The following is a 72089-nucleotide window of genomic DNA, read 5'->3' on the forward strand; positions in this document are numbered from 1 at the left end:
TTTAAAAGAGTTTAATTTCAGAACAAGTATACTTTTAAATATGATTTTTTATAGCACGTTCCTATTACACCGGAAAACTTGATAAACATTACTTAAGCAATTAAATTATACCTATTGTTATGAAAGGTGTGTAAATGCATTGGTGTCGCTGGTCTTGAAGGGAGCAGATGATTGAAAAAGTGCCACCATCCGACCCGACTCCTCCACCAATAATATATTTGCCTTCCTCCGTGTGCAAATGGGGCAGTGGTGGCTACAACACAGATTTTTTTCTCCCCCGTTGCAACGCACGGGCATTTGTACTAGTACTCTACAAATAGAGTTCGTGTTAGGATTAGACTACGAGTCGTTCTTCTGGAGTTTATTTGCAGTTTTACCTCATTGTAAAGTAGGAGACCGTGTGGATCTTTTGTAAAGAGTCTGTGTTGTAATTCTATAGACATGCCTTGGACCCGCATATGTTTCTGTTGTACCACTCTGAGCGATATAATACGAGTGAAACGGTGTTTCATTGGTGTTATATCAGACTTGCATACTACACCATGCAGTGGTATGCCGGGTCACCACAGTTTGTTCACACAGCTCCCGGAGAACATATGAGTATTTTCTACAAAATACAAACATGAAAATATTTACTAATGCATTCATACACTTCCATCACACTATTATACTGTTCTACTATACAGGTTGTTTTTACTGCGAAAATCACCATACAAACTCTTTGCCGATTAAAACCAAATAAGAGTAAGATCATACTTATTTAAATCGCTTCCAATTTTTTAATTATACATTCCTAAAAATACGTACTTCCCTTTTTTAATTTTTATTGGTGATACAAAGAACCTTTGATATGTAGATATATGTGGGATCCAATGAACCCTAGATCTGACTCAAATAACCTTAAAACTTGAAATACTGGTTGCAGTTTAGTAACAATGTCAATGCGTAATTAAATAATGTATGAATACTACAACATGAAAAGAGAAATACGAATTATGCACGTATAGTAGATCGTAAGTACAGAGAAGAAATTAAAGCAGGCCGCTGATGATCCCTGAGATCTAGGATCTTGAGCAACAACTCAACTGCTTTAACATGAGGATGTATTCGGCCAGGGCGAGGAAGTGGTTGCCCCCGTCATCTCCATGAATCCACCTTCCCGAACAACAGCAACGGTGGTTTCCCTCTGGCGGAAGGTGTGCACGGTGGAGATGGTGCTGGAGTTGGCACTACCCGGGAAGCCGTCGGACGTGAGCATGCGTCAATAGCCTAGACATCATCAACGAGGATGGCAAGAACAGCAAGGGGCGCGCAGAGCGGTGACTACATCGGGGCCAAGATTGGCTAAATGATGCAGCCAGCGGCGCTGCACGTCATGGGGAAATTAGAATACCGCAGACATGGTGAAGGATGGATCAGTTCGATCAGAAGTCGAATCCGAGAGGAGATACTAGGGGAGGAGATAATGACTTGCAATCGAAGATAATGGCTCAGAATCGCCTGCCTCCACCAGCCGGAAGAGATTTTCTCTGTGGCGTTGCTGGAGATTAGAATTTGCCCCACGACTTGTGCAGTTGTGCAGCTAATGTAGAGAAGACCACAGGCAAAAAAAAAAATGTAGAGAAGACCGGAGATTATATAGGGCAGTTACCTTACTTTTATTTCCTTTCCTTATTTACAATTGTGATAACCATTCACGGATTAGTTCTCATGGAAAGTGGGGTCACTAGGCCAATACCATGTCTAACTCATCGTGGGTATCAACCATGTAAAAAAAACTACGGGTGTTAACCATGCATGTCAAAAGAAGACAGTGGTGGTATCTAACGTAAATTTACTTGGAGGCACATATGGGAGGGAAAGGGAAAATAGAGGAAGAAATGGAGGGATGTAACGAACCTCCACAATTGTCTAGCTTGTTTCACTTTGCTCTGAAATTATTTTGCAACGCATGGGCATGCCAACGTAAATATGCGTAGCTAGGCCGATATTTTGCAACGTATATCTAAAGCGCTGCAAAGTATGCATTGCTATATGGGAGGTCCTGTTGTAGTGTACCGCTTTTACACTAAATAGAGCATCATCATGATCCGTTGAAATGACACCATACAAGTTATGGCATGGGTATAAACCATAATAGTTCTTTCTTTAAATTTTGGTCTAAGAGTTTACAACCAAAATCGGATGAATGTCTTTGTTGGTTATCCCAAAGAATTGATTGGGAATTCTTTTCACTATGAAGTAAAAGACAAAAGTGTTTGTTCATGTTACTTGCTTATTTCCAAGAAATTGTTTTCTAGAGAAGTATTTGAGTGGGAGGACAATAGAACTTGATAAGGTTTATGAACCTGAGCATAATGATCAGAGTAGTGCAGCATCAGAAATTGGTTCCGGAAGCGGCCACGACAATCATAGCTTCCATGAATACAAAGTGTTTTAGCCATGGAGATCGAAGTACTTATTGAACCTTGTAGGTATGGTTTACTTTGTGATCAAATAAATGATTTGTAGACAAAGGATTGATTTTGAACAATGATAAACCAACTGCAAACAAAGAAGTTATGATGGGCCCTGACTCCGTTAAAATGGCTGTACGCCTTGAAATCCAAGATAGATGAATACTTTTTGAAAGTAAATGGATTTATAAAATTGATGGACTTGGATGGAATATCCTTGAAGAAGCTCGACTTGTCGAAAAGTAGTTTACGACAAAGTTCAAAGAATTGACTATGATAAGATTAGATCTTCCGTAGCGATGCTTATAGTCTATGTGGATTATTCTAGTAATCACTACATATTTCTTTTATGAGATATGATAGTAGGATGGCAAAATACATTACTTAACAGAAGTGTGTATTAAAGGTGTATACAAGATACAACCAAGAGTTTTGGTAGTCCGTGGAATACTAGATAGGTATACGAACTTCAATTGGATGAAGTAAGTATCGCGGAGTTGGAATCTTCACTAGATGAAATAATCAAAGAGTTTTTGATTTCATCAGAGACGATGAAGAGGCTTGCATTTGCAAGAAATTAAGTGGGAGCGCTGAGACATATTTATAATACTTTATGTAGATGACATATAGTTGGTTATAAATAATGTAATTATATACTTGATTATAAAAGGTTTCATTGAGAATTAACTTCAATGAAAGGATATGAACTGAAACATATTTAGTGTCATGATCTATGAAGATGGATTGAAACACATAAAAGTTTAAGTTAAAAAGTACATAAGAATGAATATTGAAGTAGTTCAATATAAAGAAGGTGTTCTTTTCATGTGAAGGTTTTACAAGACTTGAGTGTATCTGACACTCAATGAGTAAAAACACATGAGTGATTTTAGATCACGAATAATATGTACAATATCAGATGTCCTGTGCTCTAAATGGTTAGGAGCATATACCAGAATGATTCATGTGATGATCATTGGATAAACAGTAAGAATATCCCTGAGTGCTTCAGAAGAACCAAGGATATATAGTTTTGTATGAGTAAAGACAAACAAATCGCTGTAAGGTGTTGCACCGATATTAGTTTGGTCACATATAAAAATAAAATTTCAATCTCAAATTAGGCTAAGTGTTGTTTAAAAGGTAGCACAATGAGCTAGAAGTTGTCTATGCTAGATTTAGATGAGTTCTAAATGTTGTGACGAATTCTACAAACGAAGGCAGAGTATGTCATTGTTTTGACAATGACTGAGGATGTTAAGTCAAGAAGTTCTTTGAGAGCTTGGTGTAGTTCCGATAGTGTCAGAACTTTGAAGCTATATTGTGTGTGACAATATTAGTGACATATTTCAGACCGCGGAATTAAGGTTCCACAGAAGACCAAACATATTTAATGCCGACTCATTTGGAAAATGAGTGATGCGTGAAGACGCAAATGAATTGCAAAATACATACGTTTCTGAGTGTGTCAGAACCGTTGACTAAAACCTCTCCCATGAGCAAAACATGATAAATCACCAGAAGGCCAAGGTGTTATATGTTTACAAATGTAAACTAGATTGTTGACTCTAGTGCAAGTGGGAGACTGTTGTAGATATGCCCAAGAGGCAATAATAAAATGGTTATTATTATATATCTTTGTGTTTATGATAATGTTTGCATACCATGCTTTAGTTGTATTAACCGAAACATTGATACATGTGTGTTATGTAAAACAACAAGGAGTCCCTAGTAAGCCTCTTGTATAACTAGCTTGTTGATTAATAGATGATCATAGTTTCATGATCATGAACATTAGATGTTATTAATAACAAGGTTATATCATTATGTGAATGATGTAATGGACACACCCAATTAAGCGTAGCATAAGATCACGTCATTAAGTTATTTGCTATAAGCTTTCGATACATAGTTACCTAGTCCTTTCGACCATGAGATCAAGTAAATCACTTATACCGGAAGGGTACTTTGATTACATCAAACGCCACTGCGTAAATGGGTGGTTATAAAGGTGGGATTAAGTATTCGGAAAGTATGAGTTGAGGCATATGGATCAACAGTGGGATTTGTCCATCCCAATGACGGATAGATATACTCTGGGCCCTCTCGGTGGAATGTCGTCTAATTAGCTTGCAAGCATATGAATGGTTCATAAGAGACCACATACCACGGTACGAGTAAAGAGTACTTGTCAGGAGACGAGGTTGAACAAGGTATAGAGATACCGATGATCAAACCTCGGACAAGTAAAATATCGTGTGACAAAGGGAATCGGTATCGTATGTGAATGGTTCATTCGATCACTAAGTCATCGTTGAATATGTGGGAGCCATTATGGATCTCCAGATCCCGCTATTGGTTATTGGTTGGAGAGAAGTCTCAACCATGTCTGCATAGTTCGCGAACCGTAGGGTGACACACTTAAGGTTTGATGTCGTTTGAGTAGATATGGAATCTGGAATGGAGTTCGAAGTTTTGTTCGGAGTCTCGGATAGGATCCAGGACATCACGAGGAGGTCCGGAATGGTCCGGAGAATAAGATTCATATATAGGAAGTCATATTCCAAGTTTGGAAATGATCCGGTGCATTTATGGCAGGTTCTAGAAGGTTCTAGAAAAGTCCGGAAGAAAGGCACTATGGAAGGTGGAGTCCCGGAGGGACTCCACAAGCTTGGCCGGCCAAACCCTAAGGGAGGAGTCCCAGGTGGGCTCCACCTGAGGTGGTCGGCCACCCTCCCTCAAGGAAAGGTGGGAATCCCACCTTGAGTGGGACTCCCATCTTGAGTAGGTTTCCCACCAAAGGTAGGTTTTGGTGTTGGGGTCTTATTCGAAGACTTGGACTACAACTCTTGGGGCTTCCACCTATATAATGAGGGCCAAGGGGAGGGGGCCGGCCACCCTTAAGCCATGAGTTGGCCGCACCACCCCCCTCTCCCCAAACCCTAGCCTCTCCTCCTCCACCACCTCTCCCGCATACGCTTAGGCGAAGCCCTGCCGGAGTTCTCCACCACCACCGCCACCACGCCGTCGTGCTGCCGGGATTCCGAGGAGGATCTACTACTTCCGCTGCCCGCTGGAACGGGGAGGAGGACGTCGTCTTCATCAACACCGAACGTGTGACCGAGTACGGAGGTGCTGCCCGATTGTGGCACCGTCAAGATCTTCTAAGCGCTTTTGAAAGCGGCAAGTGATCATCTTCTTCAACAACGAGATCTAATCTCGTAGGCTTTGGAAATGTTCAAGGGTTAGTCTCGTTCATCCTCTCGTTGCTACCATCTTCTAGATTGCATCTTGGTTTGGATTGCGTTCTCGCGATAGGAAAGTTTTTGTTTTCTATGCTATGAATCCCATCATAGACGCGCCGGGGACAAATCCTGGCATGGGCTCGCCCGATTCGGGCCAGGCCCAAGAATCATTGCCGGCGCACCAGCCCAGGGGCGCGACGGCGGAAATTTACTATTGCCGGCGCGCCCCTAGGCTGGTGCGTCGGCAATGTTTCTTGGGCCTGGCCCAGAGCAGATATAGCCGAATGGGCTATGTTCTGCCGGCGCACCCATGCCCTGGTGCGCCGGCAGTAACCTGGGCAGTTATTTCTGCTCAACAACCACTCCCCCCACTACCATTACTCCACTCCTCCACACAAACCCAAGCCTTCTCCCAACCCAGCTCATTTTTGCTCATTTCTATCCCCAATTTAGCCAATTTGACCAAACAAAATCATATTTTTTGAGCAAATCATCCCTTCCTACATGCATCTCCCACATCCCCCTATGTAGATCTAGATCTACTATCCCGCATTGACCGCTCAATCTAGATCTAGATCTAGAAAGTCAGCTTCCATATGCCGTGGTCGCAGCGCGACATCTCGATCTCGTTGACGAATATATCAAACAAATAGGTGATTAATGAACAAATTGAGGAATGAAATCGATGTATATTGGACATTTGAAGCAAAAGCTATATATGTTGTGTTTGTGCTTGTGTGTCTTGGCGTTGAAAATGAGTTGCCAACGTTGCGCCGAAATGTTGATTCGTTAAGTTTCCGTTTCGGCACATTTCTGGCCTACCGTGTAGGAAGGTCATGCCGAAATTTTCCGTGAAAACTACCGACGGATGCATGGTTCAAATCAATTATATAATCTTACCGTGCAGGCGATAATGGTTATCGAGATGAGTGAAAGCGTTGTGATGAGATATCTGAAACACGCGATCATCGACATGTATGAAAATAACCGCACGGAGGTATTGTGTCCGTGTCGAAGATGCAAACGAGTGAAATGGTTTGACCCCTATTCAGGCAAATTGAAGGGGCACCTGCTCACTATTGGTTTCATGCATGGACACACTCAATGGATGAGTGATGATGGCACGGAGGTCAATGGGCGACGACAGCAGGTGGTAATGGCCGGCAAGAAGGAGGGCATCATGATATTGATGACGATGAAGAGTTTGTCGCACATGACGATAACCTTGACGACGACAATAACCTTGACGACGACGAAGAGGCACCGCTAGCTTCAGTCGTGCGGGACCCTCATCTTCAAGACCTGCTTCTCGAAAAGACGAAAGGCGCCAAGCGGAAATCAAAGCTTGAGCAACTAGAGATAGACTCGAATACTCCGTTGTACGACTCAGGTCGCTGGTTGGGGGAGTCCCGCTTGAGAGTAGCGCTCGATGTGCTGCAGATGAAGGTGAAACACGGATGGACAGACACAAGCGTCGACGACATTCTGGAATACGTGAAAGTCTCCTTCCTGCCGGGAACACATGTCATGGTAGTCTAGCCGAGGCCAAGGGAATCACGTGCCCTCTCGACTTACCCCACGAAAAGTATCATGCCTGCATTAACGACTATATCATGTATCGCAAAGAGCACGTGGACAAGACAAAATTTCATGTGTGTGACGCTGAACGGTACAAGAAAGGGAAGAAGAAAGCTCCTCAGAAAGTTGTGTGGTACTTCCCGCTCGCCCCCCGGCTTCAACGGTTCTACGTGGACCGCAAGGAAGCAAAGCTCATGCGCTGGCACGCTGAAAGAAAGGAGGCAGTGTTGAATGATGAAGAGCGGATTGAGCACCCAGTGTCGACGTACCCTTCGGATGCAAGCCAGTGGAAAGCATTAGACAATGAATTCGGAAGTTTTGGGGCAGATCCCAGAAACATCAGGTTGGGTGCGAGCACGGACGGATTCAATCCGTTCGGAAACCAGAGCAGCACACATAGCACATGGCCCGTGTTTGTATGGATCTACAACCTCCCGCCCTGGTTGTGCATGAAGAGGAAGTACATACAGATGAGTATGCTAATTTAAGGGCCGACACAGCCAGGAAACGATATCAACATGTATCTCGAACTATTAAAGGAGGAGCTTGAAACGTTGTGGGCGGAGGAAGGGGTAGATACATGGGACGCCGTCACGGAAGAATATTTCCCTTTGAGAGCCGCGTTGATCACGACGGTGCAGGACTACCTCGGATACAGTTACATTTCGAGCCAGGTGTGCCATGGACACAACGCATGTGTCAGGTGCATGGAAGAGACGATGTTTTTGTAGCTTGGTAAGGATCTCGGCTCTTCGAAAACAGTTTACATGGGGCATCGAAGGTGGCTACACAAGACTGACCCGTGGAGAAAGCGTGGAGATTTGTTCGATGGTACAAATGAACCCCGAGGACCTCCACGTAAGAAGAGTGGCGAAGAGATCGATACATTACTGAAAGGTTGGAAGGAGTGCCCTGCGCCGGGAAAGATTCGTCAAAAGCCTGGAGAGAAGAAGAAAAAGGAAACGACGCCGCTCATTGGTGTATGTAAAAGGAGGTCCGTGTTTTGGGACTTGCCGTACTGGAAAATTCTCGATACACCTCACTGCCTTGATATCATGCGTATTACAAATAACATGTGCGAGAGCTTGCTTGGCACTCTTCTCAACATGCCGGACCGGACCAAAGATGGGCCGAAAGCAAGACACGACCTGAAAGTTTTGGACATCAGGGAAGAGCTTCAGATCCCGTCGACCGAAGACGGACAGTCGGAGGAGGATACGGACGGCGGTCAGAAGCGCAAAAGGATTAAGCAACCAGACTATTACTGCCCCCCTCTTGCTTCACTTTTAGTCCGGCTGAGGTCGATCAATTTTTGAATTGCCTTCTAGGAGTCAGAGTGCCCTTCGGTTACTCCGGGCTAATAAGCAGATACATGGACCCCAAGAAACGAAACATCAGCGGCATGAAGTCTCATGACTGTCACGTGATGATTACGCAGATTCTTCCGGTTGCAATCCGAGGTATAATGGATGACCATGTCCGTGCAACGCTGGATCGGGCTCTGTAACTTCTTCGACGTCATAACTCGGAAGTCGATAAGCGTGAAGAAACTCGCAAGGCTCCAGGAAGAGATCGTGGTGATCCTATGTGAGCTTGAGATGTACTTCCCGCATGCATTCTTTGACGTGATGGTCCATCTGTTGGTCCATATCATGGATGATATCATCAATCTAGGGCCGGCATTCCTACACAACATGATGCCGTTTGAAAGAATGAATGGGGTCATTAAAGGATACGTTCGTAACCGGTCACATCCGGATGGAAGCATCGTCCAGGGCTGGCTCACCGAAGAGTGCATCTCTTTCTGCACGAATTATCTAGACATCGAGGACCTGTTGGTTTGCCTCAAAACAAGCACCTCCGCAGGTTCGAGGGAGTAGGCCACAAAAATGGAAGGAAGGCACTGCACGTGCACATATCTGGTCGGACTTCCGACTTTGACAGGGCCAACTTAGTAGCGCTACAACACATTGACTTGATCGATCCTTGGTTGAAAGAGCACAAAACCATGATAGAGAACAGTGGCAAGCCGATGATGACGGAAGCAGAAATATTCAGAGAGCACAACTCCTCTTTCGCGCGCTGGTTCCCCACATTGATGCTAATCCTCCACCAATGGATTCTAACAAGGATAAACTAGTATTGGCCTTGTCACATGGCCCCGTGCCCAACATCATGACTTACCAAGCGTACTATATCAACGGGTACACATTCTACACGGAAGAAAAAGACAAGAACGGGTAACGATGGATTCCTGGACGGGTGACGTAAAGACTAGATACTACGGAAGGATCGAGGAAATCTGGGAGCTTAGCTACGCTGGGGAGAAAGTGTCGATGTTCCGTATCAGATGGGCTAAGAGCGTCACAAAAGAAGACCGGTATTTCACCACCATGTTTCTACCCGAAGCCAACAAATCAAAGTCCACGAACGCCACCGCGCAGAATGAGCCATGGGTACTGGCAGAACACGTGCACCAATGCTTCTTCATAACCGACCCATCCATGCCTAGCTGTGTTATCGTGAGGAGAGGCAAGAGGACCATCGTCGGAATGGATGGAGTCGCCAATGAGGAAGACTTCGAAGGACAAGTCGGAGACCCAATGATGGAAGAATCTGAGGACGAAGACACAACATACACCACAAGAAGAAGCAGGACCACGCTACCGAGGTCAGGTCGACCCTTCAAAAGAAGAAGTCACAACACGAGGCTAAATTATTCAACGACGAGCAAGAAAAAGCAAGAAGAAAGTGAAAAACTCTTCTCAATCGATGATGTAAAACTTTATTTCCAATGTATTACTCATATTTTGTGTAATTCATAACTACTCATATGGTCATGGCCAATATTTTATGTATAACTAATTAATATTGTGTTGGTCAATATTTTGTGTATATGTAACTCACATATCTTTTTGTTTTTGCATAATAACACTCATGCATATTTGCTTTGTTTTCCTATAACTCAAATATAATAGTCATGTATGTATAACTGACATATCTGAATAAAGAAATAAGGAAAAAGAAAAGAAAAAGGAATCAAAAAATTAACCAGGGCCTATAGCTATCTGTGAATTTGGTTAAGTCGCAGCTATAGCAGACTAGTCTTATTGCCGGCGCACCAGGGCATTGGTTCGCCGGGGACAAGGTTATCCCCGGCGAACCAATGCCATGGTGCGCCGGCAATAAGACTAGTCATATGACTTAGTCGTTTCGGCCGAACCCCCATCTTCCCCAAACCATCTCACAACCCTAGCATCGCACCGCCGCCGTCGCGCCACCGCCGCACCCGAGTCGCCGAGCGGAGGAGAGCCACCGAGAGGAGGAGGAGCAGGCGTCGCCACACCGTCGCCTCGGAGAGGAGGATCGAGCAGGCGTCACCACCATCGCCGCGGAGGAGGAGGGCGTCGCACACGCGCCGGCCACCGTCGCCACCGTCGGTAAGAACCACCCCTCTCCCTTCCCCTCATCCTTCCCCGATGTCGCCAGGACCTCCTCCACCTTCCCCTCCCCTCCCCCTCTTCCTTCCCCTATCTGTCCCCCTCTTCCTTCCCCTCTCCCGAATTCCCCTCTCTACAGTTCACTGAAATTGCTTAAATTAACTTGCTTGGGAGTTCTTGTTTTTCAGTATTGCCAAAATGCTTGCAGTAGCAGTATTAGTAGGTTTAGTTCCCCTCTCCCGAATTCCCCTCTCGGCAGTAGCAGTACAAGAAATGGGTTCATTCTCTGGTTCATTTAAAAAAATGATGAAATGGGTTCATTGGTTCATGCTATGGTTGAATAGGCAGAGGAAATGAAATGAAAATAAACTTGCAGTTGGTATGGTTCATGCTATGGTTCAATTTTAAAATGAAAAAATGATGAAATGGGTTCATTGGTTCATGCTATGGTTTAATTTTAAAATGAAAATTTAAAATGCAGTAGGTTTATTTGCTAGTTGCTATTTGCTTTAAATGATGAAATGCAGTAGCAAATGCTTGGTTCATTTAACTTGTTGGTAAATGCTTGCAGTAGGTTCTCTGGCTATTGCTAAAAAATGGTCATGCTACTGCTACTGGTTTAGATGAAAAGCAATTCTGTAGTTTAAATGTTACTCATACTGGTTGATTTTAGTTGGTTAATCAAAATGCTTGCAGTAGGTTAGTGTTAGCATGGGAAGAGGGGTTTAGAACTGATATATGTCTCAGTAATGTCAAGTTAAGCTAGCTCTGCCCTCAATTTTGTGTTTGTAGTTCTTGTGTTTGTAGTTCTCTTTAGAACTGAAATTTTGCAATAGGTTTAGAACTGAAATGGTCCACAAGCTAGAACTGATAGATGTCTCAGTAATGTTAGCATGGTTCTTGTGTTTGTAGTTCTCTTTATTATTTGTATTATCCTGGAACCATGTAACATATGATGATATAAACAAGCTAGCTCTGTCCTCAATTTTGTGATATACTATCTGAACAACTCTGGAATTTGTAAGCATGCACATTTTTCAGTAAAGTTGCATAGCTACAGTTGAAGATTCTAGCCATATGTTTAACCTGATTCACTTGTGAAAGAAATTCTAGAAAGAATTGTAATTGCCAGGTGGGTGTGGGGTGCAGCAACCAGAAAAAATGTTTAATGCTATTGCTAAAAAATGGTTATCTGGTTGATGTAACATATACTGCTACTGTTTCTGCTATTGCAGTCCATGCATTTAAAAAATGGTCCATGCTATTGTAAAAAACCAGAGAACTAGTATACAGTGTGCTGAGAGCTCAGCTGGTTTCTGTTTTTTCTTTTTTCTAGAAGAGAGTGAGAGGAATTGAACCACCCAGTTGCTGTGTGTTGGGTTTAGCTGTGTGTTGCTGTGTGTTGCTCTGCTCTGGTCAGCAAATGGTTTCATGGTTCTCTGGAAATGAATTAATTGGGTGAAGCTGTGTGTTGCTCTGCTCTGGTCAGCAAATACTCTCCTTTTCTCTGGTCTGTAAATGATAATGGGGTTGAAACAAGTGTTTGAATAATACTGTGCTTACTTGTTGGTCTGCAATTGATAGCTAAGGTTTGATGTTGACGTACTGTTATATGGTTTAAATGTATACTAGTTCTCTCGTTTAAATGTATACTGGTTGTATATGTTGGAGAATGAGCTGGTGTGGTGTATATGTTGGAAATGCATCGGGACAAGAGGAGCCAAACATCGGGAAAATGAGCAAATGAGCTGTGTGTTGAACAATGAATTGTATATATATTTATGTTTGCAGGGATTGAGTTGCTATTGAGTGCCGGAATGTTGATTCATTTCCGTTCCGGCAATTCAAGCACTCCGCATGACCAATTTTTAGCAAAGGTCATGCCGAATTTTTCCGTGAATTCTAACTCTTTTTCATCTTCTATTAGTGAAAGCCACCATGGCGTCTCAAGAACAATTAGAGGAGCACTACAATAGGCACTTATTTAGGACGGAGGAGGATGCCGAGGCCGTTGGTGTTGGCGGCGACGAGGACCATGAGATGGAGGATGTCGCTGGGGGTAGTGCCGACGAGCCAAGCGGCGGCGAGGCAAGCGGCGCCGCCGGGGGTAGTACCTACGAGCCGTAGAAGAACTTCTCAAATCAAAAGATCCTAGTTACCCTCTCTTCGTGGCGAAGGTGCCAACTGGCATGAACTTCATCGAGAAGTACCCCGCGGACTTGTGCTTCATCCGGTTCAATGATATCTTCAGCATCTATCGCATGCAAATGCTCCACTTTACTGTGGTTCGCCTAGTTGCTCTTAGCTTGTCTTCCCAGATCGTTAAGGAGGGGACGCCGACCATCGCGATAATGGACCCCTTCTATATGCGGGAGAGCATCATCTGCAACGCTGGGGATCGGGCGATTGCCACCCAGCAGGTCGAGGATTTCATGTTGGCGAACATTAAAAAGGGCGCCATTCTCATCCCTTACTTCCCCAAGTAAGTAATCACTCGCTAGTCCCCATCACCATACTATCCTATATCTCCATTTGCATTTGCAAAGGTTAATCCGTGTGTTTTCCGCAGAGACAAGTTCTGCACCCTCATCGTCGTGCACCCGCAACACTCACATGCAGTCTATCTCGACTCGGGTAGGGACCACAAGAAAGACTACACCCACATCAAGGCCTGATACGTCTCAAACGTATCTATAATTTCTTATATTCCATGCTACTTTTATGATGATACTCACATGTTTTATACACACTTTATGTCATTATTATGCGTTTTCCGGAACTAACCTATTGACGAGTTGCCGAAGGGCCGATTGCTTGTTTTCTCGCTGTTTTTGGTTTCAGAAATCCTAGTAAGGAAATATTCTCGGAATCGGACGAAATCAACGCCCAGCATGTTAGAATTCCACGAAGCTTCCAGAACACCCGAGAGCCACCAGAGGAGAGCCACAGGGGGCCACACATGGGGCTGGCGCGGCCAGGGCCTGGGCCGCGCCGCCCTATTGTGTGGCGGCTCCGTACCCCCTCCGACTCCGCCTCTTCGCCTATTTAAAGGTCCCTAACCTAAATCTTCGATACGTAAAAGCCACGGTACGAGAAACCTTCCGAGCCGCCGCCATCGCGAAGCCAAGATCCGGGGACAGAGTCTCCGTTCCGGCACGCCGCCGGGACGGGGAAGTGCCCCCGGAAGGCATCTCCATCGACACCACCGCCATCTCCATCACCGCTGCTGTCTCCCATGAGGAGGGAGTAGTTCTCCATCGAGGCTAAGGGCTGTACCGGTAGCTATGTGGTTCATCTCTCTCCTATGTACTTCAATACAATGATCTCATGAGCTGCCTTACATGATTGAGATTCATATGAGCTTTGCATCACTATTCATCTATGTGTTACTCTGGTGATGTTATTAAAGTAGTCTATTCCTCCTCCATGGTGTATGGTGACAGTGTGTGCATCATGTAGTACTTGGCGTAGTTTATGATTGTGATCTCTTGTAGATTATGAAGTTAACTATTACTATGATAGTATTGATGTGATATATTCCCCCTTTCATAGTCTGTCGGTGACAGTGTGCATGCTATGTTAGTACTCGGTGTAATTGCGTTGGTCTATCATGCACTCTAAGGTTATTTAAATATGAATATCGAATGTTGTGGAGCTTGTTAACTCCGGCATTGAGGTGCTCTTGTAGCCCTACACAATTAGTGGTGTTCATCATCCAACAAGAGAGTGTAGAGTGGTTTTATTATGTGATCAATGTTGAGAGTGTCCACTAGTGAAAGTATGATACCTAGGCCTTGTTTCCAAATACTGCAATCATCGCTTATTTACTGTTTTACTGCATCTTTACTTCCTGAAATATTACTACCATCAACTGCACGCCACTAAGCTATTTTCTGCCGCCGTTACTACTGCTCATATTCATTCATACCACTTGTATTTCACTATCTCTTCGCCGAACTAGTGCACCTATACATCTGACAAGTGTATTGGGTGTGTTGGGGACACAAGAGACTTCTTGTAGCGTGATTGCAGGGTTGCTTGAGAGGGATATCTTTGACCTCTTCCTCCCTGAGTTCGATAAACCTTGGGTGATTCACTTAAGGGAAACTTGCTGCTATTCTACAAACCTCTGCTCTTGGAGGCCCAACACTGTCTACAGAAATAGAAGCGTGCGTAGACATCAAGCTATTTTCTGGCGCCGTTGCCGGGGAGGAAAGGTAAAAGGCACTCACACTCCGGATCTCGGCAACTAAGCTATCTTCCGGCGCCGTTGTATGTGCTCGTAGTTATTTCCTTTAGATCCTGCAATTGCATCTTTTTGTTTCTTGTTTACACTAGTAAGGCATAATGGACAACAATGAGCTTTTTGTTCTATTTCCTGAGTTAAGACATGGATTGTTTGATGCGAAAATAAAAAAACCTATGGAACCTTATTTGCATGCTAGTAGTAATATTAGTATGAACGCTTTGAACACCATTGTTGATAATGATAATGAAAGTTCTAAGCTTGGGGAAGCTGGTTTTGATGAGCATGATATTTTTAGTCCCCCAAGCATTGAGGAGAAAATTTTCTTTGATGATACTTTGCTTCCTATTTATGATGATTATAATGATAGTGGTCTTCTAGTGCCGCCTACTATGGAGGATAAATTTAATTATGATTACAATATGCCTCCTATATTTGATGATAGCTACTTTGTTGAATTTGCTCCCACTACAATTAATAAGAATGACTATGCTTATGTTGGGAGTAGTAATAATTTTATGCATGAGACTCATGATAAGAATGCTTTATGTGATAGTTATATTGTTGAGTTTGTTCATGATGCTACTGAAAATCATTATGAGAGAGGAAAATATGGTTGTAGAAGTTTTCATGTTACTAAAACACCTCTCTATATGCTAAATATCTTGAAGTTGCGCTTGTCTAGTTTTCCTATGCTTGTTGCATTATGCCTACATGACTTGTTTATTTACAAGATTCCTTTTCATAGGAAGTGGGTTAGGCTTAAATTTGTTTTTAATTTGCTTCTTGATGCTCTCTTTTGCTTCAACTCTTATTTCTTGGGAGTGCATCATTAAAACTGCTGAGCCCATCTTAATGGCTATAAAGAAAGCACTTCTTGGGAGATAACCCATGTTTTTATTTTACTACAGAAATTTTGTTTCATATTTGAGTCTTGGAAGTTTTTACTACTGTAGCAACCTCTCCTTATCTTTATTTTATTGCATTGTTGTGCCAAGTAAAGTCTTTGATAGTAAAGCCAATACTAGATTTGGATTGTCAGCAGAGAACAGCATTTCTTGCTGTCACGAATTTGAGCAGTAGTCTCCGTAGAAAATTTATAAAAATCTTCCAATTTACGTGCGTGATCCTCGGATATGTACGCAACTTTCATTCAATTTGGGCATTTTCATCTGAGCAAGTCTCGGTGCCTCTTAAAAATTCGTCTTTACGGACTGTTCTGTTTTGACAGATTCTGCCTTTTATTTCGCATTGCCTGTTTTGCTATGTTTGATGGATTTCTTTGTTCCATTAACTTTCAGTAGCTTTGTGCAATGTCGAGAAGTGTTAAGAATGATTGTGTCGCCTCTGAATATGTGAATTTTTGATTATGCACTAACCCTCTAATGAGTTTGTTTTGAGTTTGGTGTGGAGGAAGTTTTCATGGGTCAAGAGAGGAGGATTAAACAATATGATCAAGAAGTGTGAAAAGTCTAAGCTTGGGGATGCCCCCGTGGTTCATCCCTGCATATTTTAAGAAGACTCAAGCATCTAAGCTTGGGCATCCCCTTCTTCATCGACAACTTATCAGGTCACCTCTAGTGAAACTATATTTTTATTCCGTCACATCTTATGTGCTTTACTTGGAGCGTCTGTTTGTTTTTGTTTGAATAAAATCAGATCCTAGCATTCTTTGTTTGGGAGAGAGACACGCTCCGCTATTTCGGATGAACAAATATGTTCTTAGCTTTATCTTTAATGTTCATTGCGAAAGTTGGACTATTTCATTCATTGTTATATGGTTGGAAACGGAAAATGCCGCATGTGGTAAATGGTTTAATGTCTTGAATAATGTGATACTTGGCAATTTTTGTGCTCATATAGATCATGTTTAAGCTCTTGCATCATGTACTTTGTACCCATTAATGAATAACTACATAGAGCTTGTTAAAATTTGGTTTGCATGATTGATCTCTAGAGTCTAGATATTTTCTGGTTAAGGTGTTTGAACAACAAGGAGACAATGTAAAGTCTTATAATAGTTACAATATGTTCATATGTGAGCTTTGCTGCACCTTTTATAATTGAGTTTGCTTCAAACAACCTTGCTAGCCTAGCCTTGTATTGAGAGGAATTCTTCTCGTGCATCCAAATCCTTGAGCCAAATACTATGCCATTTGTGTCCACCATACCTACCTACCACATGGTATTTCTCCGCCATTCCAAAGTACATTACTTGAGTGCTACCTTTAAAATTCTATTCTTTATCTTTGCAATATATAGCTCATGGGAAAATAGCTTTAAAAACTATTGTGGTGAAGAATATGTACTTATGTGTCTTATTTCTTAATAAGTTGCTTGTTGAGCGGTAACCATGTTTCTGGGGATGCCATCAACTCTTTTATCTTTGTTCAATATCATGTGAGTTGCTATGCATGTTCGTCTTGTCTGAAGTAAGGGCGATTTTCATGATCAAATGGTTTGAGTATGCATACTGTTAGAGAAGAACATTGGGCCGCTAACTAAAGCCATGATCCATGGTGGAAGTTTCGGTTTGGACAACTAATCCTCAATCTCTTATGAGAATATTAACTGTTGTTGAATGCTTATGCATTAAAGAGGAGTCCATTATCTGTTGTCTATGTTGTCCCGGTATGGATGTCTAAGTTGAGAATAATCGAAAGAGAGAAATCCAATGCGAGCTTTCTCCTTAGACCTTTGTAGAGGCAGCATAGAGGTACCCCTTTGTGACACTTGGTTGAAACATATGCTATGCAATGATAATCCGTGTTAATCCAAGCTAATTAGGACAAGGTGCGAGCACTATTAGTATACTATGCATGAGGCTTGCAACTTATAAGATGTCTTATACGTAACACATATGCTTTATTACTACCGTTGACAAAATTGTTTCTTGTTTTCAAAATAAAAGCTCTAGCACAAATACAGTAATCCATGCTTCCCTCTGCGAAGGGCCTATCTTCTACTTTATTGTTGAGTCAGTTTGCCTATTCTTTCTATCTTAGAAGCAAACACTTGTGTCAACTGTGTGCATTGATTCTTACATGTTTACCTATTGCACTTGTTATATTGCTTTATGTTGACAATTATCCATGAGATATGCATGTTGAAAGTTGAAAGCAACTGCTGAAACTTATATCTTCCTTTGTGTTGCTTCAATGCCTTTACTTTGAACTTATTGCTTTATGAGTAACTCTTATGCAAGTCTTATTGATGCTTGTCTTGAAAGTACTATTCATGAAAAGTCTTTGTTATATGGTTCAGTTGTTTACTCATTGTCTTTACCATTGCTTTGAATCACTTCGTTCATCTCATATACTTTACAATTGTATTGATCAAGTTATGATAGCATGTCACTTCAGAAATTATCCTTGTTATCGTTTACCTACTCGAGGGCGAGTAGGAACTAAGCTTGGGGATGCTTGATACGTCTCAAACGTATCTATAATTTCTTATGTTCCATGCTACTTTTATGATGATACTCACATGTTTTATACACACTTTATGTCATTATTATACGTTTTCCGGAACTAACCTATTGACGAGATGCCGAAGGGCTAGTTGCTGTTTTCTGCTGTTTTTGGTTTAAGAAATCCTAGTAAGGAAATATTCTCGGAATCGGACGAAATCAACGCCCAGCATCTTAGAATTCCACGAAGCTTCCAGAACACCCAAGAGCCACCAGAGGAGAGCCACAGGGGCCCACACATGGGGCTGGCGCGGCCAGGGCCTGGGCCGCGCCGCCCTATTGTGTGGCGGCTCCGTACCCCCTCCGACTCCGCCTCTTCGCCTATTTAAAGGTCCCTGACCTAAATCTTCGATACGGAAAAGCCACGGTACGAGAAACCTTCCAGAGTCGCCGCCATCGCGAAGCCAAGATCCGGGGGACAGAAGTCTCTGTTCCGGCACGCCGCCGGGACGGGGAAGTGCCCCCAGAAGGCATCTCCATCGACACCACCGCCATATCCATCACCGCTGCTGTCTCCCATGAGGAGCGAGTAGTTCTCCATCGAGGCTAAGGGCTGTACCGGTAGCTATGTGGTTCATCTCTCTCCTATGTACTTCAATACAATGATCTCATGAGCTGCCTTACATGATTGAGATTCATATGAGCTTTGTATCTCTATTCATCTATGTGTTACTCTGGTGATGTTATTAAAGTAGTCTATTCCTCCTCCATGGTGTAATGGTGACAGTGTGTGCATCATGTAGTACTTGGCGTAGTTTATGATTGTGATCTCTTGTAGATTATGAAGTTAACTATTACTATGATAGTATTGATGTGATCTATTCCCCTTTCATAGTCTGTCGGTGACAGTGTGCATGCTATGTTAGTACTCGGTGTAATTGCGTTGGTCTATCATGCACTCTAAGGTTATTTAAATATGAATATCGAATGTTGTGGAGCTTGTTAACTCCGGCATTGAGGTGCTCTTGTAGCCCTACACAATTAGTGGTGTTCAACATCCAACAAGAGAGTGTAGAGTGGTTTTATTATGTGATCAATGTTGAGAGTGTCCACTAGTGAAAGTATGATCCCTAGGCCTTGTTTCCAAATACGCAATCATCGCTTATTTACTCGTTTTACTCGCATCTTTACTTCCCTGCAATATTACTACCATCAATCGCACGCCACTAAGCTATTTTCTGCCGCCGTTACTACTGCTCATATTCATTCATACCACTTGTATTTCACTATCTCTTCGTGGAACTAGTGCACCTATACATCTGACAAGTGTATTGGGTGTGTTGGGGACACAAGAGACTTCTTGTATCGTGATATTTAGGGTTGCTTGAGAGGGATATCTTTGACCTCTTCCTCCCTGAGTTCGATAAACCTTGGGTGATTCACTTAAGGGAAACTTGCTGCTGTTCTACAAACCTCTGCTCTTGGAGGCCCAACACTGTCTACAGGAATAGAAGCGTGCGTAGACATCAAGGCCCTTCTCAATGATACTCTCACCGGCTTCGCCAACAAGGCAGGCCCCCTCAAAGTAGAGAGGAAATCCCGAGGAGGCTTGGTCTTAACCCACACAACCAACTTCCCCTGCCTCAGGCAGTCGACGGAAGACAATGGGATGGACGCGTGGTACGCCATCCTTCAGATGCAGGAGTACATAAAGTACGCAGATGACATGTTGCTGCCAGAGACTCTCAGAAACAGGTTTGCAAACATGGCGGATGCCCCTGATAGAGAGCTGAGAAAGAACTGGGGTCGCATCCAGCAGTTCATTTGCACGATAATCCTGCAGGATGTCAACAGTAGGTCTGGCGAGTTCTTCTACGGCTACGGTCTACCACCTAATGACGAGATAGAACTCCGCTTGGAGATGTCGCGTGATGAGAGGCCGTTCAACTCGCTTGAGGGTTGTCGTCCATTCCCCCCTAGGCGTACAACCTGATCCTACGACGGGAACACTATTGCTAAAGCTTGAACGATATGTCCCTGAACTTCCGTATTGTAATAACTGCTATATATTCCGATAGAATCGACTTGTCGCTTTTATTTAGTTGTATGGATGTGCATGTGAACATGTTTCTATAGTTTCATTTACTTTGCTATATATTTCAAGATTATGGCGTAGATACCTTAATAATTATTTGCATTTACTCGACCCCTACTTGCCTCGTATTTGGAGTTCGCCGATGATTAGAATGCTCGGTCACTCGTACACTTGGGGGTGGAGCCAGTGAGCCTTGGTGCGATGGCCACAAGTATCAATGTAATGTGCATCCTACCTAGCCTCACTGACTCCATCCCTGGATGTTAATATTTGTTTCGACCGACAAAGTATGAGGCATGCTATTTAATTTGTACTACTTGTCTTTTATTTGAGTTCGCACTTCTTAATTGCATTGGCCGATGATTAAAATGTTTGGTCACTTGTACACTCCGGGTGGGGCCGGTGAGGCTTGGTGTGATGGCCACAAATATCAATCTATTGTGCATCCTACCTAGCCTCGCTGACCCCATCCCTGTATGTTAATATTTATTTCTACCAACAAAGTATGAGGCACATGCTATTTAGTTCATACTACTTGTCTCTTATTTGAGTTGGCACTTGTTAATTGCATTGGTACTAACGTTTTACTTGTCTTGTGCATGGAGATGCCGACGACATATGTCGTGTACAAGGGGAGGGTTCCTGGAGTCTACGACGACTGGGAGGACTGTCGGAGACAGGTGCACCGCTTCAGCGGCAACAGCTACAAGGGATACCCCACTAGGATGGAGGCGGAAGGAAGATACGCGCGTTATCTAGCGGGAGAGGTGAGGGACATGAGGAGGAACCGGATGAAGACCATGGCCTTCATGATGATGCTCATCGTGACCATGTTGGTCATGTTCTATGTGATTGTAGTTTAGGTTAGTAGCTACATTGTGAGGTGTATGACGACACTTGTGACGACTATGTACCGAGACTTGTAACTTTGTGAAACTTCGTCGTTCGATGTTGCATATGCACAAGTGTTGTATGAATCAACATTTCGAAACGAGACTTGCGTATTTGTGTATTGATACCGAAATGAGACTTGGCTCTCTATGTGCTTCTTATATTGCATGTACTGCTGTATAAATATCTATTGTATTGGATGATATAAATATGTATTGTAATATGCTGGAAAATGCTGTAAAATTTGAAATTTCGGATTATACCGCCGGCGCACCTCTACCCCCTTCTACCGGCGCACAGCGACGCGCCACTGCTGACAGCACCTACTGCCAGCGCAGCACCAAGTGCGCCAGCGCTACACCTCATTGCCGGCGAACAGAGACCAGTGCGCCGGCAATAACTGAGCTACCGCCGGCGCACGGGCTTGTGCGCCGGCAATAGCCAGTTATCACCGGCCTGTTCGCACTGGCGGGCTCTGGTGCGCCGGCAGAAGGCCAAATAGGTGCGCCGGCGGTAAGGGTTTTCCTAGTAGTGTTACCGCCATTGCAGACGGCTGGTCGTGGTCAAGGTCTAGGTCGCGGTGCAGGCGATGACGCTCTCGCTCTTCCTACGCGACGGTGGATGTCACATTCCTCTTGGTGTTGATCCCGCTCTTCCTCGGTGCGGCAAAGCAGTAAATTCATTGGCGATAGTGAGACCACCGGTGTGGTCTTACGTGAGAGCATTGAGAGTCATAAAAGAGGTGAGTGAGACGAAGGAGAGTTAGCGGTGAGACGATTTATGGCGCATATTCCCAAAGGAATGTGTCGTTGCCCTCTCCTCCCCACTCATGCACCGAGGCGCAACCAACAGCCCAGGATACAGAGCGGTTTATTTAGCGATAGCTTTGGGCCAGATCAAGAGTTGTTTTAATATTGTGCTGGTCATAACACATATAGAGGCCGACAATGCTACACCTACGATAAAAAAACCTACGGGGAAAAGCTACGGGCTGACGTGTCTCTCCAACATGGAAGCACCTGCACCCCCCGTGAAATTAGAACGAAACGAGTACGGAAAAGATAAGTGGCCCAAGGAAACATCCCAATCCCCAATTCCCCATATTTTCGTCGGGCTACAGAGCGACGGCCGGAATGACAAATCTGCGGCGTGAGCAGAGAGGTTCCTCTTGATGGGGCGATAGCGAGGTCCTCTGAGGCGGCGCGAGTGGCCAGCTCGCCTTTGGTGGTGTAATTGACACTAAGAATAAAATGTTATGCTTGATATAATAGTAGAAGTCCAAACTGAAAATTTGCTCTTGTTTTTGTTTCAGCAGTCGATAACACTTGAAAAAAATGCCAAAGAGTTTTGCATGGTGGTTTGGAGAAATCTATCTCAACTAGCCTTATGCTGAAGAGGAAGATACTGGATTTGAAGATGATGGTGATGGTACTTCTAGAGCTCATGGTGAACCAAATGGATCTTCTGACCATGGAAAGCATGGTTCCCCTGTCCATGTTGTTCAACATGGTCTCCCTGACCCTGCCGCTGGACAAGAAAAAGATGTAGCACCTCCTTCCGGTTCAGCTCCGCCTTCTGCTGGTCCTTCCGGTTCAGCTCCGCCTTCTGCTGGTCCTTCCAGTTCATATACACCTTCTTCTGGTCCTTCCGGTTCAGCTCCGCCTCCTGCTGGTCCTTCCAGTTCAGCTCCACCGTCTACCGGTCCTTCCGGTTCAGGACACAATCCTAACTCAAATGCGTACACAGGAGTAACACTATCGAGCGAAGATAGTGACATCGATGGTGAAGTGCAATCAATACCGGAAGACTTGGTCCCCAAGGTTCCATTTGTTGGAATGATGTACGACTCTGTGGATATTGCTATTATTCGTTACAATAGATATGCCAAGCATATTGGTTTCTCTGTGAAAATTGAATCATCGCGCAAATCGTCCAAAGATGGTGAGAAAGACAAGACTGTGTTTGTTTGCCACAAGTCAGGGAGGCCTGTAGCACAAGAACCTACACTGGTGAAACAAAGAAATAGAACAATCATTGTTCACACAGGATGCAAAGCTAAGTTGCGTATGAAACGTGTTGGAGCTAGATGGCAAGTAACACAGTTTGTGGAGGAACATAACCATGAGTGTCTCACAAAGTGGGCGTTAAAAAAAATACATGCGGTGTCAAAAAAAATACCAAAGGAAGAAAGGAAATTCGTTGACTTACTGCATGAGGTTAATCTGAGTTCTGGGAGAATCATGCAGATCATGGCTGAGCTACATGGGAGCAAAGCAAACATTTCGTATGATGCAAAAACAGTAAGCAACTACACTGCGACACTAGCCGAGGAGAAGTTCAAGGATATACCACAGATATTGGATTACTTTGAAGAACTGAAAAAACAAGACCCTCGTTTCTTCTACAAGTTCAAATTGGATGAGTTTTCTAGAGTTGAGCGCATTTTCTGGGTTGATGGAGCTGCCCGAGAAGTTTATAAATACTACAATGATTGTATTTCGTTCGATACGACTTACATGACTAACAAATATAAAATGCCATGTGCGCCTTTCATTGGTATACATAGATTTGGACGGTCAATTCAGTTAGGTTGTGGCTTTGTGCGGAATGAGAGGATTGCATGAAATGTTTCTGGAAGCAATGGATGGTCTTCATCCAGAGAACATTATCACAGACCAAGATGGTGCAATGAGGAGTGATATACTGTCAATATTGGTTCACACTTTCCACGGGAATTGCAGATGGCACATTATGCATAAATTTCAAGAACGTCTTGGTAGCTTCATAGCGAAAAGGGAGGATTTGAGAAGGGACTTCAATGAGGTTATCGACTATAGTGTAACTTTTGAGGAGTTTGTGGCAAAATGGGCTGAAATGTTAGTGAAACATGATATTGTTGAGCACCCACATTTCAAATCAGTGTATGAATTGAGGGAACATTTTGTTCTAGTGTATTTCAAGCATAGGTTCTTCCCTTTCCTACAAACGACAACACGCAGCGAGGGGTTTAATGCGGTTCTTAAACAGTACACAAGACCGCATGGTATCCTTTTTGACTTCTTCAAGTAGTTCATGAAGTTGCAGGAACAAATTGATGTTGCTGAGGATGGTAATGAATTTATCGATGAAGACAAGACGATCCGTCTTTGGGGCGATTTTCCAATGGAAAAACAAATGCTGAAGATTTACACTCTACCAATCTACAACCGGTTCCAACTTGAGCTGCGCAAGCTAACATCTTACAATGCTCATGACTGTGGTGGTGGTGTGTTTGATGTATTCCCAATTATTGGTTCTGTGACAGGTTATGGTAGCAGAATTTACGTGGTTGACATTGACATTGGAAATGAGATTTACAACTGCCAATGTTGCAAGTTCAACAAGGATGGAATATTATGCTGCCATGTGATGAAAGTGATGTCCTATTTGGGTACAGTGATCACAATGCCTAAGCACTACATCCTTCCTAGGTGGTCAAAGCCAACTCTAGATATTGTCGTCCAACCTACTGAACCAGTTCATCAGCCATCACCCGGGCAGAAGCTTTCCAGGAAGGAGATGAGGTTTGCGCTATGGGAACTTATGCACAGAGTTTTCTAAGCTTGCTGTTGACTTAGCGGCTTCAGAAAAAACTAAGGAGATTGCTGAGAAGCACATGAAAGCTATGGTTAGAGAGCTGGCAGACCAAAAGAAGACCGCCGCAGATGCATTGAAGAGGAAAAAGGTGCAAGTGCTACTGCAGGTTCATCGGGTTCTAATATGTCAACAAGTGCACAAAAGGAACAAGATGAACATCTAGCTACCAACAAATAGGCGCAAGACCGTGAGGAAACTACAACTAAAGGTCGTCCGGGCCACAAAAGAAAGCAGAGTGGGCTACATCTCCAGAAGAAAACATCTCGTACCAGTAAGTGTCGTGTGTGCAATGATTTAGGACATGATGCAACAGATTGTACTATTAGGCTAGCAAATCCAAAGTTATATCTGTTGTTGTCTCTGTTCCAGTAATAATTGAAGTAAAATTTATGTTTGTGCACTTTTGGCTGACTTGCATGTAATTTGCATCCCATATGGAAAAATTTCAAGAAAATGTTCAATTTTACTTGTTTTTTGATTCAACTTCCCCTGTCAGGTTACATGTAGAACTACCTTCTGCATTACAAAAAAAATCAACTAGTTGTTATGTTTTAACTGTCATCCATGAAGTCAAAAGAAAAGGGGGGAAAAGAAGAAGTAAGTTTTTGTACTTACCCCTTTTTGCCTACACATATAGTTGCCATGGGGCCTTGTTTTTCAAGGTCTTGTAGTTCCAACGTAACCACTTGTCGGTGTACAACATTCTGATGTTCGGGAGATCTTTCTGAGTAAATGTTAGCATCTTCCTTCCAAACCTTTCTTCCAAATTTTTCAGTGTGAAGAAACCACAATTATACATGCACCGGTTTTTTGTACACAAAACCAGGTTTCGCCAAAAAAATGCGAGGAAGAGATACAGGGGTTGTGAAAAATGTATTCCCTTGCATGTGTAAAGAGTTTTTTGAAGGCAAACATTTAAGAATAGATGAGTTTACCCATTATTCTGCCTTGGTGAATCAACAACTTCAATTGGTCATGAACCAATTTGTACTTTGGAATTGTTGTACATTCTTGTCCACATTGTCTTTACACCCGCAACTAGGAAATGACAGGCATCAATCATTAATGCTTTGCCATTCTTTGAGAGGGAATCCATGAATTCAAAACGTTGAGCTTTAATATTTTGAACCACCATGAAGTAGTGGCCAGATGAGTCTGGAGGACAATCAGGAAAACTCTCCAACATTGGGAAGCACACCTATTTTGTGTCATACATAGCATTCACATCTGGTTACATATATATGGAGTAATAGCAGTATGCTAGTAGATACATTTAATCATCAAAAAACACAAATGCATGCTACCTATGTATATTTATCAAAAAAACATGCAAATTCCATCGGACACCAAAATTATAGTTATTAAATAGATGTAGCAGAAGTACTATATTATTTTCATCTGATCCTCTAAAAAAGGCAACAGTAGATGTATTTTTAATTACTGTATTTCTTATACATGGTTATCCAAAAAAATTACACCTGGCAAATGTAGTTACATGTAGTTGAAAACAAAATCGATGTATTCAGTGCTTAGAGCTACAATTATCCCTCACCACTTCTTTAAGGTCGAGTCTACTGTCTGGTGTATTAGTGAAGCATCTTGTAACATCTTTTAGGCCAAACCTGTGATCGGTCGGGTACCTCTGCAAAAAAAAAACGCAAAATGGCACAAGTTTAGAAAAAAATGCTTTCCTATTAAAAAAATATGCCACATATGACCAAAACCAAGAAATGGAAAAAAGAAAACATGAGGTTAAATGACTTACAGAAACACGAAGAGGCATTATGTACTTTCTTGGTTTTTGTTCTCTTCAACCATGATTTGGCTTGCAAGCTCGGCAACAATATTTACAAGCTTCTTCCCCGGTGCAACTGAATCTGCCAATTGTTGTAAGGATATGTGGTAGTCACCAATATCAATAACCACTTCTTTGTTATATATTGAATTTGTTTTTGATCCATGCTCATAGCCCATTTTCTAGAGGCATTCAACTGACTTGCTCGCAGAGTACAGTTTCTGGCTACCAAATGTAACATAAGGGGACGTCTCAAATCTTCCTGCCTTGACAACTCTTTTTTGGTATTCATGTGGGACAGGCGTATTGCTGTTAGAAGATGCATACTATTGTGTTTTGCTACATCCTTCTTGCCCAGCTGCTGGCATTAACCCCTTGACTTTCATGCTAGTATCTTTCTCAGTAGCTTCTTCAGGAAACTCACATTCATCTGGTGGGGTGTCGAGGTCAAAAGGTGGTGCATCAGGGGCCATGGCCAGAGGTTTCTTCCTTCTTTCTTCTACAGTTTCATTGAAGTCCAATTTTCTGTTCATTGCATCATTCTGTAGATAGGTAGTCACATTACAGGTTGTTGCATCATCATTTCCTGTGAGATCAACAAATTCGGAGCTTATTGCCCGCGTCACCCTGCGCCTAGCACTGTCGTTCGGACTACCTTGTTGGCTGGCTCCCTTTCGTGGAGATGCTTTCTTTCTTGGGACATTAGTTGTAATCTTGGTAGCTCTCGTTGATTTATTTGGGCTAGATGATGCTTCTTCTCGGGCAGCTGCCCTAGTTCTGTATCTACCTAGTGAAGGTGTAGCGATCATTTTCTGGTCAACAAAAGTAACTTTCTTTCTTCTCACTATAACTGACTTTGGTTCCATGTCAGATAACAGTTTTGCAGCGTTCGGCCTCAGAGTTCCATCAATTAAACTTATCAAACCTTGTTTTGCATCATCGGTATTCATGAGTGGTAAGTCCTTCAAAACTGAAGTTTCTACATTGTTTCTAGATTCTTCTATCTCCATGCTAATCACTGGCAAATCCCACAGTGGGATGTCTAGCTCTTTACAAGGTGACCCACGTACCATCCTTAGGAGACCTTCACGTCTCATCTCCTCGATTTTCTCTTCGTCATACCTTAAACTCTGTACTAATTGTGCCTCCATGAATCCCCTTTGTTTTGTATCCTTGCTGGTCCCTAGAACACATTGTCCTTGCAACTCAATCTGTTGTTTTCCCTTCAACTCTGTCGGGAAAGCTTCAACGGACTCTGGCCGGTCAATGGTTTCTATCTTTTCAGTGTTTCCATATTCTTCGTTAGCATCACATTGTACTGGATCAGACTGCTCCATCCTTGATGGAGCAGTTGGACACTATTTAGTACCCGTATCTGTTGTTACTCCAGGTTCTTCATCAGTACTGTTTTGAGGCACAAAAGGTTCTGGCTGAGTGTTGTCCGTGTCCAATGCTTCTACTTTGTTATGTAAATCTTGGTTATCAACCGGCATGCATGACTTTCCTGGGGGTGTGCATTCTAAAGATAGCAGCTCCTCTGATGTCTTAGTCTTCGCTCTTTTGTTACGGCGTAGTAGCCTCTCATCTTATGGCTCAATTTCTTGTTGTTTAGATGTTAATGAAGCACAAAAATCTAAGCATTCATCTTCGAGAGAGACTGCTATTGGCGTTTCATCAAACTCTTCATCGTTACATGCGTAATCCTCGTCAGAGCTGCTTGATGTTTTTGAATCATACCGTACTTCCTCTCTGACAGACTTCCTCGTTCTCTTGGCACCAGAATGAGTTGATATAACTTTGCCATCAGGGGAATATTCCCCCGATAGCTGCAAGCGTGCGAAATAACATCTTAACAGTGCCTTCAAAACTATAGCATGCTCGCTTGATTGTTTTTTTGTACATAGCTATGTCCTTTTAATTTTAAAAAGAAAAGTGGGCAAAATTCAGAGAAAAGACAAAAAAAAAGAAATGAAAAGGAAATTTGAAAAAAAATAAGAAGGAAATGTAACATTAAGAAGGGTAGAAGCAAATGTCTTACTTGTGGTGTGCGATTTGTTGGTGCATTGAGATCAATGAAACTATCAATGTTGGCATCATCTGGAAAAAAAATGCTAGCTACATCATCTGCGTCATTTCCCCTTCCTTCCGACCATTGACTTCCGCTCTCTGTATTTTCATTCAGTCCATAGCTACCTTCTTCTTCATTTGCATTCACATATGTCTCTTCATCTCCTTGAAGTTCTGATCCAGATTGTGCTGTAGTGGTCCTAAATTCAGGTTTAAGTTGTGCTCCTTGAAGTTTTGATCCAGATTGTGCTGGAGTGGTCCTAAATTCAGGTTTAAGCTATGCGATTAAAAACAGTTAGTATAATGCATTTTCCATCACCATTACCATAATAACTCAAAATAATATGATGGACAGAAAAGACGTAGCAGTGAAAACACATATACCGGGGCCTTCCCAAAATGGCCATCACTCCACGTATCCTGCATAATGGCTCTCCTGACCACTGCATTAGTCCACGCTGCCACACATGTCCCCTCTTCACTGACATCAAAATCTTCAAGTTGTAATGAGTCAAGATATTTTACCTGAAAAAGATAAAGTAGAATTAACACAACATATATAAACTAAATATATTTTTATGTAAAAATCGAGAAGGAAACAAAATTTGCATAAAAAAGAAACCAGGAAAGGAAAAATGTACAATTAGGTACAACATGCAAGACTTCAAGATTCCTTTCTCTGCGTTGGATGTAGATGCTTTGCGTATCATCTTGATGAAAAAGTTGCATACATTTAGTTTCTTTGCTTGTTTTATCCTTAGCAAAGATGGGTAGATATTAGGACTAATCCTTGCTCCTGTACAGAGCACATGGCATATGTGATGAAAAGCCTAAGATACTTAGTATTAGCTTTCTTCATTGATAGCAATTTGTTCTTCAATGATGCTATTGTAGGCTGCTTCCTTACTCCATTCCCAAGTTGTTCTTTCATAAACTTAGTGGCTTCAACGTCACTCTCATACCGCACTTCGAGTTTTCCCCTAAGGACTCCAAGTACTTCTTCAACTTCATTCACTGGGATTGAGCCACGACCAGGGAACACCATCTCGCATGACGATGGATCAAAACTCTGCAGCAGGAACTTGCAGAGCTCAGGTTGAAGCTTCGAGCATTTGATTTCCAACATACCGCCATATTTTGCGTCCCTGATCAAAGTTCTCTGATCTGTTTCATGTATGGGTACAAGCTGACCAGCTTCATAGGTGAAGCACGTTGGAAGGCTTTTTTTTATTTAACCTGATTTTAACAAAAAAGAAATAAAACATTGTCGGAAGTCAAGGAAAAAGGAAAAGATGCACTTATAAAAAAGGGTAGGATACACTAGATGCATCAACATGTGTTGCATCTAAAAAAATGAGAGTATATCCTATGCTCAAAAAATAAAAATAAATCAAAACTAACCTGTGAAAACCAACAGCTTCCTCTTCTTCTTTGCTTTCATCAGTAGCACATCCTCCTCCCCCATTATCTTCACAGTTTTTTGCATAGTAGACAGATGGTAAGGTATTCTTCCGCGTTAGTTTCTTTCTCATCAAACTTAACTTGTTGTGTCTGGTGGCTGACGATTTAGCCTTCCTGTCTGAACTAGACTTTGTCATGTTCAATCACATGTATGGGAAAACAAATGGCACAAACAAAAAATCTACCCCATCAGACAAATATTTAGTTACGCGCAAAAAAAGTATGGTATGTGCATAACAAAAATGGGGGAAGTAACAAAAAAATGAAAGCATGGCAGCAAAATGCGTAACAAATGTATGTAACAATAGTGGGGTAAGAAAAATAAATAGGTAGGTCAACCCAAAAAAAACATTACAGAGTCCACCACTAAAAAAAACAGTCATATTATTGAAAAAAAAATTCCAGCCATACTATAATAGTAGTTCAACACAAAAATACATTACATAGTTTGGACATATTTTACAATACTAAGATAAAAAGGGGCAATTGGGAACATCCTCCAAAAAAAATAATTGGGGTGCAACTACTAAGAAGAGACGCGGGACTCTAGATAAAAAAGAGTCATGGCAATTTTTTCCCATCATACTTTTGGTACATGCCATGCAAACCCCACTACTTATTATATTTTTACCCCAGAATAGCTGACCATGTATCTTTTGTGTGAGCCCTCCACCAGATTGTCTCACCAGAAACAACGAAATGGCGGTTGCATTTCTTCACAGAAATCATCTTGTAAAACTTCACCATCAAATGTCTACCCACGAAAAAATGATACATGGCAGTGAAATCATATTCCGTGTTTGACTGAAACCTCATGTACATGGTTCCATCTTGATCAACGGCGAACCTAAAATACGGGTAACTTGCAATCCGCAATGCGAACAGGAAATCTCTAGGACATCCTAGGTACTTTATGTCAACCTTCAACACATAATCTATAATTCCTTCATCAATACCAAGTGTTTCCATTGTGCTAACGGACAGTGTGGGGTTCAAATGCAAGTCCATATCTTCCATGAAAGAACTCTACCCTGGTGGGTAATATAAAACGGAATGGCCTTCAGCGGAATGATGGAAATTTTGGATACTGGCTATTTGAATGCCATCTTCTTCTTCTTCAGGTAACATGCCAACTGAATGAACTTTGATACATTTGATTAATTTTTCGTCAAACTTGAATAGGTCACTGTTGTAATCCAACACCTCTGCATCATTGGGATTGTTGCACCTAACAACTAGTTGAGCATGCTGTGTACTGTTGACCATGTAGCTAATGGGAGCAGTGACCAGGGACTTGACAACATGCAGTGCGTGAAAAAAGCTCTCAGGTTGGGACAAAAAGCGCGTACAAACAAACATAACCCCATACACTTGGCCAGGTTGGAGGCCAAGGTACTCCATGACAAAACGTGGCACCAAAGGTGCCCTAGTCTCTTCATCAGACATGGTGTATCTTCTGTTGTGTAAACAATTGTTAGAATTTGCATGATACATAAAAGGCGAAAAATGAGAAAAAGGATTTGAAAATAGGACGTGATTATACAACATGATGACAAAAGTGACATGCCACAACTATATATACCCCGAGGAGAATCCATCGTGTAAACATCTAAACTGCATACGGTGAAGGGGGACAAAAAACATCTCCTAGTATACATGGTACTGCCATGATCAAAACCATCTATCCAAAAAAATGATGTACCAGAAAGAGAAAACACCATCTGTACATTGCAAAAAAAAAGATGATGTTGCTCTTCTGGTATATTTGCATATCAGGGGGGTCGCACACACCATCTAAATGCATCTATTGCATAAAAGAAACATATGTCTGATGATTCAACAAAATTCAGGAGGATATACCACATACCACCTGATGATTCACATGTATGAACACCATCTACTACAAAAACACCATCTTGTACATCTGCAGAAACACCATTTGGTACATTTCTAGCCTTCAAAACAAAACAAAAAATGGCAAGAAACACCATTTGGTACATTTCTAGCCTTCAAAACAAAAAAAATGTCACACACTGCTCATGGATTTGTTCCCTTTGCATGTACTGCATCTACCCAAAGAGATTTTTCTGCCAAACAGCTAGATCCAACAAAATGTACCCCTAAAACACGAGATCCAGCTTCTCCTAGAGTAGACAACAACGATGCGGCGGGGGAGGGGAAAAGAGGAAGGCTATAGTACCTTGCCGGCGGCGCTGCGGCTGCCGATGCATGATTTAGTTGGCGGCGCTGCGGATGCGCGATGTAGCCGGCGACACCGAGCAAACTCGCCTTCTCTCTGATGAATCCGTCTAGATGTGGATGACTCCTCCGCGAGCAGATGCCGGAGAAGAGGACGTAGCAGACGCCGGCCCAGCAAGACTCCTCCGCGGCAGCGAGGATATACGGAGACGCCGCAATTTCGACGGTCGCCACTGCGTCGCCGACCGATTTTGGAGAAGGGGATAGAAATGTGGTGCGTTCTCTCTCACCTGCAGATAGACATGGCACAGTTCCGGAAATTTGAACAGACTAGCACAAATACCCGTGCGTTGCATCGGAAGAAATAAAGATATCGCTAACAATCTCGAAGGATAAAAATCTCCTAGCCTCCGGGTCCCCGCCGTCAGATCTAAGCATTCACAACTGTCATATTAACTTCTATGTCCTCCAAACCCCACTTTTGCTTCGTTAAAGCAAAATCGATTCACCTAAAAATACTAATAATAAGACACGTTAGACGGAGCTCACCAGAGACTTGTCGGAGACTCTGTAGCGAACAAAAATCTACTAATGAAGCAAAAATTGCATAACAATTGTAGCAACATATTTGTAGATTGCAGCATCGCAACATCTCTTTTAGGAGGCCTTTGGCTAGGTCCTTGTTGCACAACCGTTTGCTCCTTGCAGCACCAGCATTAACCAATAGTTAAGATCTTGCAATATCAATTAAATACATCGTTTTCTGTAAGCAAACACATGCATCCCTTCCTTGTTATGTGTACCAGTTGATTGAAACAAAAAATTGTATTCTTCTGAAAAGTTAAAAACTGTAAATTATACTAAGTTAAGTTCTTTTGAATTTGAGGCGTACGCAAGTGAACAAATCACCAAATAACTATGCTGCTAATGCATTGTCCAATTCCATGTAAAACTAAGAAACGCCTAGGCTAAAGGAGAAGGCATCTCCATTCCGTATTTTCCTTGTCCACCACTGCCCTTTCCCTTCGAGAAAGAAAACTGAGACATCGGAGCATATAGTGTCGGAACCTGCTTGCTTTTCTTTCCTCAGTTATTTTCCCCCGCGTCAGAGTACCCAACTTCCTGATTGTGGCCTGGGCTGGTCGCGCGCGGCAACTTCCACAGGCCACCCCGTCCTTCCCTCCCTCCCTCCGGCGGTCCGGCCACGGCCCCGTCCATCACTTTCTCTTAACTACTCCGCCAGGCATCCTTACAGCCCCGACTGGCACCTCTCGTCCACCATGCGCCGTGATCGGTGCTATTACTTGTTGATCCCGTGGTGGCTTGCGATTCAACCATAGCATAGGCATATAAACTGGCCAGAGTCGACTTAACATGGCGAGGTGGGACTATTCAATACAAACTATTGGCTTCTCGTTTTGTACTTCCATGAGAAACAGCACCAAGCCCAAACTCGGTAGGCGGACTGAGTTGATGGAGAGATGTAGTTGGGCCCGGCCTTTGTAGTTTGGGCTGCTGGACCCAAGCAAACCAGGCGACGGGAGATCGCTCGCGAGTCAGGGACGAACGGAGCGAACCGATTCAACACGAAACCTTCTGCCAACCGTTTTTTTCAGCGGTGGCAAGTCTGGTAAATTCCACAGAATAGCAGGAGCAATTTCATAACGGACGAAAAATCCAGGGAGAAACCTTACTTATTTTATTATTAGGTATAGATATAGATATTACTACATGCACCCAGCCTTACTACCACCGTGAGGTCCACCGAATCGCGCGCACCGTCGGATGGAGATCGCTCGGACGATGTGGGCGACCTCGGGTTTCCTTACAACGAGGTTAGTCTGGTATTAGATTATACGTTTTTCCCGTAGGTTTTTTATGTAGGTGCCAGTAATAGGAAGGTTGATGCTACACGGTGCCATAGCACCGGTTAGTCTTCCGGAGTACTCCCCTTGTCTGAATCTAAAATTTTCCTAAAATAGCAAGTTGACAGCGACGGGCAAGGTCTTTCCCGTCCAAAAGTGTCGCCCCCCCTCCCAAAACGAAAGAATAATTGTAGCCCTTCTCGTTCATTCTTGCCAAAAAAATTATCCACCGCCGCAAAAATTATATTCTCAAAAACAACAGATAACAGATACTTTGTGGTATAGTTGGGATGTAAAAATTGCAGTGACGCATATAGAAAAGAGATAAAAAAAATATATCCATATACCGAAGCCGGGATCACAAAGCATACTAGTGTTTGACACCTTGATCCATTCGACAGTTTCGACAGTTTGGATGTAGAAAAATGACAAAAGTTACATTCAGAAGTCGTAAGTCTCATTTAGAATTGTGGAAAAATTACATCTCAAACTTTTCATTATTTCGGAATGTAAAAAATATAGGAAAAGTACATCCAATTCCAAAAATATACATCCAAAATTGGGAAAACAATTGCTACATTTACATCCAATTACAATATTGTTTCCCGAATTGAAGAAATGTAGAAAAATACATGATCCCGCTACAAATATTACATCCGGCATGATGGCTCACCAATTTGTAGTTCAAAATCTGCCCAAAATCGACGGGATCTGGAGGTACCTGATCCGGCCGACGCGGTCGAGATCCGCCGCAAGGAAGACGGCGTCGAGCGCCGCCTCCATCGGGCCCGGGCGGGTGAGTAGCCGGCGAAGGTCGGGCGCGCCGGGCCGGGCAGGTGAGTCGCCGGCGAAGGACGGGCGCGCCGAGCTAGGCGGGTGAGTCGCCGGTGAAGGTCGAGCGCGCCGTGGCCGGGCGGAGGAGTCGCCGGCGGAGGTCGAGCGCGCGGGGGCTGTGCGGGCGTCGTCGAATGAGCACCACCACCACCTTTGGTTTTTCTAGAGTTTGGAGACGGAAGATGCAAATGAGCACCACGACGATCCGTGAATTTATTTCGTGACAGCCTGGCCACACGTGCACCACAAACGTCCAGAAAAGCAATCGCTTCAGGTACACCGTTAGATGGAGATCGTGAGGTCCGGGCGGGGAGCACCCTGTAACACCCAACACAGTGTCCTGACAGTAAATAGAATTTGGATAATAGGAATTGGTATCCCACGGTATGATTGCTGCACCCCCATGGAGCTCTCACAGCGCTTTGAATTTTCAGCCGTCCGATCGAGCTGACGTGGCGCGATCTCGGCCGTCCGTTCGGTCCAGGGCGCGAGGCCCTCGCGCGAACCCACGTTTTATCCATGGGTCGCGAAAAGCCCCGCTCGGCCCGATCTCCCTCCACCAATCGCCACGCCCCCAATCGCTCCCCAATCCCCACTCCTCTGCCCGTCTCCTCCCCTTCCTCTCCCCTCGCGCCCGCGTCCCCGCCGCCGCACGCCTCTCTCCCTCATTCGCCGCCTCCTCTCCAGCTGCGCAACCGGAGACCGCGGCCACTCGGAAAACGACGGCGATGAGGAGGCCCGGCCCTTGGCGCAGACCCGTGCCTCCGACCGGCGGCCGCGTCCCGTGGGGCCAGCCCTCCCGTCCGTCCGCGCCGCGGCGCCACCGGCATGGAGGCCCTGCACGGGCAGCCGCCGCGGCGTCGTCAGCGCTGGATGCGGCGGTAGGGGGCTCTGGGCACCGCGCGGCGGAGGCTGGGTGTTGCTTCCGGTCGTGGGTTCCGGCGAAAGCCAAGCCGTAGATCTGAGCCGTTCGTCCACTTCGTTTCTGCCATGATTCGATTCCGGTGAAATCGAGCGTAGACCGCGGACATAGCTTGGGGTTTGGGCGGCAACGCCCATCGAGCGACGACGAGCATGGCTGAATGAGGCCAACGTGAGCTTCTCCCAATCTCCATGTCCCTCTCCAAGCTTGTGTGATGTTTTCTATCTCCTTTATCTCTTTCTTTTTCTTAACTGACTGCGTTCAGGACCACGGGATTAGATTGGTTCTTGGGCAGCAACCCATGATTTGGGCAGCGACCCATGATTTGGGCGGCAGTTCGATGACGAGCACGGCTAGAGGAGGTGTGTTGTGCTCTGCCCCTTTCTCTTTTTTTTCGTTATTAAGATCTTCCAGAGCTCCAACAAAAAACATTGGATCTCTCATGCTATATCTGAAGATTAATACCTTTCCCTTTGAATAAGTACTACTAGCACTCCCCGTTAGCATCATGTATTCTTGTCTAGCAGTTGCTTTATGAATCTGCCATTTTTCCCCATTTTAAGCTGACACTATATCCCCTGAGCGTTTGTTGTTCATTCACTGTAATGGACATGTGTGTTTTGATGTCTGAATATTACTATGCTGAAGCATCCGTCTATACATATTTATCTCTGCATTGCTTCTAGCTATTCTGCAACTTAACTTGGAACCTGGCCACATGTTGCAGGAGAAGATGGCCACTGGCGATGGAATTGCAATCGTTGCTCTGCTGATGTTCACCTCCTTCCTAAACACCCTTGCATGTGACTTGCGGCTCATCGCTTGCTTCTCATTTCATTTACTGTGCCGTTGTCGATGATAAGTTCACTCTTCACTGATTTAAGTAGATGTCGTGGAGTTCGGTACTTTGGCTCCCTCGGCCCCAAGCACTGTTTGCCTACGGTTCCAACCTCTTGCACAGTTTAGTCTGCAGTAATCTTGCTCTCTTGTTCTGTTGGTTGTTTTTGTTCTTCTAAGCAAATGTAAGTTCTGATAAGGAAACAAAATTCTTGGTTGCATGTCACCAGAAAACTATTGTTTTGTACCAAATTCTTTTGGTTATATTTTCAAGTATTCATATTCTGCTTTAAAATCACACTTTTGCATTCCTGCTGTTACATATAGCTTAAATTCATAATATTAGCATGTGTGTCATGTCCATGCTCTTCCTGCAGGTATATATCGTATCAATCATTGTGTGGTGGCATGTCGATTTAGCTTATTATTTGATCGAGCTCGGCCTCCTTTGCACCCACTTCATCATGCTCAATGCCTCATTGGCCATTCGGTTTGTGGTGTCTGCCAATTGTATGATCCAGAAAGTAATGGATATTAATCTATTGGTGGATGGCCTTCTCAATCCTTCAGGGTATGAAACTATTTAGCCTCTTTGTTGCTGTTACAGTGATTGGTAAGAGTTTAGGCCCTCTTCATCATGCATCCATGGTTAACTCTTAGTGCTGACAGTAAAGAAACTCAGTTTTATGTGTTACTAATAAACTACAATGCAAAGCAAATTTTATATAAATTTCAACGTTGCTATCTAGAATCTCTTGTACTTTTGTCTAGATTTAGTAGGGCATAGTGGCATACGGACCATTTTGTCTTTGGTAGCGCTTTCACTGTCAAGTGTTATTTTATGAAAAGTTCAGAAAATGGTCTTTTTATCATATGAGCCGTGTTGAAAGAATGTCTTGGGTGGTTTCATATTTTTAATTTCACCTAACGCCTCCTTATCATATGATGCTTGGGGAATTTAATTCTTCTCTATGCTCGATGATCTTTCTCTGGTCATGGATGGATGATTTTGTTTCTATGAGCTCCTGGAAATCAAAAGGATTATAGAAAATAAGTCCATTTTACATCAGGAATTATATACTGCAATATTTGTAGATCATTTATGATGCTCTAGACATTCTTGTTTGTTGAGTGCTAATCCTTAAGTGGGAATCCTTAAGTTGCTTTAGAATTTCCAAGTGAAGGGGCTCTAATTCATATGTACATTTTTCTGTGAGTTCACAATAATATTTGAATCTGATCTGGTTTTTTAAATAGTATTGTATGAAAATATATGTAGGGACAGAGCAGTTAGAGCAACTAATGGGAGTTTCAAACCTGATTTTCGAACAAATCACTTTTGGCAGTGTATTATTGTTCAGCCAACACATGGGCAGGCTCGAGGCCGTGGAAAATGCTGCGCCACACATGCCATTGGTATGTAGCAGCCAGCGATATCGAAAGCTTACAACTATGACGAGCCTAGGAAGCTGTCTCAAGAGTGTTATCTCAGACAATGAGAAGGACAAACGGTTGAATGGGAAGGACAAGCAGCTTAAAGAATTTACCAGCACTTGGAAACGCAACTAAAAGGTGAGCTTTCTTAATCAGTCAATGGCCTCTCCGCACATATCCTTTCTTCATGTATAAGAATCTGTAAGGTTTGTTAATTTTTTGAAAAGGTAGCTATGTAGCTGCTTGTCTTTAGTTTTTCCAAAGCTTCCAGTACCATATCCCTAGCTTATATCAAATTATTTTGTTTTGTTTTGTTGGTGTTGTTTAGTCTGAAAAAAGTCCTTAATTAGGCAGGATAACTAGCCCAAAGGTTTTGGATGCTAGCTTTAGATTTTGGTACCTACGTGATGCATCGATAACCTATGCAGGGTATAAATTTCATGGTAACCTTTGTTGTTTAATTCTAGGAATTGTTTTATTTGATCATCACTCATGTATATGCACTGCTTGCTATTTCTGAAATTTATTAATTTCAGTCAACCACACCTTTCATGGTATAAACAACCAGATAAATGGATAAATTGTACCTGTGGGATTTGTTTGTGACCCCTGGTATGGAGAGGACCAGCCTTTTTTATTGTGAAAGAAAACCTGATTTTTTCGGCCTCAACAATGAGGATTACTGGTTTGGGATTTAGGCGATCGCTTCTTATTTCCTGAGAGACAAGAATACAAGAATATATATGGGGACACACTGACGTATGCATATGCATCGCCCGGCAGATTGAAATGTCTCTCTTGATGTGCGATGCATTTTGATGTTACTATTACTGAGCATTATCAAGATGTAGTTCCATACTTCCATCCTTCATGCGCTATATGTGATGAAAATGCCATTACTTTATTATGCACTAACGTGACTCAGTTCCAAGCTTAATCAAGCTATCACTTTAATCTGTTCCTTTTGACCAGAGCAAGTGGCTATGCTGGGTGTCTTCAAATCTTGCGGAAGTTTTTTTTCCATGCAAGTCAACGTGTTTTTGATTTGCGTAGGATTAGACAAAGCCATAACTCCCTGACAGAACATTTTCTTGCGATTAATTTGCTCATAGACAGATGGCTGAATGCATTTTTAGTTAATTTCTGTTTAAAGTCCTATTGGTGCATTAGTATCTTATTGTACTACGATCAGTTAGCCATTTATTGGGTATACTGTTATCTCATTTCAGTCACTTGCATTACAGCTATTTGAGGAGACCAGAATAAGGATCTTAATAATGTGCTTGCTTACTATCCACACAAGTAGGTATAATAAAAATTGGAGTTTATGGCTGGGTTTACCTGATGGCTTTGATGGAGCTTTGCTGATGGTCTTGCGGAATAACTGAGTTACTTATGAGTGATGATTTATGACTGATAGGTTTGTTCCCTTGCTGCAAAAAGAAGAAAAGGTAAATTGCTTGGTATTATGCCTTTTGTTTAGTATGATTTTAGTTCCATAATGATAATTGGTTGTGTTATCATTTCCCCTCACCGGAAAAATTGATAAAGGCACAATATTTGTATGTCCGTGCAATCCAGCAATTGAAGCCACTCTTTGCCTCATCCATGAGAAGCACCAGAAACCATACATGGAGGTAAGTTATCTTGAATGCCACTTCTTTTGAATGCACCGTGACCAAAGTTTTGTCTTCCTGCCTTGGCATGCTACTGCCTTCATGATATCATCCGAAGATGTGAGGCCCCAGTCCTTTTCGCGCATTTTTATACCTATTTTTCAATGCATTCTAGATAGTGAAATTGTTCATGCTTATTCCCTCTTCTGAAAATTATGCCTTGGCATGGTACTGCATTGATGGCATCGTCTGAAGATGAGATGTCTTGGTCGTTATCATGCATTGTTTCATATATTTATCAATGCTTCTAGGTTGTGACAATTGTGGACATTTGATCGGCATGTTGGGAAATTCATTCTGGTTCTCCCTATAGTTCATGATGTCTAAACTCTCTATTGATTCCCCTCTCCTATTAAAATACTACTCACTTTCTGGATTGTCAGTCACATATTGCTTTTGTTAAATAATACGCGCGTTGGGAAATAGATTCTGATATTATTTGTTATTTATCTTCAGAAACTTAAACCGGCCATTTGAGATTTCAGTCATGCTCTGGAACTTGACTTCAAGTGGGCAAAGAGTGGCTTCAATTGCTGGATTTATCAATGCTTTGTAGGAACTGATTATCACACATTTTCTTTTTGTCTTCAGAAACTTTAATCGGGCATTTTAGATTTTAGTGATGTTCTGTGGAACTTCAATCACTCATGATTTCTGTTCATTTCCTTTGTACAAGGTGCATGCAATGGCTTGCATCAAGATCCCACCAACATTCATGCCTGACGCCATGTTAAATGAGCTGCAACTTCCCTGATTGACATATGCAGAACTACTGCGAGATGGCAACATGACCGTGATTGTGTCATTCTATCCATCAGTGCACATGATACATCAGAATCTTGGCCAAAAATCTTTCACCAGCCATCCACAGAGCTCTTATATGAGCTGCTGGCTGAGAGCCAAACAATAATCTAGGATATTGAATAGAATGTCGCCTCAAGCTATGGAGGGCTCTAGCTACGATAGACTTAATAAAACACAATGTTCATGTATGTCACCTCAAGCAAGTGGTCGACATGGGTCAGTAGATTAAACAACTTAGTAAAAAAGCTGAAGAAGATGCAGAGCTATATTTAATGTTTCCTGCAGCAAGTGAATGACAAAGACAAGCAAATAAGGCAGTTTAGCAGGTTCTGAGATAATGTCAGAGGTGATGTATGCAAGCCTGAGGAGGTAGACTATCTGGGAGAGATGGATCACAGATACAATCGTGACTCGGTTCTTATTGGAGCTGACAAGAATGCATATTCAACAATTCAAAGCAACTAAGGAAATCTAGAAAGCAAATAAGTACATTTCCTACGACTTGAACTTCGACCCCACTGAAGATGACCAGTTCTCCGGAAGGAGTGCACTTGTGATGAGTTGCACCTATATTTTTGCTCCATGCATCGGTTGGTTAACGTTAACTTCTGTGTTGTTTTTGCATATAACTTCTACCCCTATTATTTACAGCATTATTTTGATCCATGCAGCCTGGCTTTATTTTCGCATAGAAAACTTATGCACCTAAAATATTATTTATGTTATAGATGTATGTTATGTCTCAGACTGGATCACCGGTAGCTGCTCATATTTTCATGTTTCCTCTGGCGTCTGTATGCCAACTGACTTTTGATTGCCTAACCTTTCAGTTTCTCTGATCCGCTTAGCTATGTTATACTTTTTGCCCGTTAGCAAGTTTGGGTGAGTTAGCACATATTTATTGTGAACCTATTAGAATTATAATTACCTCTCAAGTATATGTCTATAGATAATTTGAACTTTGTTATCTTGCTTCGTTCGATAAACCAGTACAAAACGTATCATCATTTTTGACCTTATTTCTATTGTTGTTTTACACAAAGTAAATTGGCGCAAATTTCACGGGATCGTGCGCCAAGGCGCACATCTAAATCTAGTTTATCCAGATTTTGTTCTCTCCCGACAGGGTGGAGGCTCTCGTATGGAGGCCGAGCAACCAATCGGCCTATTTTCGCTCTCGGAGGTCCAGGGCCAAGCTCGCCCTAGGAGGCCGGCCAAGACAACTTCGTGCCTACCTGCCTCCAGCGAGCATATAATACTACTGCCGTTCGGGGAAATACACGACTGGGCGAAAATATGCCAAAGACCGATCGATACAACAAAGAAATACCGACAATCGGCGATCCCGGAACAGGTGCGAACCATAGACATCGCCACATCGCGATCGGGGAGGGGAGAGCATACGAGAGCTCTTCTGTCGGCTGTCGCCAGCAGCATCGTTTTTATCCTCCTTTTCGGTTCCTTGGACAGTGCTCGACGTCGACGACAACTAAAAAACTTGAGCAATCCAAGGCACCTCCTCGTACTGCCCGGCCGTCTACCACCGCCAACTTGGCCCGGCCTCGTCTCGTCGCCATGCCATCTGCCAAGGTCGTCGAGGTCGCCCGCGTTGTCGTGCCAGCCACCGCCGCGCTGCCGCCTGGCGAGTCGTCGTCGCTCCTCAGGCTTTCCGCTCTGGACGCGCCGTGGCTCCTCGTCCCGCTCATCCAGCGCGTGCTCATCTATGACGGCCAGCTCCCTCCCTTCGCGTCGCTCGTCGGCTCCCTCCGCGCGTCCCTCGCGGCCACGCTCGCGCGGTTCCCCCCGCTCGCCGGGAGGATCGTCTTCCTGCCGTCCACCGGCGACGCCGCCATCGACTGCTCCGGCTCCGGCTCGGAGCTGGACGGCGGCGTACGGTTCCTGGTCGCGGAGATGGACGAAGCGGACGCGGGGAAACTCGCAGGCGACGCGGACCACGACGTGGACACGTTCCAGCAGCTCCTCCCGGAGCTCACGACGAGCCCGCTCCCCGTGGAGGTGCTGGCCGTGCAGGTCACGCGGCTGCGGGGAGGCGTAGCGGTCGGCGTGGCGCTGCACCACGCCGTGGTCGACGGGCGGGCGTTGTGGATGTTCCTTGAGGCGTGGGCGGCAGCCTGCCGCGGGGACGCTGCGTCCGTGGAGCCGTCGTTCGACCGCGCGGCCATCGCGCTGCCCGACGGCGAGGAGCTTACGAGGAGCACGCTGCGGAAGTACATGCCCAATCTGCCACAGGTACGCAGTAATTTCCCAGTTCGTTCTTGCCCTTGCCCACAGTAGGATAGTGGTACTACTTCTTAACCGAAATGAACTTTTGATCGATCAGATCTCCACCTTCAGTCCGTACATCATCTGAATTTCCATGTTTTTCCATCCGTTTGAAGTGACATCATGCAATAGATTCATAAGGAGCATTTCTTTTTTCAGAATAACTAGTTTCAGTTCAGCACCGTACTATATATATATATTTCCTCATTGAATTGATTTCAGCAGAACCGTTGTTTGTCCATGCATTCATCCAGTCTGCCTCACGCTAATTAAAACGGAACGGAGGAACTATGACGACATAGATAAGCAATGAAAGAAGTAATATATATTCTTCTCGAGACGGTGTCAATACGCAAATAGTGAAAAACATATAATTCCAAATCGACCGGATCAAGTGCTCACCCTGTAGGTATTTGTATATTTCTCGATTGTTGGCATTATACCTTTGTTCTTGAGTAAAGAAGAATAGTGGTGAGATATGCATCTCTATGTCAAGGCTAACGCAAACATCCAAGGGGTACCGTACATCTGTCGATGTAACGTGATGACAACATGCATGCTGTCAAATGTTTCAGTCCGGTCTAATAGTGAATATGCTGTTTCTGGTCGTTTAACAGCTAGTGATTTGTCCTTGATAATATCCACCATTCTCACGGGATGAAGATTTGAGACTATATATTCTTTTTAGCGCAGAAATTCAATTCGGCACATGGGAGCATATGCTCCTGCCACCGGAAAAAATATTTTAAAATGTTAAAAAATTCGAATAAAAAATTTCTCGCTCACGTATCGACATTTGACGTGCGCACATCAAGTTTCGCGAAAAATCGATATTTTTTATGACTTGTGTGAAAAAGACAAACAAAACGTCTCGTGCGCAACCTTTTCCTACAGCAAAATTTATCTTTTTTGCAGATGACACTCAAAGTGTCGGTTTTCTGTGCAACCACTTTGTGAACGTGTAGAATTTTGAGCTGTATCCACTAAATTTTGTGTTCAAATTTTTCAACATTTTGAAAGTATATTTAAAATGAAGTTTAAAAACCAGGAGCATATGCTCCCGGGTGCCAAAACATCACTCCCAAAAGATCCTAACATTAAGAAACACATCGAGCAGTACAAAGCATTTCAATAAAAAGGAAAATTACAAAAAAATTCTTAAGATGTTCTTCGTCTTCAACCTCCGGACTACGTCGACGGCGCGCCGCTGCCTCTACTCCCTAAGCCTGCTTAACGTTATTGGATACGGATAGGAAATCGCCGAAAGGGTCAAGAAGACCTCATACGTCCCAAAGAGAAGGAAAAAGGAATAAGCGCCGATGAAGCTCCATGATGATCTGAAGATCCCCTAGCCAAAAGAGGTCCTCGAGAACCACACCACTCCCACAAGCTCCTCGACGTCGTCCGCCGATAGGGATGAAGCTAGGGAGACATTATTGCAGAAAGTGTCGCCGCCACCACCTAAGCGTCGCCCCACCAAACCTTCACCCTAAAACAGAAAATGGAGTCTTCCCGCCGACCGATATCCACCTCTCCTCCATGGCCCAAAACCACATAATTGAGCAGATATGCGGCACCGACGGAAGGCGCGGCTGAGAACCCTAAACACCTCATGGTCGCTCTCTCGTGGACGTACCCCTTCGTCTCAAATCGTACTCTAGCGTACTGAGAGCATCTCTAACAGCTGTAAAAGTGTAAACTGTAAAACGTGAGTTCGGGTCACTTAACGGGGCAATCTTCGCCCTCTCTCATCCTCGATGATTATGTTGTGAAGAATGACACAACATGTGATGATGTTCACAAGGGTTTTTTGGTCCCAAAACCGAGCAGGATCTCGAACAATAGCAAACTTTGCTTGCAATGCACCAAACGCTCTCTCAATGTTCTTGTGGGCTGCCTCTTGCGGCTTGGCAAAAATAGCATCTATGTTATCTAGGGAATCCTTAATGGACTTCACAAAAGTTTCCCATTCTGAATAAATACCATAAATGCCATCAGCTAGATAGAACCCCATTGTATTTTTTTTAAAAGGAAGACTGTGAGGCAAAAAGCCCCACGGCAATTTATTACCAACCTCAACACATATGTACAAACATAGACAAAAAAGGAGAAGAAAAGAAAACCCTACTTGTACAAGCTAACACAAAAACCTTATAGACTTACTGCAAGCTACCTAACTAGGCTAAAAAAGAATTAAGATGCTTTTTCTTTATCCTATGCTCAAGCAAGGATACATCATGCAAGAAACTTCTCCTCCAGCCCGAAAACGTAGGCCTCTCCCCTTGAAAGATTTTCCCTTTTCTTTGCTTCCAAATATTCCAACGGGCTAAGATGACTACCTCCATGAAGAATGGTTTACCAAAATTTAGGTTAGCCGAAGACAAAATCCTTTGCACCTCCTGACCATGTGTCCAATTGATTTGCAAATAATTCCAGATCCTCTGACTAAAATTACATTCAAAAAACAGATGGATTCTATCCTCATATTTCCTCCCTGGGCAGAGCCACAATGTGTATCCTCTGTTACTTTCCAGTGTCTTCTTTGCAGCAAGTCTCTGGTATTTATTCTATAATTGAGAAGTAACCAAGCAAAAAAAACTATGTTTCATTATACAGGATGACTTCCGAATCCATTGAAATACTGGTATTACTGTTACTTCTGCAAACAAATGTTGATAGTATCTGGATGCAGTGAAGGACTTACCCCATTTATACTGCCAAACATCATCTGCTACAGATAAATGAGAAACTCTCATTATCCCAACAACCTTTTGGAACTCCTCATAAGTCTGAGCGGGCAGAGGCAATTGAAACTGATCTGCAAATACTGGACAATCATAAACTTGCTTGGCTGTTAAATTTGGCTCTTTTGCATATGAGTGCAATCTTGAGAATCTTTGTGCTATAGGTTGTACTAACCCATCAAACAACCAATTATCACTCAAAAAAAGGAAAGTATTTCCCCTACAAGGTAGCACATTGGAGATAGCCCTAAACTTGTCCAATAACTTGCAAATATTCCTCCACCAAAAAGAGCCACAGAGCTTCTCAGACTGAGGTATAGAGTCTTCATAGTAAACTTGCCAAATCAAACTCACCCATGGTACATCAGCATGATTAAAAAAATATCAAGATGTTTCATCAAAAGTGCTTCATTTTGCTTTTGAAAATTTATTATGCCTACTCCCCCTTTATGTTTTGGCTTGCACAGCATATCCCAAGCAGCAAGAGATTGCTTGGGAGTGTCAATATTATCTCTCCATAAGCATTGCCTCAGGATTCTATCCAGCTGCTTAGTTATTCTAGGTGGCAGTTCCAAAGAACACAGAAAGAAAGTTGACATGGATGATAAAGCTGAATCTACCAGCTACAACCTAGCTCCTTGGGATAGAAAGCTAGAGACAGAAGTCAATCTTCTTTCCAATCTACTAACTATAGGAGCAAGATCATTTAACTTTGGTTTTGTTGTTCTCAATGGAAAGCCTAAATAAGTAAAATGCAGTGATGCTATCTGACAGCCAAAAGCTTCTGCAGGCACTTTCAAATCCTCTATTGGGACATTGATAGGCACCATACTAGATTTATGATAATTAATCTTCAACCCAGTAGAAAGAGTGAAGTTGTGAAGCATATCCTTTAGGGCCAAAATCTGAGATAAGTCAGCAGGCAATATTAACAAAGTGTCATCAGCATACTGAACAATTGGGAAATCTGGGTCATTAATCTCTATAGGCAATGAAATTCTCCTCTGCTGCAGCATATTATTAACCACTGTTTGTAATAAATCAGATCCCAGAACATACAGAATGGGTGACAGTGGATCTTCTTGACTCACACCTCTCTTACAAACAAACTGCTTACCAGGTACTCCATTCAACAAAACAGAAGAAGAACCGGATGTAAGAATACTTTTCACCCATCCAATAGTTTTCTCATCAAAACCCTTATGCTTCATTACTTGCAAAATCACCTCATGCTCAATTGTATCAAAAGCTTCAGCAAAGTCAAGCTTAAGGATAATTATGGACGTTTTGGATATATGGCAATGATACAAATACTCAAATGTCCATGCCACACAGTCATGAATTGTTCTTGACTTTATAAAACCATATTGATTTTTATGAATACATTTCAGAATTTTCTGTTGAAACCTATTAGCCACCAACTTTTTCAGGAATTTGATGCAAACATTAGTTAAAGAAATGGGTCTGAAATCATTAACTGTCTCTGGTGACTGCACTTTTGGAACCAAGGTGGTATAAGACCCATTTATATTCTGTAGATTCAAGGAACCCTCATGAAACTCTGCAGCCAGATCAAAGAACTGTTGTTTGATTATTGTCCAACATTTTTTTCAAGAAATGACCATTAAAACCATCTGGGCCAGGTGCTTTATCTAAAGGCATCTGCTTAATTACTAGCTCCATCTCCTCTACCAGAAAAGGCATAGAAATTTCTTCCAAACCATGAACTCTTTTCAATATACTAGCAAGATCAAACTGCATGCTAATACCCTCAGACATTCCCATTCTTTCCTTATAACTGGACCACAACAAACCTGCCATCTCTGCATGATCAGACACCTGTCTTCCATCTGCAGCAGTAAGCATAGATATAACATTCCTTATGTGCCTCTATGTGGCCATAGCATGAAAGAATTTGGTATTATCTTCTCCAACTTTAACCCATCTGATTGTGCATCTCTTCCTCCAATAATTGCATTCAATGAGCAAAAGATTTTCCAAGTGTAATTTCACAATCTGTCTGAAGTTAAATTCAGTGAGAAACAAAGTTCTCTGCTCTTCCAAGGTATCCAACAATAGAATGACTTTATTGCAGTTTTGTACATTAGCTTTTAGCTTAGATAATCTTGTATGCCATTTCTTTAGAGCATATCTCAAAGATTTAAATTTGTCAGCCAACACAACAGAACTGTAGGCTTTTCTTGACTTGCAACTCCAAGCAGCTTTTACACAATCCAAAAACCCTGGCTGGTCAGTCCAGTAATTCTCAAATCTGACTGTGTCAATGTTCACCACACAAGGAATATGATTTGATGATGTATTTGCTAGTGGCAGCACCACAGTATTGGGGTATGTGAAAATCCATTCAGTACTAGTAAAAAACCAATCCAACTGCTCCAATAGAGGTTGGTTCTGCATATTTGACCAAGTGTATTTTCTCCCCTTAAGAGGTAATTCAAGCAAACCCAAGTGTCAAATTATTTCATTGAACAAAAACATATCATTTATATCTCCCCCTGGTTTATTTCTATTCTCACTTGACCTTATGAAGTTGAAATCCCCAAGGAGAAGCCAATTACTGCCAGGTGGAATATGTAGATTATACAACCAATGAACAAAACTATCTCTTAATTCACCCTGGCACGCCCATAAACTGAAACCAAATTCCAATTTTCCCCATTGTGTACAGAAGTGAAACTAACAATAACACCATATCTCTGTATCTCAATTAAATTTCCAGCAAACACTGCAGAATTCCATAACACAAGAATACCTCCAGAAGCCCCAACAGAAGGAGAGTACACAAAGCTATCAAATCTTTTTGGACAACATTTTCTTATTAATTTATGATCAATTACTTCATATTTAGTTTCCTGGATGCAAATGATAGAGGATTGGCTTTCTTCAATTTTTGATCTGAGGGCTCTTTGATGCTTATCAGAGTTCAACCTCTGACATTCCAACACAGAATTCTCCATTTTCTAGTATAATCCCATTGTATATTCATTATTCATAACTTTGTAATTGCAAGTGGGTGCATCTCTGGTTGCTAGTTTTGCAAACAAGTGGGATCTATGTAACACCTTGATGTCATTGAGTGATCCTGGCAAACATTCCATGCCACGGCCTCAAGTACAACGGTAGGATCACGGCTCTTCCCGCGGTACATTTTGTGCCATGCCTTTGGACAATTCTTCCATGCACAATGCATACAATCAACACTACCATGCATTCCCGGCCAACCCCTTTTCTCATTCATCTCCATCAATCTTTTTGTATCATCTTCATTGGGAGCTCAAAGATAGGTTGAACCGAACAACTTGATAATCATCCTAGCAAACCTACGCAGGGACTCGGTGGTTGCATCTTCACTAATTCGAAGATACTCATCGGTGTAATCCGCAGGGACGCTATATGCAATCACCCTCATAGCAGCCAATTTTTTTATATGCACTAAAAACCATCTCGTCAGTAGCGTTTCTCGTTTCTTGAAGTACGTTGAGTTTTCTTCGCAGGCCTCGGCGATTTTCATGAACAAACTACGCCGCATATGGTACCTCCTACGGATTAGATGAGCCGAATATGTAGGAACCTCTGCGAAGTAGTCGTCCATGAGACTGGCGTGGCAAGGGCGCGGTTCTGTTGGATGTAGTTGCAGCCCATCACCGAGTCGCGCCTCTGATTCAGCAGGCTCATGTGGTCCTCTAGCTCCTTGACGTCAATGACGAGGATGGTGGTATTGCTGTCGTCCTCCTGGAGCAGATCTTCCATGTCAAAATCGTCCGAGGAGGACAAATCGATAGATCAACATCATCGAACTCCTCCGTCGAGTCCATCCTTTAATCGGGTGGTGCAACGGTGGGCGGGCCACGAAGGTGAGAAAGGAGATGCAGGCGGCATGTGAAACAACCGAGGGGAGCTCGGGGTCGACGAATGCAGTCGAATAAGGCGGCGGCGGTGATAGAGTTTGGTGGCGCTGCGTGGAACGGGAGAGAGGGTGAGTGGGTGGAGGGGTGAAACTTCAGCGCGCCCTAGATATGATGCGAGTGCGGAGTCTCGTTCAATTTGGCCTCCGAGCCCGTGTAGTCACGTGCCCACGAGCGTTTTTGCGCGCACCCTTAAAAGTTTTTTACGGATCTCCTACTTTACAGCAATTGATCCGTGCCGTTTGTCGAACCGAGCCCGCAAATTAGTGGTTATTTTGCGGTTTTTGCACTTTTGCAGCTGTTAGAGATGCTCTAAGACTGTATGTTCTTAACTTGACTGAATTACTGTACATCTAAGTCACTCTTTTTATGCAATAGTTAACATTAACTATGTTTCTGCCTTAAAATCCCGCATAACTACGGATAAAAAGAGTACTGGCATTGCACTAAAATAGACACTTTAGGCCGACTGATATATAACTTTGGAAGACTAATAGATATGAAAACTCCGAGGAACTAAGAATTAGCAAATTTGTTATTTGGTCCATTTAAGAAGTGTCATGTGGAGAATTCTGGAAGCAAACCAAGGGTGCATAGCTACCCATGTGAACAACAAGTCTTTTTTGTTCTTGGATGCGATATGTGTGTCCATGAGAAGCAGTTTATCGTAAAAACACTACAAGAATCTGGGTCTATTGCAATAAAATCTTTTGTTGCAATACATAGCAAATTGTGGCAATATGAATCTATTGCCACGAAATGATATTCGTTGGCAACCGTTACGATTGGACGCATGGTAATAGATTATTGCCACAAAAAGGCAATTGTGCCAATAAAGTGTGCTATCGCAACAACCATGTGGGAAGTTACTACATTTTTACCCGTGGCAGCACTCACTTGATGCCACAATTTGGTTTGTGGAGAAAGTTTAATGCAACATGTAACGAATCGTGGCGACTGGTAGGCCGTGGCAATAGACATTTGTGGCAATAAATTATGCCAACAATGCTGGTTTTGTGGCGCATTCTCATCCATTGCAATAGTCATTTGTCGCAAGAAACTATTGCGACAATCCTTATTTCTGTGGCATTGGTCATTTTGCCACGAACATCTGTCGTTCGTGGCAAGATACAATTTTTTTCTTAGCGAGAGAACCATACCGCCATACACACAAATGATATAATACAATATAAATGTAGTGACAAATAATTTAATAGATATTCCTGAAATACCATCCGATACATTCAAATTGTTTGAAAAATAGATAATTTACAATCGTGGAGCGTGACTATTTTGGGATGTGGCTTGGATGGTGGCTTAATATTATCGCAACATAATGTATTTCGATGTAGGCTCACCGCGGGACCAACAGAAAATCCCTCGGAACACAAAAATATTTCGGTTTCTAGTAGTGATGCAGCTACATGACAAATTAGGATTGTTGCAATATGTTCTACACATTACCATGGATACATAATTTCTGCAATAATACGAATAACTAATGCAACATGGGAAAAATGTTGCATTATCTTTTCGAATATTTCCACAAACTTTGGGTTTTGTTGCATTACCTACTCTTTATTGCAACCAGATGAATAGTTCACACAACAAAACATTATTGTTGTGATATTTCCACCATATTGCAACGTCGATGAGTTTTGTTGCAATACACATCCTCTATTCCAACAAAATGGATACTTAGTGCGACAAATTAAATTGTGGAAATATGTGGAGCCTATTACCACAAACATAAAATTTGTGGTAATATTGCATTTTATTGCAACAAAACAGAGCTGTTGCAATATACCAGAATTCTTGTAGTGAAACTCTTGTCATTTCTACATAACCAAAACGACCAAATCAGGCAATCGCTCCTACCATAACAATTAGCTTAAACCTTGGGTCCACACTGTTGAACTAGTTGCTTGATATATCTGCAACTCTTCGTCGTGGGTATAAGGTAGAACCTATCTGGATGGCTGACCACATAGTTCGAGCAAATTACCATTGCAATAGTAAGTGCTTTGTAGTCTCGTTGTGATGATAAAATACTTCCCCGCTAATTGTGTTTTGCAAGGCTGTGGTAAGAAGTGCCCCGCGATAAAGATACCACACAAACACCCTTGTTTTAGCTGGAATCTTTATCTTTCAAACTACATTCGTATACGTATATACATATTTGTAAACATCTATGTCTGGGTTCTAAAAAAGCTGAAGTAAACTAAAAAGTATTGAATAGTCATTGCAAACCCAACATGTTCAGAGTCCAACATCTGTGGACAAGGACACACCCTATGCAAAGAGAGGCTAATAAAATGTCGCTTCTTTGTCATACTATCAAGGAAGAAGATTGAGAGCACAAAATAGCTGTTTTTTTATTTACCATTTTGATAGGGCAAACGTTTTTTTACTCTATCACTATCTAATAAGGCACGTTTATTTATTGTGATTTTTAATGCACAACTTTGATTGTCAATCATATTGACCACATATAAATGGTATTGTCATTATTATCTTGTGAAATAATTTTATTTCACATGTATTTATACTAATTTTGTAGAGAAGTTGTAAGAGATTGTTTGACAACCATCATCTCATTTTATTTTGAAAAAATGAAATAAAATTACATTGATAATATCATTTTATTTCGTAAATCCACATGAATGATAGGGTATCGGAAGGAATTAAAGATATGCATGGGATGAAAACCATGTAACTTTTAATTGAATTTTGTAGCTGATTCCGTGGCAGCTAAATAAGTTTTTCTTGGAATCACAAATAAATTCTTTGTTTCCACTAAAAATAATGGGAGCCAAAGAAGCTCCAAGCGATAATATCTGAGTCAATTAATATGAACCGGAGGGAGTAGTAAAGTTTGTGCACCAAAAACTTGAAAAACTCAACTGTATCTTAGAGTTTAGGACCAAGTGAGTAACTAAATAAGATGTTCAACAATAATTTTCTTACTCCTTATGTTGATCAAATAGACGATTTAGGATACGCGCATTACCTATAAACCAGAACAAATGGGTAGTCATCGGAGCACTCCCATGCTAGTTTAGCAAAATGGTGACTAGAAATGTAACCTAAGAACTATTTATGATGCTTCTCGCAAAAGTTTAGATTGGACTTATAATACAAATATAACCTTTAAACATGTCATTTAAAGAGTTGTCTTTAAATACAAATTTAATCTGTAAAAAATCCAGCGCATCGTTAATCGATTGCCAACTAGGAAAAGTTTTATCTTATTTTTGTGGCGCTGCTTCCGCTGACACTCCCAGGTGCCATGCAGGTATCGCCGTTCCCCTCCGGCCCCATCATCCCCCGCCGTACTTTCACCATCGCCGAGGAACGCATCGGCCGCCTGAAGCAGCGCATCGGCCAATTCATTCGCCCAACACACGAGTCATCGGCGAAGGCCTCGCGGCCGCCGTCCAGCTTCGTGGCCGTGACGGCGCTAGCCTGGGTGTCGTACGTCCAGTCCAAGCAGCACGCCGCCGCCATCTCCGCCGACCAGGACGTGTACCTCTACTTCTTCTTCGACATCCGCGGCCGCCGCAGCATCGTCCCGCCGGTGAGCGAGAGCTACTTCGGGACGTGCGTTACCGGGTGCCTCGTCAAGGCCAAGGCGGGGGACCTCCTCGCCGAGGACGGGATCGCCACCGCGGCGGCGGCGTTGCAGGGTGAGGTCCGGCGGGCGGTGGAGGACCCGCTGGCCAACTGGGACTGGATCGCCCTGGCGGCTTCGACATTGTCTCGGGACACCGCGCTGGTGAGCATCAGCGGTTCCACGCGGTTCCCGGCCTACGAGGTGGCCGACTTCGGATGGGGGCCGCTGGGCAGGACGGAGCTGGTCACCATGAACAGCGCCGGCCAGGTGGTGCTCGTCGCTGCCAAGGGCGGCGGTGGCGGCGTACAGGCGTCCGTCTGCATGCACCCGGATCACATGGAGGCATTCGACAAGCACTTCACGTACTCCTTCGATTAACTAATTTATGTGTACGACAAGACTGTACGCAGATGATCAAATCAACCGCTCTGCTCCCCGGCGGCACGAGTTGGAAGTACAATGCTCGGATACGTGTTTCGCTAAATAATACTGTTGGAATTGAGAAACTAATCGTTGAAGCAGATTTCGAGATTGCAACATCGCTTCCTCTCCGTGATTCGCTAATTCGGTCTCTTTTCAGTCTGAAACAAATGGCGGGTGCTAATTTGTGGCTGGGTATAGAAGACTAGCGGTGCAATGAATGGCTAGGACTCTTGATTCAAATAATTGTTACATTGATTTTTGGAGTATTTCAGTCTTAAAATAAACTCCTGTTAGTTATAGGTCAATCGAGAATTAAGTTAGTTCTAGATCGACTCTGTCACTATTGGATTTGCATCGTAATTTGTACACATGACAATTACACATGGATATGACGTGTTCCATACCTTTCTCTCAATTGTACATGAAATTGGGTGACCGCGAATTAAGTTAGTTCTAGATCGACCAAGAGCTAGTCGTGTCCTTAAACAAAACTCCTATTGGGTGACCTTGTTTGAATTATATGAACTTTTCCTAAGGAAATTTCCAATTGAGTTTTCAACTATTTCCTACGAGTTTTATAGAAAAATTTCCATTCACACATTCCTTTTCCCAAATAATAATTTAACTTTTCTTTGATGCAATCGAACAAAGCTTGATGTAAATAAAATCTTGGAGGATTCAAGCGGACATGAAAAATAGTTTCTCCCCTATTGCCCGTGTTTTTTGAATCTTGTCAAATCAAAGAGCCCATGCTGGCGTCTGGGATAAAAGGTCACTGCTAAGGCATCCGACAAAACTAGCCATGAGATTTTTCCTATGCCCTTTCTCGAGGACAACAAGCGCTCATATTTTCAATTCTTTCCGATGCATCGTCGCTACCACAGTTCCATGATGAAGTCGGCACTTGTCCATTAGTTTTTTTTTCAAAATGGAGGCAAAAACTTTGCACCGTGTCATTAATTAAGAAGTTTATGGAACAAGTTACTGTTTTCTATATGTCATGGGAGAAAAAACCCATCCCTTATTATACAAACCTACTCTCGCGGCATAAGTTTACACAAGTATTTTGCATCCTCGGTCACCCAATTTCTTGCTTCTTCCTTGATCTTGGCGGCATAGAATTGCAGCATAGAAGAAGTGTGCCAAAAAAAAAAGCCTCGCAGTTCTTTCTTTTGAAATCTCCGAAGTGACCAACATAGCAATAGAGGTGATGCTTTGCGTCGGCGACCGACTCCGAGGACAAGGGAGTGCCAGCAATCATGAACCGAGGTGATGGAAGCCCATGGGTTGGTTGTGATCTCCGAAGCTCCGACTCAAGCCTTTATGTTTTCCAAGATCCTAAGCAAGTATCCGCATTGGAGCAAAATATGCACCACGCTCTTAGGAGCTTGCTTACAAAGTTGGCAAAGATCACACTTTGGCCTATCTCTCTTCGCAAGCCTGCCTGCTGTAGTGCTGTCCACACCTGGTTTTGATAGAAATGGCCTCCGCTCCAACAAACTGGATATTGACGCCGACTTGGAGGTATATTTGCCCGAGCACTTTTCCTTTTCTTTCAGAACACATTTTTCTACTAGACTAGATTGAAAATTCAGTACATGACTGCCACATGTAGATGACAATTTAACAGGGTGCAGTGGAAAATATCTGTAGACGAATAAGGAGAATTCTTATAAAACGGAGCAGATTTCCCAAATATACACATGTCAGCACAGTTTGTAGCAGTGCGAAAATGTTAGGAATAAACAATACCTAATACACGGGCAAAGAATAATTATTCAACCTACACCGAAATAGGAGCACTAAAATGCCAAACACAACACGGACAAGGGACAACAATAGGTTTTGACGGAAAGAGTACCTCACTAGTCGACCAAAGGCACTTGTGGAGATGCAGAGGTCTCTACACCGAGGCCAGCATAGGTTTTAATATGATAAGTTTGGTTGAGCCTAGGCATGTACGGTAAAGCCACGTACAATGGGGTGTGCTTACGGAAAGGTGCCAGTATCTTCCTTCTGTAAATAAGCATTAGTATCTAAATAAAACACGGGTGATTTTTCTAAGCATCTCTTTAAGCACCTTACATTGTACATACCCAAAATTATCTCTTACTGACGTAAATTCATGAGACAATATTGAGGACAAAACAGTTGATTACCTTGATTTGTAAACTCTGAATATTTGAAACTTCACAATAAAAACGGTTGTGTGCATCACTTTGATGCAGAAGCTGGAGCAATGCTCCCCATTTCGAAAAAAAAATGCAAAATATAAAATAGTTATTCTAGTTCGCCAAAAGAGAAATACTAGTTAATGTTAGAGGTAGCCGGCCTTGTGCTGCAGGCGGAACGTCGCCAACTCCGTCTCTCTATCATCCAGATTTTGTCACATCTCTTTTGTTTTGAGCACCTCTGACCATGTGACGCCATTAACCGTCTCAGTAACTGGTCCTCCGGATGCCAGAAGCGCCAATGACCGTCGTCGGAACAACATTTATCTGTAGCAAAGTTTAAACTTCAAAACAGCTCACTTGTATAAAGTGAAATGTGAGCGAACAGTTTACCTTCGGATCTTGGCAGATCGAACTGCTAGGCAGGCGTCATTTCTTTGATTAATTTATCAGTTGCATCGTCGCTGTGTGCCTTTGGTTTGTACGTAGGCGACTATAGACGGCTATTTTGGACATGGAGGGCGACATGCATCTGAGACATCCGTCTTTTGTTGTCGCCCAATATACTCCATCTGCTCTCTCTGTCTCTCATAGTATATGAGGCAGTGTCCTTCTTTCTCTTCTTATTGCTAAACTTGGTATTGGCGTGCCACTTTTTAATCTTCTGAATAAAAAACTTCTAACCCATCATCTCTTGGAACCAAAATATAAAAAAATGAGCACATGGGACCAACTTTTAGGTGCTTGCCCGCAGATTATTTGTGCTGCCCAGCACACTGCCTAAGCCTTCCTAGCTACTCCATCTGCTACACACTAGAGCTATGGAAGCAGCAGATGAGGAGAGGCCTCTGCTTCATCTCCTACCCCATCTTCAGGTATCACCTACTCTTTTTCTTCTTTTCTCACACATGTGAAGAACAGAAGTAATTCAGTTCGTCTCAGTTCTCTGCGAAGATTCACAGTTTCAGATCCCAAACTCAATATCTGTGTACTATACTATAGGATGGAAGTTCTGAATATGCCAGCGATGGATCAGTTGATATCAACAAACAGCCTGCTCTGAAGCGAAATACAGGCAAATGGAGGGCATGCTACATGATTTTAGGTAATATACCAGACAGCAGTTCAGGCAAACTGCTCCTGTTCTTCTCTTCTTTCCTTGCAGGCTAACCACTTGAACACATCCTAGGTGTTGAGTTCTGCGAATGTGTGGCCTTCTTTGCGATTGCAAAGAACTTGGTAACGTACCTCACCACTGTGCTCCACGAAAGCAAAGTCACTGCCGCACGGAATGTTTCTGCCTGGGTCGGTGCTAGCTTCCTCACGCCACTTATTGGAGCCTTCTTGGCTGACACTTATCTGGGAAGATACTGGACGATAGTTGTTTCCCTCCCAGTCTGCACCGTTGTAAGTATAACACAGCTAGCAAACCTTATTTCAACTGTGTGATACCTGCATCTCTGAACAATTCCAGTTTGTCAGGGAATGCTGGTTCTCACAGTTTCAGCATCAGTCCCAACATCTTACTACCGTGTTGGTGTTCATCATACCGTGGTCTACCTGGGACTCTATCTTGCTGCACTTGGGAGCGGTGGTATCAAGCCCTGTGCACCAGCTTTTGGGGCCGACCAGTTTGATATTGGGGACCCAATGGAACTAGCGAAGAAGGGTTCCTTCTTCAACTGGTACTACTTCTTGATAAACCTCTGCTCGCTTCTGTCAAGCACCGTGCTTGTCTGGTTGCAGGACAATGTTGGGTGGGGGGTCAGCTTTGCAATCCCAACGGTGCTCATGGTCTTGGGCCTCGCAGTATTTGTTAGCGGCTCGAGGGTGTACAGGTTTAGGAAACTGGGAGAAAGCCCATTTATAAGTCTCTGTCAGGTGATGGTTGCGGCTGCCCGGCAGTGGCGTATGGAATTGCCAGATGATAACTCGCTTTTGTATGAGCTGACCAGATCGTCACCAGAAGCTGAATCAAGCCATAAAATTCAGCATACAAATCAATTCAGGTACAGTTAATGACTTAATGCAGAATACATGTCAAATTATGGTCAATTTTGGCATTTGAAAACAATTCACTTTCATTGAGCAATTGCATCTTTGGTATGAAAAACAATAATTTACTTGCGAGTTGTGTCATCTTTGGTAATGAAAACAAGTTTGCTATTGAACCATATGTAGAAAATATATCTATGATTAAAATGATCTTACGTCTTATGGCTATATGATTGCAATCTTCAGATTCCTTGACAAGGCTGCCATTGTCCTGCCCCCATCAGACAAAACATGCACAGTGTTGCCGACGTGTTCATGGAAGCTCTGCACTGTCACCCAAGTTGAGGAGCTGAAGATACTGCTACGGATGTTTCCCATATGGGCATCTTTCGTGATCTTCTATGCAGTATCTGGGCAGTTGACATCAACGTTTATCGAGCAGGGAATGGTCATGGACAAGCGTGTTGGCCCTTTTGCAATCCCACCTGCTTCCCTCTCTATCTTTGGAGTGTTCAGTGTCCTCATCTGGGTGCCCATCTACGAAACTGTGTTAGTGCCACTCGCACGGCGTTATACTGGCAATGAAAAAGGCTTCTCACAAACACAGCGCCTTGGAATTGGCTTTGCAATGTCAATGCTGACCATGGTCTACTCTGCAATGCTTGAGATGAAGAGGTTGGCGATCGCACAAGCCAGCAGCCTGGAAGATCAGAATGTTCCCGTGCCAATGAGCATTCTGTGGCAAGCACCATCATATGTACTGCATGGTGCAAGTGAGGTTTTCGCCGGAATTGGCATGACGGAGTTCTTTTATGATCGAGCCCCATATTCCATGAAGAGCCTCTGTGCAGCACTGGCGCAGCTTGCAATTGCCTCCGGATCTTACTTCAACACCCTCGTGTTTGGTATTGTCGCAGTCGCCACGACACGTGGTGGGGCGCCTGGGTGGATCCCAGACAACCTGAACGAAGGGCATTTGGACTACTTCTTCTGGATGATGGCAGCTCTTAGCATACTGAATCTGGCACAGTTTATGCACTACTCCTTGCGGTATAGAGAGAAGACAACTTCTTGACCCAAAATAGTGAAGACTCGGCATGAGCTTAAATCTTTTACATTATACCACAATAAAAAGAGATTCCGACGCATTTTGTGTGTATGGTGCACAGCATTTGTAACTCCATCACAATCCTAATGATAGATAATGTGATCTAAGAGTTTATCGTCATATATATAGTTGTGTCCTCTTTTCCTAATATTTGATGGTATTTGAATTATTACCTTACTACATATCGTCAAACACATGCGATGATATACCAGTTAAGGATTTAGGATGAAATGAAGAGGCAAAAGGATTCCCAGAGCCATTTTAATATTGGAATTTCTACAAGAATCAATAACATAAATAAAGAGAGGCCTGAAGAATCTACTCACATCCAATGCAACGCCCCAACAACAGCAAAGGAGCTAATCCTTTTGAGAGCAAAGAAGCAGAGAGGTGACTGAAATTACCATGATTCATCTGCAAGGTTGTGGGGCAGAGATCGTCCATGAGGAACCAGGCTCGACCCTCTTTTACAAGATACAACGGACTAGGATGGCACTTCTCTCCTCCTAGTGTGGGCCTCGACGTACTGCAGCCGGTGCAAAAATACTTCTCCCAACAATCCCTAAACTTAAATGCCATTAGAATCGGTCAAAGTACAACTCCAAACCAGGAGGAGAAACCGAGAAAAAAAATAATGTGTTGGTCATTCCGACACACCTTCAAAAGAACATTCAGGTCAAATGAGAGAACTATAAATTTAAGAGATCATTACAAGAGGTTTTGTTTCAATAAAGGTGGTCGAGTTGGGAGGTTCTTGTAATAGAATAATCTGATGGCCCTCAATCATTTGAGGACGTAACACCATGTCAGGGCTGCTTTCACAGCCAATTGCAGGACAACAGAAATAAGAGGTAGCACAACAGAGCATCAGGACAGTCTTTAGTTATTTGCCTACTTCATAAAAACTTGATCTATTGTAGAAGAGCATATATTGTCAATTTAGTAGCAGAATAATTTTTGAACACGATCTAGTAGCAATTTTTTTGGTGCACTGATAAATAACTTGTCCCTGAAAATTACAACCTGAAGGCGTGTTCTACAGAGTTCATAAGCAGACATACCTGCTAAAACTACCATTAATAAGGAGAATAGTTTCAGAAATATCCCAATGATCGTTCTCCAGTTACCTGGTAGTCAGATGCAACTTTTATCTGCCTGTCCTGTGATCCTGTCTGAAGCGCTAAACCGTGCGTAGCCAAATCGACGAACAGGTGCCGTGCGTTCTACGGAAAGGGCAGAAGGCACCGGCGTACGAGAGAAACGACGGCCACTGAATTGGCATCAGGGGCGCGGTGGCAGTGATACTGATCACGCGCGTTGGCTGCTGCGAAGGCCGTGGCAAGCAGCGCTTATCACCGAGGTGGAAGTGGCGGCGGCGGCGGGGGCAAGCGCGAGGATGGATACCCGCGTGCAGGAACCACCAGTGCGGCGGCGGCGAGGCTGGTTCGCGCGGTGGCCGCGTGGGCCGGTTCGCATGCAACAAACTACTCCCTCCGTGCAGAAATGTACTCCGTACTTGACCGACCAGCGACATTTCTTTACCAAAGGGGAAATACACGGGTGCAGCGATTCCCCTCTAGCGACCTTGTTGCCCTTCTCTGTGTATATTATTTTCGAAAAAGTGCAAAATTCAAAAAAGTTCAGATTCAAAAAATGTTTTACAAAAAAAGTTTCTGAAGCAAAATTTGTTAAAAAAAATTGTTCATGATTTTTTTATTCAGAAACAAAAATTGTTAAAAAATTGTTTATAGTTTTTTGTTCAAAAACAAAAAATGTTGATATTTAAAAATTGTAAAAAATCATAAAAAGAAGAAAAAATAAAAAATAAAAAGATAGAAAAGGAGAAAAGGAAAAACTGATAGAAAAGCGACCAAACTAGACAAGAACCGAAGAAATAGAAAAAACCAAAAAAGCGCGCTGAAACTTCCAAAAGCTTACTAAAAAACAGAGGTATCCGGCGCTAAATGGGCCACGGTTCAAATCGTCCTGTTTGCGGGCGAGGCGTATCCCCCCACACCCGACGACTAAGGTGATGTATAGGATTTTGAGAAATACACGTGGCAATACTGAGAACCTCATACTCATAGGTCTGGCTCACATGGCGCACTTTGTTCGCGGGAGTTAGGGAAAAAAACACGTGAACCGTCCGATATACAAGGATGGGCAAAGGACATGGGTGAAAAAGTTGTTAAAATCATCCTCCTCGCCACCAAAACTGTAGTTTCTATACCTACTTTCAATTGTGTTTTTCAAAATTATTCATGGTTAAAAGCATCCCTTTATACAAAAGAACATACTCCCTCCGATCCATAATGAGTGTCAAACGTTTAGTTCAAAATTTGAACAAATTTGAATTAACAACTTGACACTTATTATAGATTGGAGGGAGTATAATTTTTTTTTTAATTTGAGCAGCACTTTGAGTTCCGAAATATATTTCCAAACATCTCCATTCCATAGATCTGGCTCACATAGATTTCACCGAGAAAGTACGCATGTGTTGTTCATATGAAAATATCTCGTACTTGCGATAAATTTACCTTGACCAACCGTTGGACAGATTTATCTCAGGTCAAAGTATGTATGAAACTAATATTTAGCGGCACTTCAGATAAATATTGGCATAGAGAATTGCTTATGTTGTATACGGATGGATACTCCTCATATAAAAACCTATCTCCAAGCCACGTGCTCCAAAAGTGAGTACCAATTACTTTTCCAACCAACATGAACCCCTAAGGCCCTAAGAGCATCTCCAGTCGCGTCCCCCAAACCGTCCCCCAAAGCGATTTGGGGCGCGCCGGACAAAAAAAGCGTTCCAGCCGCGTCCCCCAAAGCCCTTTTTTGTCCGGCGCGCCCCCATTCGGTGTCCGGCGCCCGAGCCCGTCCCCGTCCCACGGGGACGCACCGGGACGCCGGACACAACGAAAGCGAGGCGGGCTCCCACATGTCGGCGACTATTTGCATAAACCGTTGGTTCGCGCCTCTTTTCTCGTCGCTCCTTCCTTCCCGCGCCTCCCACCGCACCGCCGCCGCTGGATTTCCCGGCCGTTTGGGCGTCCGATCCGTGCTGCGAGTCGGCACCGTTGTCGCGGCCGGGGCTCCCGCCGGTCGTGCCGCCGCCGCCGCGTCGCCGGCGCCTCCCGAAACGCGCCGTCAAATCCGCCCCGCCTCCGCGCACGGAAGGTGCTCGACGACTTGCCGTGTAGGCGCGATTGGTCGCTGTTTGTTGCGTCGTCCGCCTCGGCGCAATTTTAACCATTGATTTTGCTTTAGCCATGGACGGCGACGATGAGATGGTTGCCCGCCGGCTGGAGGACGAGCAAGCGTTCGACGACGACCTGCGGGAGCATTTGCTGATCATCGCCTCCCTCCGGGACATGCTTGACGCCGAGGCGGAGAAGAGGAAGAGGCCGCGCCGCGGAGGATCAAGGCCGGGAAGAAGGAAGTCGAAGCCCCGGCAGAGGATGGAGGGGCATGCCATGCTGCACAACGACTACTTCGCCGACGGGGCAACACATGCCGACAATTTTCGGCGCCGGTACAGGATGAGCAAGGGCCTGTTCATGAATATCCTCCACGGCGTTCGAGAGTTCGACCCCTACTTCAAGCTCAAGCTCGACGCCGTAGGCGTTCTCGGGTTCTCATCCATTCGAAGTGCACCGCCGCCATGAGGATGCTTGCATACGGAGCACCTGCCGATACACAGGACGACTACCTTCGCATGAGTGAGTCTACTGCCATTGAGTGCATGTACAAGTTTTGCCGAGCTGTGGTGGGAAAGTTTGGCAAATACTACTTGAGAGGGCCAACCGAGGAAGAGATCTGCAGGATCATGGCACAAAATGCTGCCGGAGGATTTCCGGAATGCTTGGAAGCATCGATTGCATGCACTCGGGCATGGAAGAACTGCCCGTTTGCTTGGCAAGGTATATACAAAGGGCGTCATGGATATTGCGAGTGTGGTGCTTGAAGCCGTGGCAGATTATGACCTGTGGATTTGGCATTCTTTCTTTGGCATGGCGGGATCACACAATGACATCAACGTGTTGCAGCGGTCTCCGGTGTTCGAGCAGACTAGTGGAAGGGCATGCTCCACCATGCAACTATGAGATCAATGGCCACCAATATACCAAAGGCTATTATCTAGCCGATGGTATATATCCAAAATGGGCCACTTTTGTCAAAACAATCTCGAATCCATCGAGTCCGAAGAATTCTCACTTTGCTACACGACAGGAGGCTTGCAGGAAGGATGTCGAGCGGGCATTTGGTGTGCTTCAAGCACAATTTGCCATTGTCCGGTACTCACTGCTCTAAGCTGGTCTCACGACCAAATGTGGGAGGTGATGCAGGCTTGTGTGATCATGCACAACATGATCATCGAGGATGACCGCAAGAATCATGTTAGGTCACATGTTGGTCCCTATGAGTGTCAAGGACCTCTCGCGGAGGTTGATCATGAGGTGCCTGCAGATTTTGCTGATTTTGTGGTCATGCACGCAGAGATCCGTGACAGCAATGTGCATGAGCAACTTCAAGCTGATCTCGTTGAGCATTTGTGGAGGATCAAAGGAAATACCGTGGCACCTTGATGTATCATCTAGCCCTTTTTATTATATTTGATTACTTGTTTTATTGTTTGTTGTAATTTAATTTGAAAACAATCCTCGAAAACATTTTTTTCATATGCTACATTTGATATAAATGGTTTATGTGTTAAAAAAATTATTTTAAATGTTTGGGGGCGGCGTTTGGGGGACGCGGCTGGGGAGCGACGTCCCCCAAACACGGCACGAACAAAACACGTCCCCCAAACGCTCAATCCGGCGCGCTTTGGGGGACGGTTTGGGGGACGCGACTGGAGATGCTCTAACCCATCTTTATACTGGTAGGCGTTACTAGAAAGGTGAACCTCTAGTTTTGGTTGTCACTAGTGAAAACATTTTGGAGTTATGAAATTTATAGGAAAGAAACTCTTGTCAAACACCTTCCTCGTTCAACATTTTAAACAAGCATTTACTTATGGTTTTTATGCCTAATAGTAGTACATCAACTTCTAGCCCCCTGATCTTTAAGTTAGCCGTTAAATAATATTCCACTTAGTTTCTCGAAATAGGCTTCCGTCCTGCTTTACAAATAAAGCAACATACGGTGGAACCGACACAAGGTGATGAGAATAATCTCTTACACATCAGATCAAAGAAAACCAAGAATTGCCACCGGCAACAAGAACGACACCGAGGAAAATAGAGCTCCACGACGACGCCCCCAAGAAAGTGTCACACAACTATTGACAAGGTATCGACTTGTCAATGCCTACAAGTTGTAGACTAGGGTTTCGTGGAAAGTAGAGGGAAAGTAGATCTCGAAGGTTTCAGCCGAAAATGTGCTCGACTGCTAGAAAACTAGGGTTGTGTTGACAATGAAATCGATCCTCTATTTCTCCCTCGACTCCCCCTTATATAGGAGGCGGAGCCGTCGTGATGTACAAGTTACAAATAGAGGGAGACTCTTTGAGTTCGTCTCGTATAATGACAAGTCTCTATTCCTAATATATTTCTAACTTCCATATCGGCGTTTTATTGGGCTTCCGGGTTTCGTAATCTTTGGGTCGTGGGCTTTCAGCAAACCCCAGGTACCTTTCTTCGGCAGGTCCATTGGAGATGTCTATGTCAGCTATCGCCAAGATCAACGGTCAAAGATTTTCACCTAGAACCCTAACGAGAAAAAGGTGCCTTGAACGCAGCCCCCAAGAGAGTAACAACACCCGCAGGCATCGCTGAGGGCATCTCCAGCGGCGCGACGCAAACGGACGCTGAGCGACCGTTTTCGTCCGCCGTGACCGGAAATGCGTCTGGCACCACCTCCAGCGGGGCGACGCAAAGTGACCGGGCCGTCCGCGGAGACGCAAACCTGGCCCAAATATGCGCCAGGTTTGCGTCTCCGCGGATGCTCCGCGGTCGCGCCTAGCGTCCGCTCGCTTCCCCGCGGGCCCTCATGGTAGCGACCCAGGTTCGATCGGCCTCGAATTCATAACACGCGCCGGTGTGGCAACCGCGCCGATCAACCGCCGCAATGGAGCGCCGAACCGCCGCGGAAGAGCAACCGCCGGCCTCTTCATTATACGCGCCGTCGTTAATCCCCGCACATTATAACCTCCGCGTCTACGGTAATTCAAGTTCAACCGCCTCCTTCTTCTTCCTCTTGTTCTTCTTCTCCAACACCGGCACGCCATGAGCGACTACACGCTGTCGTCCGACTCGGAGAGCGAGGGAAAGTCGCCCGGATTTCTGCATCGGTGGGAATCCCCTGCGACGTCAAGCGATCCGGGCTCCACGCCCAGCGACCCTGCCTCCACGCCGAGTGAGGAGGAGGAGGACGGAGGCGGCAATGGCAGCGAAGGCCAGGAGGAGGACGGAGGCGGCGCTGCCAGCGACGCCGAGGACGAGGACGAGGGCCAGGAGGAGGAGGACTCCGACACCAAGTTCGCCCGGTTGGAGGCGCAGGAGGTGGCGGCGGACGACAAGGCGGCGACTAGGAAGAAGTCCAGGGCCCGGGCAAGGGCGCTGGCGCGGGCGGCGCGTCATCGTCCGTTCACCGACGACGACGACGAAGATGCCATTTCTTCCAGTTTCAACTCCTCGATGGGCGCGTCGTCCTCCAGTTCCGACGAGGAGGTGACAAGCAAGAGGCGCAGGAGTTTCGACGACGAGGCAGGGCCTTCTAACAAGAAGGCCAAAAATTAGTTTTAGTTTATATGTTTTTAAATTTGTTCTTCTTTGTATGTTAAATATGTTTGAATCTATTCGATTGAAGTATCCGGTTAATTGTTTAGGCTATAATCTATTCGATTGGAGCAACATGACATCATTGAGTACTACTTTTTCGCGTTTAAACTTGATCATTCAACAAAAATGAAAAGAAGTAGCACCAAAAAATACAATTGCATGTCCAAAATGCGTCGAACCGCTGGAGGTAGCCCCGATGCAAACGGACATTTCGCCCCTGGCGATCATTTTGGCATCCGCCAGTGTAGAAAGGGATGCAACTCACAATGTATTGATTGGGTGCATATGGCGTTACATATATAGGCCACGTCCTCAACTATACAAGGAAGGAGGCCGGCCCAATAATCAATACAAAGATATGTATCGCTATACATAACTACAGAAGATACACATCCGGATATACAAGGATATGTATCTCAACACCCCCCGCAGTCGAAGCGTCGCCTGGTCGAACGCATAGACTGGACCGAACTCCTCAAATGATGTCGTAGGGAGACCCTTGGTCATGATATCCGCAAATTGTTGGGAGGTGGGCACATGAAGTACTCGAATGTGTCCAAGGGCCACCTGTTCCCGAACAAAGTGGATGTCCAGCTCAATATGCTTGGTGCGGCGATGGTGGACCGGGTTGGCGGAGAGGTAGACGGCGGAAACATTGTCGCAATAGACCACGGTGGCTTTGGCAACATGACATGAGAGCTCAACGAGGAGTTGCCGCAGCCAAGAGACCTCGGCAACCGCGTTAGCAACAACTCGGTACTCCGCTTCGGCGCTGGAGCGAGAGACCGTGGGTTGTCGCTTAGACGACCAGAAGATGAGCGAAGGTCCGAAGTAGACGCAGTAGCCAGACGTGGAGCGACGCGTGTCGGGGCAGCCTGCCCAATCGGCGTCCGAGTAGGCGACGATGTCCGTGGCGGTGGAGGCGTGGAGGGAGAGGCCGAAGTCCATGGTGCCACGAATGTAGCGGAGGATCCGCTTGACCGCAGCCCAATGAGGATCCCGCGGAGCATGCATGTGAAGGCACACCTGCTGGACAGCATACTGCAGCTCGGGGCGGGTCAAGGTGAGGTACTGCAGGGCACCGACGATGGAGCGATAAAGTGACGCATCCGTGGCCAACGAACCATCCGTGGCGGAGAGCTTGGACTTCGTGTCGACAGGCGTGGCTGCGGGTTTGCAATTAAGCATACCAGCGCGGTCCAGGAGCTCGTGGGCGTACTTGCGCTGATGAAGGAAGAAGCCGTCGGTGCGACGTACGACCTCGATGCCGAGGAAGTAGTGCAGGGGCCCCAAGTCCTTGATGACCCATAAGTATAGGGGATCGCAACAGTCTTCGCGGGAAGTAAAACCCAATTTATTGATTCGACACAAGGGGAGACAAAGAATACTTGAAAGCCTTAACAGCGGAGTTGTCAATTCAGCTGCACCTGGAAACAGACTTGCTCGCAAGAGTTTATCAGTAGTGAAATAACAGCAGCAGAGTAACAAAGACAGCAGTAGTGATTATAGTAAACAACAGGATTAAAATACGTAGGCACGGGGACGGATGACGGGCGTTGCATGGATGAGAGAAACTCATGTAACAATCATAGCGGGGCATTTGCGAGATAATAATAAAACGGTATCCAAGTACTAATCAATCAATAGGCATGTGTTCCAATTATAGTCGTACGTGCTCGCAATGAGAAACTTGCACAACATCTTTTGTCCTACCAGCCGGTGGCAGCCGGGCCTCAAGGGAAACTACTGGATATTAAGGTACTCCTTTTAATAGAGTACCGGAGCAAAGCATTAACACTCCGTGAACACATGTGATCCTCACGTCACCGCCATCCCCTCCGGTTGTCCCGATTTCTGTCACTTCGGGGCCATTGGTTCCGGACAGCGACATGTGTATACAACTTGCAGGTAAGACCATAAACAATGAATATCATGATGAAATAATAACATGTTCAGATCTGAGATCATGGCACTCGGGCCCTAGTGACAAGCATTAAGCATAACAAGTTGCAACAATATCATCAAAGTACCAATTACGGACACTAGGCACTATGCCCTAACAATCTTATGCTATTACATGACCAATCTCATCCAATCCCTACCATCCCCTTCGGCCTACAGCGGGAAATTACTCACACATGGATGGGGGAAACATGGCTGGTTGATGGAGAGGCGTTGGCGGTGATGGCGGCGATGATCTCCTCCAATTCCCCGTCCCGGCGGAGTGCCGAACGGAGACTTCGGCTCCCGCGACGGAGTTTCGCGATGTGGCGGCGTTCTGGAGGGTTTCTGGCGACTTCGACTTCTCCCCGTGCGTTTTTAGGTCGATGCCAATAAGTAGTCCGAAGGAGGGCGTCGGAGGCCGGCCGAGGGGGCCACACCATAGGGCCGCGCGGCCCCCCTAGGCCGCGCCGCCTTATGGTGTGGGGCCCTCGGGCCTCCACTTGAATTGTCCTTCTGGCTCCGTCAGTATTCTGGGAAAATATGGCCTTTCGTCAAAATCCCGAGGTTTTTCCTGAAAGTTGGATTTACGCACAAAAACGAGACACCAGAACAGATCTGCTGAAAACAGCGTTAGTCCGCGTTAGTAGCATCCAAAATACACAAATTAGAGGCAAAACAATAGCAAAAGTGTTCAGGAAAGTAGATACGTTTTGGACGTATCAACTCCCCCCAAGCTTAGCTTATTGCTTGTCCTCAAGCAATTCAGTTAACAACTGAGCGATAAAAGAACTTTCACGAACACATTTGCTCATATGATGTATATATTCTCATGATATGGCTAATACTTAAACAGTTCATAATAAGATACATGCAAATAAGATCATCTAACAACTATGTCAATCATGAAGAGGTACCAACAATTAATAATAAGCATCATGAATCATGTATATAAGCAGGATTGCAATGTTCATAAGAGAGTATGATAAAGTGGTATCTCGCTTACCTGTATTTGATCGGCAAAACATAAATGCCCGGGCACCTCTGGAGTTCATAGAAAGACTAGAAGTAGTGATTGTCAAAGATAAAAGCATCAAAGTTATACCAAAATCAATCATATTTTGAGACAAGCATATTACACTAAGAATGACAAGTTGTAGCTCTCAAGAAAGTGCTCAAAGAAAGGATGGAGACACAACATAAAAGTAAAAGATTGACCCTTCGCAGAGGAAGCAGGGATTAACATGCGCTAGAGCTTTTCATTTGTAAAGCAGGAGTAAAATTATTTTGAGAGGTGTTTGTTGTTGTCAACGAATGGTAATGGGTACACCAACTACCTCGCCAACCGGACTTTCAAGAGCGGCTCCCATGAATTATTTTCATGTTTATGTGGCACTCCTTCCAACCTTTCTTACACAAACCATGGCTAACCGAATCCCTGGTACTCGCCAACAATCACATACCATGAAGGAGTGCCTTTTTAGTTTAGTTTTATTATGATGATGACACTCCCCCCAACCTTTGCTTACACAAGCCATGGCTAACCGAATCCTTCGGGTGCCGTCCAACAATCACAAACCATGGAGGAGTGTCTATTTAAATTAATTAATTCGGGACTGGGAATCCCATTGCCAGCTCTTTTTGCAAAATTATTGGATAAGCGGATGTGCCACTAGTCCATATGAGAGTCCGTCAAAAGTAAATTACAAGGTTGAAAGGTAAACACCACATACTTCCTCATGAGCTATGAAACATTAACACAAATTGAGAAGCATTTTGAAGGTTTTCAAGGTAGCGCATGAGAATTTACTTGGAATGGTTTGAAATGCCATGCATAGGTATTTATGGTGGACACTCTGGAATAACTTGGTTTTCATGTGTTTGGAGGCACGAGCGGCGTTCCCGCTCAGTACAAGTGAAGGCTAGCAAAAGAATAGGGAGCGACGAATCAAGAGAGCAATAACTGTCATAATCATGCTTGCGGCAAAATAAATTAACTGAGGCATAAAAGTGATACAAGAACTCTGAAGCAATGTAAATCATTGAGGCTTAATTGACTTTTGTTCAGTCATATGCATGCGTGAGCATGTGCCAAGTCGATATAAATGAATTATTCAGAGGAGGATACCACAATATCATACCTATCTATGAATAAAACAATGCAAGCAAACATCCATGACATGCTACTCATATTAATAAATTGGAGCTAAACATGAGAGATCATGAACTACTAAACTTTCTTAAATGACATATACCTCACATGAACCAACTAAGCATGCTCACATGGATGAGTATATGTACAAAAATGAAAACAAATAGAGTTCATACCAGCCTCTCACCACAATCAGATTGTCGTAGATCGTCATTATTGCCTTTTCACTTGTGTAGCTTGGATGATATGAAATGAAAACCACGCTCCAGCCACCGAAGACCATTGAACTCATGATGAACTTTACAAACCAAAGAAGAACAGCAAATATTTTTGGTGTTTTCGAATTTAAGAACAAGAACAAAAGGAAACAAGCAAACAAAGCAAAATCTTTTTGGGTTTTCTTATAGCAAACTAGCAATAGCAAATAAAGCGAAACAAATGCAAGAAACCAAGATAAACAAATGGTGAAGAGAAACAACAGAAATATTTTTGGTCTTTTTGTGTTTTGGGAGAGAAACAAAGTGAAAGCAAGAAATAGCAAACTAAAAGAAACACAGAAAAACGAGATGGCAGAAATCTGCCAAAACCTGACAGCAGTACAGAAATCGATTTTTACAAAAATCTTACATTGCTCAGCTCGAAAAGTGTTCAACTAATGAAAGTTAGATAACAACCTGGGGAACCTGCACAAAAATTGGCAGCTCAAAATAACGTTCTGGCTGTGCGCACGAATTTTTACGGTAACAGTCCAGAATCTGTTTTCAGGCAGCACTTCCCCAAATATCATCTTCCTCTCATTAGAAAACCACTCAAACAAACTAAACAAGTATATACAAGTATCCAGCAACCATGATATGCAAAGAATGAGTGATGCCGGTATACCTCCCCCAAGCTTAGGCTTTTGGCCTAAGTGGAGTTCAATCCCATCGAGGCCATGAGGTAGTATCTCCCTGGTACGACGAAGATGGATGATATTCCGGGTATGTGCTAGAAGAAGCACCCGGATACGTGACGGTGTAGTCGTAGGAGGGATCGGCGTCCTCGGAGTCATGCTGCTGGTGGAAATCTTGTATCTTCATATGTTCATCCACCTCCTCCTTAGTGCGCGACCATGGTTGCCTGTCAATATCGAACAAACCTGGCTGGGGAAGAGGAATTTCTTTCTCATCCCCGTCAGCAAACAACATTCTATAGACCATATTATCTAAAGTGGACTCGGTGGTAACAAAATGATGGCTTTTCATAGAAATGATATCAAGCCTCCTAGGGGTTAATGGCACATCATTAGGATCAATAGGAAGCTCTAAATGTGTTAAAATGGGCAGCGCAATAGTTCCTCCAAAAATAGGTCCCCTGGTAGACAGGCGGCGAGCAATAAGAGAACCAAGATGATAAGATGTCCGTCCAGTAAGTGCAATATTCAATAAAGCAAGATGGTAACTAGAAATATTGCTGGTGTTCTCCCTACCAAGTATGCTAGTAGCAACGTAATATGCAAAATATTTAATGGCGGGGAGTTGAATGTTCCTTATCTTGCCCCGCTGAATGGTGCGACAATCATCGTTGGGAATCCTCGATAGAGCTCCAACAAGTCCCGGGGTTGTCATCAATCCTCCTTGCTGTACCTACAGGGGCAATATCCAATGCACGACAAAATTCTTCCAATTCCATAGTAACAGGAGTACCATAGATCTTGAATGCAACTGTCGGATCATATTGCGTGTTTTGGAACTTGAAGCTCTCGACGAAAATTTTGGTGAGCATGTAGTATTGCTCCCTTTCATCTCCAACGTAAGTGGCTAAACCCGCCCTGTTGACAAGGGTGAAGAAATCATCCAATATCCCTGCATTTGTCAGAAAATCATAACATGGGAAGGATGAAGCATTAGGAGGCCCATTGTCCTGTTCGGGCGCGAAGCTAGGCGCGATGATGTCCTCATTGTACGATCGCCTAATTTGGGTGGCGGTCCTAGAAGGCCTCCCGGTGCTGGTTGTTCCCTTCTTGAACAATTCTCCAAATTTGAACTTCTTCATCTTTTTTCTGAAATTTTC

General features: G+C 43.7%; 2 protein-coding genes across 2 annotated transcripts; both read left to right on the top strand.

Annotated features, from left to right (window-relative positions):
• Nucleotides 1-42465: 42465 nt before the first annotated feature.
• Nucleotides 42466-53970, top strand: LOC124654302 (malonyl-CoA:anthocyanidin 5-O-glucoside-6''-O-malonyltransferase-like). Its single transcript, XM_047193320.1, has 2 exons — nt 42466-43140; nt 53139-53970. Exons 1-2 carry the CDS (start codon nt 42466-42468, stop codon nt 53832-53834), a joined length of 1371 nt encoding a protein of 456 aa, XP_047049276.1. The 3' UTR covers nt 53835-53970.
• Nucleotides 53971-56871: 2901 nt separating this feature from the next.
• Nucleotides 56872-59120, top strand: LOC124682989 (protein NRT1/ PTR FAMILY 8.3-like). Its single transcript, XM_047217579.1, has 5 exons — nt 56872-56925; nt 57053-57155; nt 57240-57457; nt 57533-58059; nt 58292-59120. The coding sequence occupies exons 1-5, from the start codon at nt 56872-56874 to the stop codon at nt 59118-59120; spliced, it is 1731 nt and encodes a 576-aa protein (XP_047073535.1).
• The last annotated feature ends 12969 nt before the right edge of the window (nt 59121-72089 follow it).

Source organism: Lolium rigidum, chromosome 1 (assembly GCF_022539505.1).
Source record: "Lolium rigidum isolate FL_2022 chromosome 1, APGP_CSIRO_Lrig_0.1, whole genome shotgun sequence".
Classification (NCBI taxonomy): domain Eukaryota; kingdom Viridiplantae; phylum Streptophyta; class Magnoliopsida; order Poales; family Poaceae; genus Lolium; species Lolium rigidum.

Excerpts from the sequence above, each read along its gene's own strand:
- LOC124654302 (XM_047193320.1), top strand. The coding sequence starts at position 42,466 with ATGCCATCTGCCAAGGTCGTCGAGGTCGCCCGCGTTGTCGTGCCAGCC. Across the intron at positions 43,141-53,138 it reads ACATGCCCAATCTGCCACAG|GTATCGCCGTTCCCCTCCGG; the intron begins GTACGCAGTAAT and ends GGTGCCATGCAG.
- LOC124682989 (XM_047217579.1), top strand. The coding sequence starts at position 56,872 with ATGGAAGCAGCAGATGAGGAGAGGCCTCTGCTTCATCTCCTACCCCAT. Across the intron at positions 56,926-57,052 it reads ATCTCCTACCCCATCTTCAG|GATGGAAGTTCTGAATATGC; the intron begins GTATCACCTACT and ends ACTATACTATAG. Across the intron at positions 57,156-57,239 it reads GGCATGCTACATGATTTTAG|GTGTTGAGTTCTGCGAATGT; the intron begins GTAATATACCAG and ends AACACATCCTAG.